Source organism: Symphodus melops (assembly GCF_947650265.1).
Source record: "Symphodus melops genome assembly, chromosome: 22".
Lineage (NCBI taxonomy): Eukaryota > Metazoa > Chordata > Actinopteri > Labriformes > Labridae > Symphodus > Symphodus melops.
The window spans coordinates 11,218,370-11,279,931 of record NC_136712.1 but is presented as its reverse complement, the minus strand read 5'-3'; the positions used below and the strand labels follow the sequence as shown (position 1 = coordinate 11,279,931).

The window sequence follows — 61,562 nt, the reverse complement described above, 5'->3', positions numbered from 1 at the left end:
TAACGAAGCTTAATGTGTATAGGATTTGAATCCAAGAGAAATAACAACATGGGAGCAAAAAGTCTATCGCGATTGAATCTAATCACAATGTAAGCTGTCGCATTTTAAACACATTGCAATAGTCTAAACCTATCTCAGTAAATAAGAAGATTGTATGCTTGTTTGTATGCAAACAAGCATTTCTTCCTCAGTCAAAGTGTGAACATTTTAAACGCCCTCGCACCATTTTCCTGATGTTGGTTTAAACTCAAGCTATCAGCTACCCTTATAGTATTTTCTAGTAGTAGAAAAAAAAGTTTCTGAATTTATTTTAAATGAACTAGGAACGCCACAAACAGCTATAGCTGTAGCTAAAGCTAATACTGATTCTTAAGGATGCACTCACACTAGCAAAGTTATCCTTTCCCATGTTTAAGCACGATTGCTTCCTCCCCCCCATTCCCCCGCTGGCCTGCACTCACCCTGCTCCAGGACTCACTGGGCCTGAGTACGGTAACCAGCTGTAATTTACATCAACAAAAGACACATGCATGGCTTTATGTTGTTATGACGGGATAAGTTTAAAAGACAGGCGGACTCAAGGAAATAATTAAAAAACGGGATGCACAGTTATGAATGTGTCTGCACATTGGAGAACAGCACAGAGAACATGACAGCTACTTTGTGACTTATTCTAAGTAATTTCAGTCAGATAAACCATAACGCCTTCGACGTTGTGTGCTCGTGCTCGTGCATGAAGTGTACCGTGCCGAAGGACACCTCTTCAATGCGTGCCAGGGCCAAGGAAGTGTTAAGCACTCACAAAAAGTCCAAACGAACTGCACATTAGGTTGTAGGGTGTTTGGGATTGCCTAGTGTGCCCTTAGTGTAGGTTTATTTATCCTAGTTCATATAATTATCACAATGTGGAAAAATAGTATTCTGAATCACTTTCTTCCTTACATAGTGTCAGCACTTGATAAAAAAGACTTAAAGTTAAAAATAATAACATTATGATCGCAAGATTCCAGTGTTAAATAGCCATTACTTAATCTTTAAGCTTTATCACTCACTGAATTTGTTTGGAATAACTTCCTGTTTAGATTTTGTAACATAAATCAAAGAAAGAAATCACCACATTACTTAAAATATATATATATATATTGTTCAGCCCTATGCATCATATTGTACAGTGATGGATCATTTTATACCATGTAGTGTTGTATGATATTACATAGTATTGGATCAAATTGTATTGTATTTAACCATATTGTCTTGTATTTCATAGTACTGTATCATACTGTGACATATTGTAGTTCTATATTACTGTGGTTTGGTGATACATGATTATTTTGAACATTTCTTACAGTCGTCTTTGTTAAATTAAGACAAAAAACTATCATTGAACTTCCGAACTGACTTTAAAAGCTTCATTGCTACAATCCTTAAGAATGTCTTGATATTAAACTGTTTGAGGAATTTAAGTTGGTGTTTTTGCTTTAATTACTATTAAGGTTATTTACATTCTGCAATTCCCTCTTTGAATTTTCATTGTATCTTCCATTAACCCTTGAATGCATTCAAATGAAATGTAGGCCCTACGTGAATTTCAGATTACCTGCAAACAATGCATGAAATTGCTTACTGTTTATGAATGTATATCATTGAAATCATTTGCATTTCCCCTCTTGAAAACAGGACTGACGTTTTAAAAGCTTGCATCACTGCATCATCAAATTATTGTCTTTAGTATAATACAGTAATGCACCAATGCTTTTCATCCAGGTGGACTTAACTAAAGGTTCCTAGAAAGGTGTGAAAAGTTCTCTTGTCATATCAAATGTGTCACCAGTTTCCCATTTGACCATTCCTTTTCCTGTTCTCTCAGGTACAGGTTTCTGCATTTACTCCGAAAGTAATCTTCTGTTCCTGTGCGACCTTCTTTCCACACTCTGAGTTCCTCCTTTCCGTCCCGTTGAGTCACTCTGACAATTACAAGTCCTTTGTTCCCCCTTTGGCATTTGCTCATCCCAATTACTCACCCTCTTTTTATATCTGCCTTTCCTCTCCTCTGCATGTTTAATCATCTCAGAGCAAACTCGGTTAGTTTGCTCAGTGCAGCACTCCAGATGCCCTTTGCGTACCTGTTGCCAGACAGTCTCGCTCTCCGCTCCCCTTCTCTCTCCGTCTAGACAGTGGGAAAAAAAAGCAGCAAAGGCGGATGGCTTGATTCAACTTTGCTCACCTGGGTTTGGGATTCTGGTAAGAAATAAGTGTCTGCTTCTTGGTTAGGGTGGTTGATTACAAGAGGGTTTTCTGTAAACGTGAGGTGGCTTCAAAACAGGTGTGAGAGGCTTAAAATAAGGACATATTTGTGAGAGCTGCAACAGAGGAAAGAACGCCAAATTTCCCATGTTTTTGATGTCCTTTAATTATCGTTTTTGACGCATATTTTTTCTACACTCATATTTTTATCTATTTTAATTTTTTATACTGTGATTTTCTTCTGCTATCCTGCTTTGCCGCTGTATCACTGTAAATTTCTCTGCTTGTGAGTTGAATAAAGGATTATCCTATCTTATCTTATCTCATGTTTATCTTACAAAAGAACAGTCAACAGAAGCACTGGTGAGATTATGTGTCAGAGTTTCAGAAAGCATTGGGCCCCTTTAAAGACAGGGTTGGTAATTTTCTCCAGATACACTTTTTAAGATATTTGTTGAAATTGTCTTTAGGTCCTGACCGAAATTAATAATTAATTTGCTCTGAAAAGGCAAAAAATAAATAAATAAAATAAACACAGTAAATACAGTTATTTATTTTGAGCCTTTGTGCATTCTATCCGTTTTGTTTACCGCCTTTGTACACCCCAGAGGGGGTCTGGGAGATTGTAGCCATGGGATACCGACACTCTGTGAATGTGCGTCAAACTGTGATTGGTTCAGCCTGCCATTAGACCAGTAGTGATAAAGATATGGATCAGTGATGATGATGCTCTCTCTGCCCTCTGTCTCCCTTTTGTCTGCAGCCACTTTTTTTTTCTCTGCTGTCTTTTCTACAGTACAATCACTGTCTGTCTGACAGAGACAGGCAGAGACAAGTGATGAGAACACTTTTAAAAGAGAAAAGAGTGTGAGGGAACAAGATCATTGAGAGATATCAGTGTGACGGGTCAGCGCTGTGAGTGGATGTAGACATGCAGTGAAAGCAAAGCGTAGGACGTTGTCTATCAACTGTGACGCCAGGAGAAAAAAAACTGAAAATAACAGTGGGTGTTCTGCCTGTTGGACATCTGACCTTCGTCCTTCTGGGTATTTTAGTATCTGTGATAGCTGTACTTTGGGGTCAGTCAGTATTTGCTTAATATATAGCATATTTTATGTAACACATATAAGTGAGAAAGGACCCCAACTCTGCAATTTGTGTAGCATTGTTCAATATTATGTTACCATATGATCTACAACACCAAATAAACTGTTTACAGCTTCGGGATGGCTGGTGCTACATTGATGTGAATGTATGGTCTATGTGTACATGAGTCCAACTGATGGCGCAAATACTAGCATGTGGATTCTTTCTCATGCAATACAGGAGGTGCTTTTTGTGCATGTTCATATTGCAGTCCTATTTTAACAATTAAATATTATGCAAGTTTGAAGCAAGTGATGTAACTGTTACCCATAATAATCTCAACATTTAGATATGAAAAAAAAATGTAAGCAGCACTGATTATATTTAAATACATCTCTTAATTTAACATGACGGCAGAATGGTGACCAAAACGGAGTCCAGGGAGCACTCCTGAGGACCTTTTATGACTCTGTGGTGGCATCAGTCATCCTTTACGGAGTGGTTTGCCGGAGCAGCAGCACCACGGCTGCAGAAAGGAACAGACTGAACTAACAGCTCTTTCCTGGGCTGCCCCCTGGACCCTGTTGAGGTGGTGGGCGACAGGAAGATGATGAAAAAGCCATCCTCCCTGATGGAGAATGTCTCCCACCCCCTGCATGGTACTGTTACAGTGCTGGGAAGCTCCTTCAGTGACCGCATTCGCCACCCGCGGTGTCTGAAGGAGAGCTACTGCAGGACCTTCCTTCCTGTTGCAGTCAGACTGTTTAACACAAACTGGACAATTCATTCTCTTGTGCAATAAAAATGTTATAAGATGTCATCACCACCTGATCTTATTTGTTTTTTTACGTCTTTTTAAAGATGTATTTTTGGCCTTTATTATAGAGGGAGGAAAGTGGACAGAGTCGGAAATCAGGGGGAGACATGCGGGAAATGAGCCACAGGCCGGACGCGAACCCGGGCTGCCCGCACGAGGACTGAGCCTCAATACATGGGATCGCGCGCACTGCCGCTGCGCCACCGACAACCCCATTTGTTTTCTTTATTTCAATTTGATTTGCATTGCAATAATAATTTATGGGACCAACTGTGCAATAACATGTCCATCCTCATATGCACTGTGTGCATGATAGTGCTCATAACATCTGGAAATTACTGGCTCTTTTCAGCTATTTTTTGATGAATGATTTTTTTCTTATTTTTATCTTATTGAAATTTGCACTGTGTGATTTTCTTCAACTATCCTGCTCTGCTGCTGTAACACTGTAAATGTCTCAGTTTGCGAGATGAATGAAAGATTATCTTATCATCATGGAGTAGTAACTGGAGATATGTTATCAGACATGATCCTTGCATGAATTTGAGTTGTTACATCATCATTACTGGCAGCCTGACTTAGTTGGAAAGTAGCTATACAATAAATCCACAAATATACTGTATACATATTTGTGGACCAAGCCTAAAAAAGATTCACCCATTTTGTCATTAAGCTTCACTTCCCAATCAACGGGTCTCTATTCTTGCTCGCTAAAGTCTGTACTTAGCACAACGTTGGTCTTTTCTGAACACAACAACTGTTTGGATAGAGAACTAAGACAATGATTTCAACTGTTATGTGTCAGAATGCCTCACAGGCACAAAATAAAGTTGCTACAATAAATTAAGATGGATTGCATGACTTGATTTCCCCTTTGTAATGGAATAAACAAAACAAAATCATTCCCCTAATGAGGTCCCATGGCAGCATGCCTACACGGGAAGAAACTCTCAAGGAGGTTTTCATGACCATTTCCCTCTAAACCATGACTATTTATTCTGTATTTAATCTGTAGGAAAAGGTGTGATTTGTTTTAAAGGTCGTACTGTGTATAATCACACACTTCTATCTAATATTTCAAATCATTCTTAGGTTAAGGCACATAAATCACTTCTTGTCAATGACAATACACTCTTCCCGTGATCTGGAAATGAGACTAACAAGTGTTTTCTCCCTGCAGTCCTCCAATTTATCAAAACTGACTTCCTGTCTGATTTAAAACAATGACTGGCTGGAGGCGAACTTCCAGCGGAGGCTCATTGCTCTAACATTATTCACAAATAACCAAATTCCTTTTTCACTGTCTTGAATCAGTGGAACCAACCACTGCTTTCAGGAAAACAGAATAGCTACCATTAAAATGATTGTCACAATCTTGCAGGCTCCACTCTCACAGGTGATTTCCTTCGGGGACACTGTCACTTTATTAATAATAATAAAAAAAGAACTGTCTCCAGGACAGAACATTTATGTCTGGTATCTGTTTCGGAAAAAACTTTTGCCTTCTTATTTGACATCCATCCATCTGCTTTCAGACATTTTTCTTTCTCGTTTTAATTCAGCTCATAAAGCTCTCTTTAGTTTTGGGTACGAAACCAAAGCGAGAGAAACTTAACAAAATCAAGTGTGAGAGTGGGACATTAGATAGAGCGAGAGAGAATATAAAATATATATATATATTTTTAAATGAACCGTAACAGCTGATGGCAGCAGTTACAGTGCATTTTTAGTAACTTAAATAGGGGAAAGGGAATTGGTTCAAAAGTAATAGCTTTGTAGGCTACTTGAATATGACCAATTAAAACTTCTCATACAGAGAATATCACGTAAAGGCTGGCCTCCCAATACAAACCTACTTCACAAAAAAAGCCTGCTTCTTCAATGGAAGCAAATAAAGGTCCTCTAAAGGTTATTATTTGAGTATTTAGGATATGCAGTCAAGTCTTTATTTTAATATGGGGCCAGATAGGCCTTTAATTGCTTTTGGAGCCAACTTACAGTGGCCTCTTTGGAACTGCAGTTTCTTGCACTTTTGGATTTGGTTCATTGTTACACACTAGAGCTGCTGATTGTAACCTACCCTGTCTATTTTCTCTCCCATTTTCTCTCTTGCTGCTTGAGCTTTGTAATTTGGGATCAGTTAGAAAATACAGCCCCTCCTTCATTTCAGCTCCTTGCACTGCTGCTGAATGTACAAGAAGATGCAGATGCTCTGGTTGTATTTGCATACAATCAGTATGGAGGTGGCCACTTTTATACATTTACTTGCAGGGAATTTCGGTTTAACAATGTTTATAAGAGGTGGGAGAGGTTGCTGTTTGGCCATATTAATCTAGGATTTGATGAATGAGAGGTCAGCAGAAAAAAGACAGACGAGTGAGAAAATAGGCTATACTGTTTTTGCTCCTATAGTATCACATTCGATGTGTATTTACAAACATTGATTTTACTTCCTTATGAGACATGATTCTACACTGAATTTTCACTTCAGCAAGAAAACTTAGATTTATATCTTTGGTTCCATTCGTTGCTTTTTTCTAATGCCCAACCGATTAATTGGCCAGCTGATAAAATCGGTTGATATTAGCATATCCAGTGACTATCTGTATTGACTAATTTTATCGCAGTTATAATCGTTGATATTACTGGATTTCATTTGAGGATTACTGTATTACACTAGCAGTTCTCTTTCGGGGTGTCATGAGAGAGTGCTCTATGGATTACAACTCATCATTACCCTCCAGAATATCAAGAAGTGGTGTTCATACATGTAGAGTTCCTTTCCAGTTGAGTAATAATCTTATCTGTATTATACAATAAATATGTGTTTGATAACTGCATTTGAGGAATCAGCCAATGTATTGATATTACATTTTTTTCTTCCTAATATCAATAGCGCCCTAAAAATTCTCATATTGGTTGGGCCCTACTTGGTGGACTCACAGGTGCACTCCTTGAACAGGCCAGGCCCTGCAAGTGACAAGCCCACTCCTAAGGGTCTGGGGACAGCTGATGTGGGACCCAGCCAAAAGAAATGAATAGCCTTGCCCTCTCCCACCATCATATCCTCAAAACGAAAAAACAACCCAAATCCCCGGGTGCAGACAAAAAACCCTATAACATAATTATTAACATAAACTCTCACACCACAACTGGAATACACTTCAACACATAACACTCACTGATCAATCTCCCCTTCTCCCTCTCATGTCCACCTTGTAAAGTACCATCTCTTCCTCCCCTTCTCTCTCTATCACTCCTCTCACTTCTTGTAGCCTTTTTTTTAAAATATATTTCGTAAAGTTTTGTAATGTCTTTACTAGTTGTAGTCAATTGATGTGTCTGTTGATTGTCTAAAATTGTTTTTGTGCTTTATTTGTCATGTATATGTCACTGGTGTGTCACACTATTGCACCACATAAGAAATGAAAAAAAAAAAAGACATTGGTGGACTCTTGTTCTAAACCCATCCCACCTGACTACAAGTACACATTGTGTTTCAATGGGCAAAGGATGTTGCAGCAACAAAAAAGAGTGTCGTTAAAATTTAATGTAGCTGCAGTACAGCGGCTGTGAGATTGTTAGCAGCAGCCAAAATTAGCTGCAGGCTACGCTTGAGGAAGAGAGACAACATCTGTTTTGTTTACAAGTCTTGTAACACTCATAATGCAAAAGCAAGATTTTACTCATGAGCAATATTAGCTATGTGAAGAACCTTATTGATGCACAGAAAAAAATTACAATATTTTACGTGGATTTTTCTGCTATTGGACTCATCAATGGCTATATCAAACTATGACATTAGCGGATGTTCTAAACTCCCACCTGTGTTATCAGTACCAAACCTAACTATGTTTCTCTTTCATTCAAAATTTCCTGAAAACCAGTACAAGTGGTTATTCCACCACAACCAACCCACACATACTCGACCCTGATGCTCAGGCACATTACACTCATTGTTCTCATCGTCCTGACTGCACAATGTTCAAGTGGTTGGCGAGAAATATTTCTGCACAAAACCCTGGCGTTTTTCATGTGAAAGCTTCAAATCACCAATGCAAAACATCAAAATGAAATTATTGAAGGAGAATAGATTAGCTGAAAGCCAATCTGCACTTATTATAGTTCATTGAGCAACAGTGCAATCCTTTTTGACACAGTCATTTTGCTATTGCTGACCAACTTCCTGTGCTAATTCTGGGTAAGTAGTAAGTAGACAGATCGATCTTTTATAACTTTCTTCATCAACTCTTTCACACCACAGACATTTCATGAAAACAAGTCTGAGATATCAAATATGTATTTTTACACTGAGGAGGGCTTGACTCTGTATTTCATCTGGTTGTGTTCAATTCTAAATACCCTTTGGCATGACTTCTAGGCCTTTGGCATGACTTCTAGGACATTATGACTATACCCTCACAACCATATTCAAAGACAAGTATAAATAATTATTTATTATTTTCATTTATTATTATGTGTGTGTGTGTGTGTGTGTGGGGGGGGGGGGGGGGAGTCATAGGCGTGTAAGTTTAGGATCTGAATTGAAAAAAAATAACTGAACCGAACTGAACCAGAAGCAGATCGAAAGCAGGCTCAGCTAGCTGGCTGTTTTCATTACCGGCCCCCCGTCAGTGGAGAAAAAGTAGCACTATACGCTGTGACATTGACAGAGTATTGATGTTGGTCAGTCCCAATAAAGGTCATCATGATGCTTGCTCATCCCAAAACAGTCAGATCACTCAGCAATTGCACTGCTCTGGAGAGCTCGCTGTGGGCAGCACCTCACTCTGATACCTCTTCATTAATGCATGTCCATAGATCCTGTTTGTGCATTTGTGTGTATTTCAGCCAGTGTGTGTTCATGTGTTTTAAAAACAGTGTAAGCGAAATGTTCTCTTGTGGGAAAGATTAAGAAATTATTATTATTTGTACAACATTGCCTCTAGACTTCAAAATAAGTCCAAGCCAGAAAAAGGTATAATTTAAAATATGTACAATCAGCTACATCTAAATAGAAACGCTATAATTCATTGTTGTGTAAAAGCCTGAAATGCAAGGAGGACACATTAACAGAATGAAAGTGAAGTTCTTCTTTTTGCCTTTGTTTTAAAGGCTGTCTTCTTTATAATTATTATTACAGTTATCATATAACAGCCTGGGAGTGGAACTTAGGTCAGCATGTGAGCTAAAGGTCATAATGACCCTTTTTTCATGCTTTGAAGACAGGATCTGCTATGCTTGAATAATGCTAGGGGTTAGAAAGTGTAATACACATACATACATCCATATAGATTTAATGTATCTACATGGGCACAGAAATATACCGCAAGCCGTACTCTCAGCACAGTGTCAGTGACTAACAGGGTTAAGGGTGGTGTAGGGCATTTCTCTGTGTATCACTGACCTGCATTAAGTTACATCCGATTCCAGAGAGAGTGGATCTGATCCTCTGTGTCATTGGAACACCAAGGGTGAACTGTAAGAGTGGGGGAGGTCCAGATAGCGAGAGAGAGAGAGAGAGAGAGAGAGAGAGAGAGAGAGAGAGAGAGACCATCACAGCTCAAGAATAAATCCGAAAGAGAAAGAGGATCATGGGAAGGAATCTTAAACACGTGATAGTTTGTGGAGAGAGTCTAAGACGAGGAGTCAAATGCTAAAAGGACAACTCTGGTTGATTCCAAATTGGATCTAATCGTTGAAGTTCCATCTAACGTGCCACAAAATAACCTTATCTTCACCAAATTGATGGTGCACATCTTGGAGTCATGAAAAGTGTGTCGGCAAGAAAACAGTCCGAAGTTACAGTTTGTGACAAAAAAAATGTTCATAGCACTAGCTTGAGAAAATTACAAAAAAAAAAAAAAGTTTTTACCAAATAATGAATATTTGAAATAGGGGCATAAGAAAAGATTGATGCATTTCATTTCAGTGTTACATATTATTGTATTTGATATAGAAATTGATTTTGTAGTCTATATGTTCACATTTCAAATTCCTTGCTTAGATCACACAAAAAGAAATAGGTTTGTGGTTTTAAATCGACACAAATGGCCCATTTTCTAATTGCAAAAACAACAGACAACTCTAAATTTGAGCATTTATTGGCATTTTTTTAGATTTCATGTTACAGTTTTACTAATATTTCAAAGCAGTTTGCTGAATATAAAACAATCATCAATCAATCATCTTTTTATTTGTATAACACCAATTTGTAACGAGTGTTTTCTTGAGACACTTACAAAAAGCAATAATGCGTAATACAAGTATCTCTGTTCTTTTTCCTGTTTGGGGCCATCCTATCGTACTTCTGCTTGACATATAATTTTATTTTTATAATTGTCCCACCACCTGTATTTCAAGAAGACTTTCTTCACTCAATAAATCAAATGAAGTATGTTTCAAACTTTGGTTTCAGGCATTTTCAGGAGTAAGATGCAGCAATAATTAAGATAGGTAGAGACAGACAGACAGACAGACAGACAGACAGACAGACAGACAGACAGACAGACAGATCAGCATGCAGACTTCACTTATGGTCACAATGTGGGGAGAGGTGAGACATTTCTCTTTACTTCTGTCTGGACTTTGATATGACTCACCTTATGCTCTTTTATTTCATCAAAACCCTCTCCCTTTTTGTCCTCAGTCACTGTCTCTTTCTCCACCACCTTTCTTTTCTTTTTCTTCTCACACATAAAACACAATCTTGCACACCCACACACACCCACACCCACACACACACACACACACACACACACACACACACACACAATACATGAGCTGAAGCCCTCTCCAGCTAAATGTCAAGGGAACGCAGAGCTAATGCCAACCATTAGATTCTAGCAGCATTTAAAATCTGGCAGACTGTGAGGCACATAAGCTTGATTATGATAAGGATATGTGCTTAATGTGTGAGCAAATGTGTGAATATGAGTGCTATTTTAGCACTGATGCGAATGTACATTCACTCCTGTCATCTGCCATCTCTCATCATCTAGAATCTGTCATAGATGGATGGCCGGATGACATAATCGTGAATAAAAAAAAATAAAAAAAGATGGAGGATTTGCCCCATATATCCACTCTTTAACCCACCACTCACTGTTTCAGATTTTCTTTCTTATTCTTTCTTTACACATGCACAGATACATATTCTTTATACATGAAGCCCCTTTCATAGCATTGTAGATGTTTGGCCTTTTGCCTTGCATTTACCCTTTTCAGCTTACTTGTGTAAGTAATGCTTAGTACACAATTATACTTCAATACTTCATACTTCATCAATTTTCAGAATCAGAATAAATTTTCATAGCACTGACAGAGCAAAATGTAGGATAATTTACCATGTAGTTGTTTGACTCAGATTCATATGTGCTGCTGATCAACCCTGTGCCTTTAGAGATTTGGTAAGGTAGCAAATGTCAACGTTGAGAGTCTAGTGTGTGGGCAGTGACCAGAAAGTAAAGGCTTAATGTTTCTGACTGAACAGCATGGCAGGTCACCTGGCTCAGCGAGGTGCAGCCTTTAACAGTACAAGTCTTCTAAGTTAGATACAGAGGAAGGGAGGCAGAAGACCTGCACCTGAAAAAATAAAATCATGATCATAATTTTAACTGGTTGTCAAGAGTCAGTAATAAAATGCTCTGCTTTCAAAATCACAGTTAACAGATAGCATATGTACAAGTTGAGAAGCCCCCTTTCAATCTAAAAACTATGAATCAAATGTTAAATGATGCCTCTCAAACAGCCATCTATAATCAAACCTGGATGCCACTGGATGGTTACTATGATTGGTTTGAGGAATTAATTCTAATTCTAGTCTAATTTCAGTTATAAAAATCTAAGAATATCCACAACAGAGTCAAACATGGAAATGAAATATCCCATACTTCCATGAAAAACATAGATTTTGGATTTAAAATTTTTTATTAGATTATTTATACTTTATATTATGTACATGAACTCTGATTAATATTCCTCGAAATATTAAGGTAATTGGCTTTGCAAACCGGGTTTCACAATGTTTTGCTGTTTATATTAGACAGCCCACAGGTACAAAGAAATCAAAGTATTTTATATCCATGGGTTTTCATTTGGTGCTGATATCATTTAAAAAAAACAACTATTTTGACGATTGCTGCTTGTCACTAGCTATTTCATTACTTCTTTGGATCTTCTTTTTAAATGAAAAATGTTTATGTATTTATATTCTGTTAGTATTCCTTCCTCTAGAAATATCAGTGGAACATGTCTTTCAAACTGTGAAATTTTCCAGGTAAGGCTCCTACGCTGACGCTATTTTCTTTAACATTTGACCATGAAAACTAATCAGTCTGTCCAACGGTTGACGACGTCATTAAAAATCCTGCATCCCTAATCTAAAAAAATCAACAATTAACTTACTCATCACAAAACTATGTTGTCCAGCGTTGAGCTTGGGTTTCTTGTGCTCCACTTACTGAGATAAAGGGCCCTCATAGAGGATCAAATACTAAAATTGAGGTCACTGTGAGCAACAGTGCTGTTAACTAAATGGTTAAATGTCTTTTTTGTATATAAACTAAATTCTTACTGCAGTCACAGCTGCAGAACGCAGTGGCCTGTGCACACATGTCAGTGTGTGGTGTGTGGTAATTTGGGACACTGCACTAATGGCCAAATTAGAATTCAGCTCATGCACATAGGCAGAAAAGCAAATGGACTCACAAGTGCAGAAACAAGAACACCTATGCACACAGACACACAAGCAACAACATTGAAGAATGATTCGTAGCTGTGTATCTCATGTCACGTGCTCATGTCTGCATGTCTTTGCATACATAAATCCTCCTGTGTAGGAGAGAATTTTGGGCGTTTGTGAGTTTGTGTTCATGTCAGTACTGTACCTATATCTGTCTGCACGCCCCACTCTCTGCCTCTGTATGACGACGAGGTCACTGGGCCGAGCCTCTTAACTTCACAGTTCAATTTGGATTTGCATAATCCTGGCGTTAATTTCCGCAGGGTGCACCCATCCAGCCTATCTCGACAGGTGACGGGGGGTTAGACAGCTATCCCATGTTCCACTGCTTCTGCAGCAGAGCGCAGAGAACAAACATGCAAGAGAAGAAGAGTGTAAGAAACACTTGATAAGAAAGCCTGATTTACTTTTGGAGTTAAACACAAAAATATGTGCTAGAAGAAAAAAAGACTTTGGTGGTGACGTAAATGGAATGATGTGAAATTAAAAGGCATGGAATGAAAAGAAAAACAAGAAAAGAAGAAGTCAAATTATGAATGGTATTGAATAAAAGGGGACAAAGAGACTACTTCATGGGTTTGTAAGCATACAGACGGCTTTGCTCATTTACTCTTATAATTAGTTTGAACCTCCAGGTATTTCCTCCTTAAAAGTGAGCCTTAGAGATTAACTGTCACTCATGCATAAAGAATGAATAAAAACATGGATCAAAGCTTTGTTTGAATTTTCTCTTTTCAAACTACAGTTAGCTTCTCATGTTATGATATATATTGCCTCCAAACAGGGATAAGAACATTGCACTGATTAGCTTGATTCAGATTACATTCTAGCATGTAGTTAAGTAGCTAATATTAGACACAGTGGTGGAAGATGTTCTTTTTAAGGGGCCACAGTTTATACTTGTGAATTTACACTAGAAATGTAGAAACCATAAATAGTGCTCAAATTAGCATTCAACTACATAAACCCTAAATCCAACAGTTTCTATCCAATTCAAATGTCCATATTTTTTCAAACTTCACAGTTACAGTTGTTAACAAAATTAAAAAGTAATTAAAGCCAGTGGGTGATTAGTCAGCCTAAGGTGCTGAAAACTAAACGACTAGCCTGTCCCTCAAGTGTTCTCCAAGAAAGCCAAGCAGCACTTATTAAGCTAACTAATAAGAAAATTGTATGTTGGTTGTTAGTTTAATCCCAAACAGAAGTGTAAGAACAACACTTTACAGTTTTAGAGAAGTATTTACATCTCTGTAATTAGACATTGATTCCATGTAGGTGTCCCAGTCTGTGAGTTCACATTGCTTTTGAGAGTTTCAGAAGCACAACAAAGCAGTAGTTTAACATACACACACAGTCAGCCATGCTCTGCAGAGCTGAATGGCATATTCAGCTCTGCAGAAACCATCTCGCCTCTGTAACGCTTCTGTTTCAACCTCAGTAGACGGTACAGAGGGGGGATCATTTCGTCCCCCCATTACCCTTCTGTGACCTTCAGAACAAAGGAGAAAGGTTACAGGGGTGTGGATATTGTGGCTTGTAAAGGCAGTTGGAAAAGGGCTACAGCAACCAGTGATAACTAGACCATCTCACCTGAAACAGCTATAAACTTCCAAAACAATGTCCCCTCTACAGACCACAGAATGGCAACTTGTGTTTTCGAAGAAAAAAACCAACCCTTTGATGGACACAAAATCCTGGACAGGAACCCAAGGGTGCTATTAGGTTACTAGTACTTCTCAAACGTTTGACAGAGGCAAGATAAAAAAAAAAGAAAAAGTTCTGTCAGGTTGACAAATTTTCAACCTGAATTAGATGATTCACAGTTGAAATAAAGGGAGATGACATTTTCTGTCTGAAAATACCAGATACTAACGTACAGGTTAGCAAAGCAATGTAACTGCTTCTTTCCCAGGGTTTACCAAAACAAAACAGTTTGAAACAAAAGTTTCTCATAGTAGCTTGATGAAGACAAAGATGGGTATTCATTCTCTTGTGTTACTTTTAAAAAGAAAGCATGATTCATTTCTGTTAAATCTGAAATGACCTGGATTAAACTCCTGTCAAACCTCAACAGAGTCTATGAGTACCACAATGACATAAATTCAGTGGCGAGTGGAGCCTTAGACACAATTTGGGTTTTCATTTCTAATATTCCTTTGCGAGTCATTTTCCCCTCCCTTAAATTCATCTTCATCTGATCCAGATGGATTTTTCCAATCGCATGCAAATCATCCTCCAAAGCAAACACAGAGCTCTCCTTGCTTTAACACCTTTTTATCAAATCAGTCAAATTGTCAACACAAAGTCTAGCACAAAAATGTAAAGTCAGATTATTTTAGCAGCGGTTAATGGTCTCCATCACCTAAAAAACGAAAAACCTCTCCCATTTTCTTCCAGGGTTAATAGAGGTGAGAGCTGGTAAAGTGGTACCAAGATGGCTGATGCTGCTGTCTGGGTTTGACCCAGTGACACATTTCCTGTCCCATCTGTCTGCGGGGCCCAGAGGAGGCAAGAGTCCCCCCGAACACCGGGGGGTGTGTCTGTGTGTGTGAGGGTGCATCTCTATGTCGACTTAATGTTTACTCAGCCAATCCCAGCTCGTCTCTGAATTATTCAGTCTTGTTCATTCACACACACACACACACACAAACGCACTTTTCTTTTCCGTGTCAGTGGTACTAAGACTGTTCTGTCAGTCCTGCTGTTAATTTTTAAGAAAAAAACCCAATTTAAATCTCCCTCTTCTTTTTCATTATGGCTCCTCATTTTCTTACCACCTGTCTCTTTGACCCTCATCTTTCTGTGCGTTACTTTCTCTCTCTCTCTCTCTCTCTCTCCTTACTTTCAGTTTTATCTTCCTCCACATCTTTCATCCTTCCTCCTGTCTGCCATCTGACTCTTCTCTCTCTTTCTCATGCATAAGTAAATGAGAGGCAGGGAAACATGTCTTACTACTCGCAAAGTTCTGCCTCTGAGCTTTTAAAGCTGCATAATTGAGTAGACTGGAAAGCGAGAAATGAAGAATAAAGGCTTGGGCACATCAGAGAGGGAAATAATGAAAATTAACGAGATTAATGAGATGTTGAGACTACTTGCAAGGTGAGATCATAAAAATGTGCAGCTGTTGCTTGCACTCACGATAGCTGTAAAGCATCTTCTTCTCTTTCTATTCTTTTAATTTAAATGCCATTTTGGTAACTGAAAAATAAAAATAAAGGTAAGCTAAACAAATGAGCACAGTCCCTGAGTTGATGTGTTAGCTTGTTAGCTTAACTTGTTCATCAATAAGACAAAAAATTCAGAAAGAGTTTGAGTTTTAGCATTATTTTCTCCTTCCTTTTAGGGCCTGATTACTAAGATCCCAATTAAAGTAATTGCCTGTTCACTTCAAAAGACTGCACATTTGGTTTGTGGGCATTTTACTAAGAAAATGTATGTGAATGATAACAGGTGCAAACCTTGTGGAGGCGGTAGTATTTAAGTCAGGCTTTGGCGTTTTTCCACATATATACGTCACAGACAGATTGGATGGAAAGCAGGTCAACTACAAGCGCAAAATAGGTGTTCGTGGGAGAGGCGAATGAACGTCCAATAGCCTATTTATGAGTTATAGCAAATAAATCTGAATAGAACAAAAAAAAAACATTTGGCTTTGCATAACACCACAGCATTAAACAGGACCTATCTTTTCTTCCGTCAACTGTCATACATTGAGCAGGAGGTGCGAGCTGTGGCACGGGCGCCATTTGGGCCCTTTGCAAAAGGGTATCAAAGAAGGGGGTACAAGCAATGGTGAGGAAGGGAGGAGATGAGCGCGATAGGGAGAGGAGCGCACCAGAGAGACATGCAACCCTTGAAAAGGAAATACCCAGTTCAAAATCTAATGTTGGTAGGAAGACATGAATATCAAAGTTGAAATTCTTTAGAATTCTGAGGCTGTGAATGTTAAATTAGTTTTATCATAGTGCTTCTCTTTTTTTAATATAGCAACCATAGTTCTCATTGGAAACATGTTAACATATATCATGTATCATTGTTAGGCAGATAGCATTAACTGACAATTTAATCAATTTATTAAAGGCATAAAGACCTGCCTGTCTAAGACTTTCACTTTCCCTTAGCTTGGCCTAGCCTCTCCTTTGTTTAGTTTGCAGCACACGTCACAACACTACAAAGCACGTACACTAATCCACACACTCAGAATCTAGACAAGACTGGCTGATCTCACACTTTCTGTACATATCACATTAGTTTTTCACGTGTCATTATTATAAAACAGTGAACAATGTTAAAATCAACACTGTGCATTTACTATGCACGATGGGGGGGGACAGACCTACTTGTTCTGCAGTGTTGACTCTGGATTCTTTTTTGTGATGTTTCTGATTCTTTCAATAGAATAATAATAATTCTGTGTAAGTGTTATATTAATCATGAACATTTTAGACATCAAAGGAAAGCTATAAAAGGAAAAAATGATGGAGGGAGACCTATGCAGGTTGGAAAAATGTAATAAGTGAATGCAGATATGAGATGATCATGACCAAAGATGAAATGTAAAGGCAAATGACAAGGAGGCACAGCGTACACACATAAACAAGAGGCAAGTACACAAACACACTCACTGAGAGACATTTTCAATAATCTCTTTCACCACATCTCCAGCTAACAATCCACAGAAATCTGATGGATCAAAGTATCACCTCTTTAAAACTTCACAGATGAAATACATCAAGGCCCAAGTGTTATTCTACTGTATGTGCCTGTGTGTCTGTAAATGTGCCCCTCCTTACATCCTCTTCCCCCTCCTCTGAGCTGCCTGATGGTAGGATGATGCAGCAAAATTGCAAAACACCTTGCATAAGTAAAAATGGCTGGTACTGTTTTCCTCTCTGAAGCTCTGGCACACTGTGACTTAAGGCGGAATAATAAACTCCTACTCTTTTCTCACCTATTCTGAGCATTATTTCTCCCTTTACTCCTCTTTACTACCTCCTCCTCCTCTTTCTTTGCTCTAATTCTCTGTAACCAGGACACAATTCCCCCTGAATTTATTCAGAATAATGTAAGCGCCTGCCGAATCCCATTTATAGTCCCCTTTACTTAGGGTACTGTAAATCAAGCATAGAAACGTCATGCGCCTGTGTTTGAGTGTGGGATCCTACATGCTGTATACATGATTCTAATCAATTTGAGTGATGGTGTGTGTGTGTGTGTGTGTGTGTGTGTGTGTGTGTGTGTGTGTGTGTGTGTAGGTGTGTGTGTGTGTGTGTGTGTGTGTGTGTGTGTGTAGGTGTGTGTGTGTGTGTGTGTGTGTGTGTGTGTGTGTGTGTGTGTGTGTGTGTGTGTGGGTGGGTGGGTTTCTGTGAGCCAGTTTTGGTCATGCATAATGGAAATCCCTGGTCTTGTCTGGGCAACCTCTAAGACAAAGTATAATTGATTAAATGGTTATTACATGCTAATCTTCTATTATACATGCTGCCTAACGAGTATAGCTTGCTTTGTTTGCTCTCTATCCACAAATACATTTGTGCAACTGTACTGTAAAATGCTGTAAAACACGTGCATTCATGCAAGCCTGACTGTAAGAGCGTGCCAGCAGTGTGTCCAGCGTGTGTGTGTGTGTACTCATAGGGCGGGCTGATGTATTTCTGTCCAATTAGCCAGTGACCCAATTCTCTCTGGCTGTCTCCGAGTCATTTTGCGGTTGTAATGAATTCACTCCATCATCATATCCAATCTCCTCCGTCTGCATTACAGCACTCAATTTAACTCGCACAAGATGCTCCTCTAACCAAGGACAGTTCAATCAATATATGCAGACTTGACCCCCCCCCCCCCCCCCCCACACACACACACACACACACACTTTTCTCTTGTGAACAGACACAGTTTGCTGGAAACAAATGTGTGATTTTATCAGGACGTAAAGCTGTTCGCTGACACTGATATGTTTTGTGGCTTTAAAGACACCAGAATATTTCTCTGAAACCACAATTAGCTGCTGTAACGTCTGAATTTATGGCAGTTATGTCTTGGTCATCTATCCTATCTATTATAGTTAGAGTGTCTTTGCTCTATTGGTTCCTGTGACCTTTCGGATGAAGGGTCAAATAGTGTCTCTCTCCTCAGAATATTGCTCATTAAATAGCAGTTCTGACATTTAATGCTTATTAACTTGTTACTTTTGCACATTGGCAGACTTGCTTTGTTAAGCTGTTTTCAGATTTTATAAGGCATAATGTACAATAAGCACTGAGCAGGTTGTGAAAGAGAGCAGAACCCAATTAGGGTCAGAGAGTTGTGGACTTTAAAGTAATAATAATTTGTCACATGATATCAATTTGGACAAGAATTTGGAATTAAAAAACCCCCACAACAAAAAAGATTCTTTGGACGGTATCTCTGTTGCTTTCTTTAATAAGGTAACCTTGCTGTTGTAGCTTGTCTTCATCACATATTTTCCCTCCAGCACTATGAGCAGTCCAATGTCAGCTTTGCTGGACGTCTTTCTGTGCATTGATATAATTTGAGTGTGCTATCGAAAAAATAGACCTTGTAATGCTATAGTTGGCCTACATGTGTTAGCCAAGCTAAATAGTAGCTTTTGTTAGACTTTTTATTATTATTATTATGTTTTTAATATTTATTTTAGAGAGATAATAATAAGGGCAGAGAGAGAGAGAGTATAATGTGACATGGGGGAAAGGAGCCGCAGGCTGGAATCGAACCCAGGCACACTGTAAGATTTATTTAACCGTACATATGTTCAAGTGGAATTTGTCTTTTCGTTTATTGTTGGCAAGTGAGAAATTGAATTGTTCAGCACAGCTTGATGTAAGTCAACTCTTACATTTGTGAGGTTGAACTGAACTTTAAAAAGCACACAGCACAATAAAACAACTTTAAAATTGTGTTGACAACACTGATACTGCTGTAATACGTCATAGATATACATGTTTCATATAAAAACCTTCCCTCAGAATACAGAAACCAGAAATGGTTTTCACTCCCTCACCACCTCCTTATCTGCCTGCAGCTTGTCATCCAAAAGGTAGCTGAAGTCAGCATCCTGTCCAGTGCAATTCCCCACACATTACACCTACACACTTTTCCTTGGGAATTTCTTAAGGAACACCCATGTATTGTTTGTGATTCTTCTATTTCACCCAGGGTCTGTTCTTGCCACTACATTTCCACTTTTTGACAGCTGTGTGACCATAAATCGGTGAAATGCAGCACCCTTTTTCTAATGATGGCGCTTGACAACACATATTTGTCACACTTTTTCTCCCTGTTTATCTGTCTCTCTCATACAAAACCAGCTTATCTCCAGGAGCGTCTTCTGTCATTTAGATTGATGGTCAAGAGTGACAACACAATCAATTCAGTCAGATTATTCTGGATACTAGGCAACATATTGCTCTGTCACAAATCTGAGATATTCTTGTCTATCAAAGGACATTTTCACTATCCAGAGGCCTTTGCAGTTTATTAACACACTGTGTTTTGGCATGCTATATTCATTCTTTATATACAAGCCTTTATACACAAGCTACAAACAAAAAGAAACCACATGCTTCCAGACCCAGTCAACTGATGCTGCAGCCTACGTTTTTTTTCTGTTTCCACTGAAGTGTGTCGGTGTGTGTGTGTGTGTGTGTGTGTGTGTGTGTGTGTGTGTGTGTGTGTGTGTGTGTTTCTGTGCAGGTGCATGTGCTATCTGTGCACACACCTGTGTCAGCCTTAGCCTGCATCCTGCTGCCCCACTCTCCTGTTGCCATGGTGAAGTCCCTTTGGCCTAGAGCAAGTATATAGGTGTGTGTGTGGGCACAAGTATTCATGTGTGCAACTTCATGTTGAGCTTTAAACAAATGTCTACATTCATGCATAAATGCTTGTATGCAGAATTGTGTGGCATTTAGTTTGTTTGCTGATGAAGTTAGTGCATTTCTTTGTGTATGTGCATGCGTGTCAGCCTGGGTTGTATCATGCATGTGTTCTTCGCTGTAAACCTTTAAGACAGATGTTGGAGCAGTGGTGCGATGACTCAGAGTCGGGGGACGAAGAATCCTTGTCCTTTTATAGTCTGGCTGTTTTTATCGTATCGGCAGTTATTTCTCAGTCTTTCCTTCTTTGTTTACTTTTTGTTTGGCTTTCTTACGTTGACTCTACAAATGGCACAAAAAGCTAAATTGATCCCAGACTGCAGCAGTGAGAATCGACAGCATGTATAGTTAAATAAACAGGCTCTTGGAAAATATCTCACTAATCCATCACACAGTCAATAAGCAATTATGTTGAATAAACCTATCATTTGTAGAATCATTTCAGAAGGTGTCATAACAAGACAAATGGCAGTGTCTGTACGATTGATTTGACAGGCAGTACTATTGTCGCAAATATAAGAAGTCATGCAGCTGAAAACTTGTTATGGAAAAAAAAACAAGACTCCAGAAAACTGTTAAAAAGGGACAGATGAAAACATTTTCAGCAACAAACTATGAGACCTCTAAGTATCAAAAACTGCAGTTCCCAGAGCAACAACTTGAGCCTATAGTACTAAAAGACAAGCCATAGCAAACCCCATATTACTATCCATTTAGTCTGAGTCAGTGGGCATAGTCTCCATAAAGAGCTCCACCATGGTACAACATAGGCAGTCTGAATTAGCTTCTCTCCCTCTGCTTCACCAAATCATCTAAAACACTCAACTCACCCCATTATATCTCACTTTCATTGGGTATTGCAACCACCTGATTTGCTGCTCAAAGAATCCTGGGACATATAGCCATGCAGAGCTCGCACCACTATTTTTTTTTACCACGTTCTTTCCCTTGTTATGTCAAAATTATCCTTACTAAGAAAACTGTGAAATGCTGTTTGGAAAATAAACTTTGTGGAGTGCTAGTTTGTTTGAATAGAAACCTCAATTCAGTGAACTGAAATGATGGGCCTGACTCTCTTCAAACTGTTGGTTTGCAATGGGAATGCACAGTGAGGCTAAAGTGCAGGGAGGCAGCAGTTTGGCAAAGCCCATAGCTTTCTGGGCAAAACTGGCTAACCTTCTTGGGGGAATGAGCGCAGCATATTCAGTACACGAGTGCTTTTAAATAACCCTACCACAGCTCACTAAAACTATGCCCACTATTTCTTAATATCCACCACAAAACAAGCTGTCTTCTTCACTGGTGGGTGTGCAGACAGGAACAACAAACACAAGCATGAAGGAGGAAAGGGCAGAGGAAGGGAGAGATGGAAAGGGAAAGAGATCCGACTGTTTGATCAGATCTATTTGAGGAGATAGATATGGCAAATAGATTCCAGGCGGTACGTAGTTAGTTAATTGCAAAAGGCGAAGCAGAGCATGACTGGACAATAGATCATCCTCAGGAACTGGAAGAAATCCGGTAGAATCTCATTTTCTGAGATGGATGACTGAATTGAGAAAAGCAGCTGCACATGTCCGAATGTCATAGGATGCGGGACAGAATGGAAAAGTATCTTCTGAAAGGGGGCATTTATCTTGATATCATTTACAGTCCAGAAATATGATGAAGTGGATGAATATGGGCTTGGTAGTTGTAGGAGATAAGATGTTGCTCCAGTCCAGCAGTTATATACCTGACAAATCCTACATACGACTTTGTCTTATTTTTTTATTTTTTACATCAAAATACGGTCAAATGACGGCCAAGCCTTGGCTAAAGACTGTATGACTATAATAATTGTAATATCCCGTTACTCTCCAGATTTATATTCTCTGCCAAACACAGTCACTTCTGGTCATTAAAAAAACATCTTTGGGACAAATTATGTGGTGACATCACAATGGCTACATTCTCTTTTACACAGTCTGAGTCAAATTTTAGTCATGCATGTGTGTACTCATAGGTCAGCCGGTTACTTTTGCAAGATTTCACAGACACAGTTGTGGGCTTCAAGTGTCTGAATGACTAGATTATAGGCTTGTGTTTCAACAAACAGAAGATTTATATTGACAGTGAAGGAAAGTGTATGTTTTAACATTATAGTATCACAGACAATATCATACACACTAAAATAGATACAGCTCAAAGAAATGCAGAATAATAATTTTTAACGAATACTTATGGTATGTGGTATTTCTTGCTCAATGTACTCTCCTCCTTTTTTCTTCTTTGCTCATAAACTCATCCTCACCAATTTCCTACTTTGCTTACTTTTTTCCCTTCCCTCCCTGCATCTTATTTATTTTCTACTTTTCTCACCATAAATCTCCCATCCTCTCCCTTAAGCTGCCATCTTCCTCCTCTTTTCATCCCCTTCCCTTATCGTCTTCACCTTCTTTATAACTGTCTCTCTTTTATCAGCTCCCTGTTTGATTTTTTTCCTCTTTTCATACTGGCCTCGGCTTCATATATCTCCTCCTCTCTGCGTGGGCTTCAGTCTCAACAGTTCTGTTTGTGTTACAAGGCCACAGTGTGTTTGGTGTTCTGTATGTAGGATTGCTGTATGTATGCTATCATGTCTCTGTGTGCAGGTTTTTATGCATTTGCAAGAGAGAATCTGGTGTTACAAGAGCAGATACAAACATCTTTGCTTCAAAGCAAATCAAACCTGCTCCACCCAGCAACAGCTTTCACCCTTGCACATGCACACTCTTTCGCTCTCTGTCAGCCTCCTCTCCTCTCTAATTCCCTGTCTCTCTTTCAACTCCCCCCTCTCATGCTGTGACTGGGAATACTGGGAATGAATTTACATGCTCACACACAGGTATAATGTCACATACACACACACACACACACACACACACACACTGGCTCTGTTACTGGTCTGATGACGTTGGTTTCGGCAAATGTTCTGAGGAGTGATATTTAAAAAGAGACCTTTCGGTTACTATGGCAATAACAGCAATATGAATGTGACAGGTTGCTTAGAAAGGCAGTCAGATTGAGCACATCTCTGTGTAATTATACCTGGGTTGAGAGCTCACTTCAAATCTGTGCACAAAACACATTTTAACACGCTGTCACTCTACACGTGAACATTGCTCTTACACACATTTATACACCTAAAAACACACATGCACTCACACAAAGTCACACCTTGCAAATGTTCGAGCAAATATTGGATGCATAATGAAAAAAAAAAAATTAAACATGGAGGGCTGGTGACCTTTAATATTTTGTATGAGTATGACTGAAACACACAAACATGCTAACTGAATTAGGAATTATATTCATCTAACATGCATACAGACACACCTAGCATTTACATAAACCGGGACAAATTTTAATTTTGAAAAAGGGCACAGCATGCAACCAGGTGATATTTTCCTTTTTATTAAAATGCTAATTTAAAGGTCTGTGGTGTGTTTATACTGAAACTGTAGGAAACCTGTAAACCTATGATTGGAACCAAAGTCTTAGTGATGACAACATTGATTGTTTTAATATGAGAGAATTGTTTTGTGCTATTATATGTACATCCCTCCAAGACTCAAATTATCATGAAACTGTGTGACATGTTAAAGTTTGCAGTGATATGCTGCTAGCAACTTTGAGATTGAGAACACATTCATAGGTAGCTTGAAAATACATTTCATTAACTCAGGAGTTGATTACTAGAATGCACAACAACTTAGCAGAATTACATTTTTCAGGTTTCACAGTACTATTAACCTGCTTCACAGTAAATACATCAGTACTACTCAGCCCCTTTAACACATCTCACACTAGAAAAGTGTCTATGTTGGATAACTCAATGCGTAACACTGCACAAACTATTCCATTGGTTAAGATGGAGTCTTTAGATACAGACTTATACATGATAGCTGGCGGGAAAAGGTCAGATTATTGTCAGCGTGAATAGATTTGGACAGTTGTGTTAACACGTGCACCCCTCCTGGACAATGTCAAAATAAATTCAACAATATGTAATATGTATGTGAAAGGGGCGTTTGTTTGAGAAATACCTTGGCATAAATTCACCTTTCCCTCAGGTATCTTCTCCTGACTCATGCCAGTAGGCACACAGCTGGGATAGAAATAGAAGCCCATTGAAAGTCCAACAACAGTTTCTACCTCTGTCTGGCAGTGGGTATGACCAAGTAATGATATTACAGTAAGGGACACTGGTGCAAAGGAATCTGTCATCTTAATACATGGTTTGCCTCTTCTTGACAGGACACACTCTGTTCTGACACACTGAATAGGAGAACAAGCTCCTCTGTTGTGTGTAGGTTTCCCCCAGGTGGGCTATTACACAAATAGAGCACATGTTAGACAATGAAACCTCTTCAGCCAGTCTCTTCTGGACATTTTGAGTACATGACCCAAATGAAAACGAAAACCTTCGGTCTTTCAGCCTTAGGTGCATTGTCAAACGCTTAAACCAGGGAGACAAATTCAACCAATTCATGTAAAAAAAATAGTGACTCTCTACTGCTTTTTCTCCTCTCTTCAACAACACTCTGGATCTGTCCTAAATCAGATTTATGAATGAGAGAGAAAACCATTTGTTCCATTTTCACACCATGTGTTCCACAACATCAACATTCAACATCAACGTTTTAAAGCTTTGTGTCTGTGGAATCTTTTTTTTTAACCTACAGTAGAAGTGGCTATTTCGAAACAAAAGCAGTTAGCCCAGAGGCTGATTGGAGGACTCTTGAGACAGGATGTCATCCATCTTGAAAAGCATCCTTGTAATTAACTTCAGAATGAGATGAGCTGGAGGCTAAGCAGCACTTTGTCTCCTGCAGCATCTGATTGGTGAGTACCTTTAAATGTAGGGCCCTGACATAATCAATCAAATGAAGGAAGGTAATGGATTCAACCCTTTGTTTATAAAGAGATGAACTATAAACAACTACTACTGAGCTACTACTGGAGGTGCCATTGGGAATCAGCGTCCAGCAGTACAATATATTCAAACCACACTCAGGGAGCTAAAATGCTACTAGTTTGTAGTAATAAATAAATAATTTTAAAAAAGGAACTCAAACCTCTCAGTTCGACTGGAAAAAGAGATTTCAAATTCTAACATCAGGCCATATTCAAAACGTAAAACAATACATTTCTGAACTCATAAGCAACAGTTAGAAAACTCATTTTAGTATTCATCTACTTTCTAGCTATGATTATGTAAGCTATAAATATTAATAATGTAACTTTTGCTAGAATTTTAAACCTTTCTTATTGTATTGAGTAACTCTTATAGCTAACTATATTTACTACAAACTTTCAGCCACCTCTTAACAATATAAAAAGCCAACAAAAGGATGGAAACTTATATTAGCTATACCTGACACAACTAAGAAGATGTTCAAATATGTTGTTTGTATTTGCTGTTCTAATAGGGACAATAGCTTGTTCTTTCTTTTTGAGGTGTACTGTTTGTCCTTGTTATAAAAATTGCCCAATATTGTCAAAGTTAAATCACAAAAAAGGCAAACCATGGGAACTGGTGGCGTGGTGGTTGGGGTGGGTGCAGAGGCCTGAACCCTTCAGTCGGGCAACCCACTCTCTCTCAGATTTCTAACTCTATCCACTGCTCTTTCTCTAAATAAAGACATAAAAAGTCCCAAAACGAACCTTAAAAAAAAGGCAAATTCGTGGCCTTGTAACCAAACACTGTCAACACAAGATACAGTGCAGGGTTGAGGAAAAATACCAAGGATGTCTCCAGATCCTTTGTTTGAAATCAAATTGCTCTATCCCCAATAACTTTTAATGTTTAAGAGGACAATAATTTTCCTTAAAAAGTAGTAAAATAAAATGAAGCTCACCTTCTTCAGTTACTGAAGAATTTAATGTCCGTTGTGATTACCTGGATAAATCTGTCAAATTTCAGTTAAAACACTGACTTTATTTTTAATTGATGCCACAATAGTCAACTTTGGAATGAATTGTGAAAAAAAAAACTACAAATATGTTGTACTTCTAGTAAAAAACATGTTCTGTCACTTGCAGCTTCCTTACCTTAAACAAATAAAGAGTCTATACACTGTAAAAATTATTTACTTTTCCTGAAATATAAAAATACTTCAGCTTGATTATACTGCCTGCCCATATAAGTTTTACAATATACTGTATATGCTTCGTCTATAGTATTATGAGGAAACGCACATTGCAAAAATGTTCATTGCTATGCAGACGATACTCAGCTATACGTATCAATGAAGCCAAAAGACACCAATCAGTTACATAAACTGGAAGCCTGCTTCAAGGACATCAAAACCTGGATGACCAGAAACTTTTTGTTGTTCAACTCAGACAAGATTGAAGTTGTCATGTTTGGACCTAAGAACCTCAGAGAGACTTTTTCTGATGATATAATGGCCCTTAGTGGCATCCACACATCTAGTACCACTGTTAGGAATCTAGGAGTTCTATTTGATCAAGATATGTATTTTAACTCTCACATAAAACGCATTTCAAGGACTGCTTTGTTTTCACCTTCGTAATATCTCTAAGATCAGGCAGATCCTGTCACAAAATGATGCTGAAAAATTAGTTCATGCATTTGTTACCTCCAGATTGGATTACTGTAATTCTCTTTTATCAGGGTACTATAGTAAATCTCTAAAGACCCTTCAGCTAGTCCAAAAGAACTAGGAAAAGGGACCACATTACTCCTGTATTGGCTTCTCTCCACTGGCTCCCTATAAAATCTAGAATAGAATTTAAAATCCTTCTTCTCACTTAGAAATCTCTAAATGGTCAGACACCATCCCATCTTAAAGAGTTAATTGTGCCGTACTACCCATCGAGAACATTACGCTCCCAGAATGCAGGCCTGCTTGTGGTACCTATAGTCTCTAAATGTACTATGGGAGGTAGAGCCTTCAGTTATCAGGCACCGCTCCTTTGAAATCGCCTACCAGTCGGGGTCCAGGAGGCAGACGCACTATGTACTTTCAAGAATAGACTTAAAACTTTTCTTTTTGATAAATCTTATAGTTATGGCTGGCGTAGGTTCAGAGCAGCTCATAATTATGCTGCTATAGGCCTATCTACCGGGGGAACTGGCACCTTGAACTCTTATCTCTCTCTCTCTGCTTTCATATCTTATTACTGCATGTCACTATCTTTAAATATCAGTTACCAGGAGTTCTAGGAGCTCCTGAGCTCTCTTAGGTTCCTTGGGACTGTTGGTGAGGATGGCCTGCTCATACAACCAGATAACCAAATAACAATAAGCATGGTCTTTTTACCTGTACATTTGGGATGTTGACAGACAAAGGTTTTGTAAAGTGTCTTCAGATAACAATTATTATGAATTGACGCTATACAAATAAAGATTGATTGATTGATAAGTGTCAGACATATTTTTCTTTCACCTTAAACAGTTTGTTGGAGACCATCTGGGAGGACCACACATCTTCATTCTTGTAACAGTCCAATGAGAAAGAAACCATTTTGAAATGAGCAATATGCACAATACAATGTGTGTGTGTGTGTGTGTGTGTGTGTGTGTGTGTGTGTGTGTGTGTGTGTGTGTGCACACTTCTGAGCTTTACATGCACGCTTGGCTACATCTGCTTACATGTGTACAAGGCAACATCTGCTGAACTTTCTGTCAATTGCTCTCTAGTTTAGTAAGCAGCTCATGTTTGCCAGATGCTAACCAGGGTGACTGAGAGAATCCCTCAGTGAAGGCTTTTTAAATTGGATTTGAACAATAAAGGGTTCACTGTTATTATGAGATTAAGTGTGCAATGAATAAATTGTGTTTTCAAGTGGTGCCTGGACTCTATGAGGCAACAAATGAAAAATGTTAATATTACTTCAAATGTAAGTAAATGTAATGTAAAATCTAAGAATTAGCACATTTTAATATACATGTAGGCAGTCTTTTGATGATTGTGCCTTTTTGCTGGTAAATCCCTTTGTATTAAAATAGTCTGGCAAGGTTAGAAGCTAAAGATATTACAAATATTAGTAGTATATGCGCAAACCTTATAATAATAGTTCACTCTTCTTGTGCGTCAAAAATTCAAGTTTTATTGATCATAACTACTGACTTATACTTTGTTTGGCAATTATAAACTTAGATATATAGGTGATTTTCTTTGTATCTTTGTATTAGAGTAAAAGCTTTAAAACCGAACATGGTTCCCCTAGAAACGGCTTTGTGTGTGTCTGCTGGCAACGCTTGTATGCTGCAGGCGTTTTTTTTAGAAGGCCAGTGGCTGCTGAAATAGACTTTGGCCATTTGTAGTTCCAGTGGGAGTAAAAATCCTGACTGAAACAGTGTGACCACTGAGTTTTCAGAGACAACAGAGAAAAGAGCAGAACAGAGGAGAGAATACGCTAAAGAGGGAAAATCGAGATACAAAGACTAGAGACAGAGAGAGATATGAGGGCATTAGAAAGAGGCTGGAGTGAGGGCAGAAAAACGGAGACAATGAGGAAGCGCAAGAAATCAAGAATTTTTTTTTTACATTCAGTTTTTTTTGTTTACATGATGCTTTGGCAATATTGTCCTCGTTACAATCATGCCAATAAGGCATTTGAAGTCAAATTGAATTGGAAGAGACTCAGAGACAGAGAGAAAGGCAGGGATAGGGAAAGAAGTAGCGAAGGAGAGAGAAAGGGACAGAGAAAGTGAAGTGAAAACAACAGAAAATGGAGAAAGAGCGAGAAAGAAGGGATTGAGACAGAAAGGAGGCGCTGTAGTATGTCAGACACCACCTACTTTGACCCTGGTCGCACCTCTTCCATTCAGCTATTCATACTGACGTACACAGGACACAAGGCAATGCACTCACAAACACTCAGACATACACACACACACACAAAATGCCACCCCTAAAGACCACTAAAAAAGAAGAAACTGTTGTCAGAAAGCCAAGTTTACACTGAATAAACTGAATGCTCCAACTTTCCTCACTTCCTTCCTGTTTGCCTTTTTCTCTGCTTTAGTGTCTATGTGAGTGAGTGTGTGTGTGTGTGTGTGTGTGTGTGTGTGTGTGTGTGTGTGTGTGTGTGTGTGTGCGCGCATGCTTGCCTGTGTAGGTGGTTGAGTTGTTCGGAGAGACGTCAGCATGGATGCTGCCACACAGAGCCGACCGGTCCATTCTGTTCACTCCCACACAGCATCACACCATTGAGGCAACGCAAAAGCGCGCGCACACACACACACACACACACACACACACACACACACACACACACACACACACACACACACACACACACACACACACACACACACACACACACACACACACACACAGGAGGTATTGTTCCAACTGGCCCATGTGACTGTGGAAAATGACGCCTTTTCTTGCCACCTTAAGAAAAAGCTACAGCCAAGTGTGAATTCACATTGAAGGCCACTTGCAGCAATATTAGACTCATAAAACTGAATATCTTTAAATTCAGTCATCAAATCCTGCAGGAAATATTATCTTTTGCCTTTAATGCATGCATAGCACAACATTTTATAAGCACATAATGACATGATTATTACAACAAAGATTGGTAAATGGATCATAATTATGGTTGCATGTTGGCATCCAAAAATAAGGCTTTAATGCACCTCCTATATTATATTTCTGCATTGGTCTATTTGAAGGCCAGTAAATACAAAGACATATTGCATCTCCATAAAAGCAGGACATTTACTATTACTATAATCACATTTGACTTGGTCTACTTCCAGGCTCTGTTCTCCATCTGCCACTGTGTTCTGACACATTGCAAAGGCCATCGTCACACACTAGCTAAACAATGTGCCTTTACATTCAATCACCCAAAGAAAGCTTTTTATTTTTGATACAGTTTTTTTTACTATGTTTTATGAGCTATTGAATTTTTATTGGGACAATATTAAGAAAAGCTATAGCTGCAGGCCCTACAGGGAAACCCATCTTGGCTTTAGGAACATTTACTAGAAAACTTTTAAATGGGTCGTAAGAAATTTGGGAAAGATCTTCATAAAGTAAAATATTTAAAGTACTTAATGGTTTTGCATTTCATTTTGCACTTCATTTGTTTCTAGAGGATGGATCCTATAGTATAGATATTTGAAGATGTGTTTGAAATATATTTCAATAAAGGCTGAACTGTGACATACATTAAGAGGAGTGTACCAACAGAAGTGATCCCTTTACTAATCCTCCAGTGCCATTAGTAAACGTTTGGTGAAAGTGATTAGTGTGATATTACCCATTGGCTTTATGAGAATACATTACAACATACAATTTACAATAAGATTGACAATATTTTGGTCATGGCAATCTCTTGAAGCAATAAATGGCCATATTTAAATCTGGTATGTTTAGCATTGTCTATCACAGCTTGACATAGTTGGGACTTCTCAGTCCCATGTCGCCACACCCTAAAATATACTATATTATATTTGCTAGGTGTCTTGTATTATCTTTCTTGTAATAATGTACATACATTAAAATCATACTGTGTAGCTATTAATTGAAACTATACATTGTATTTAAAAAATGTTGTCTTTTTTTCTGCTTTCACACATTTAGACCTAATTAATATAATTAGTGTGATCGTATAAAACTATAACCCTGCAGACAACTGTTAGCATAACTTTAGACTACTGTACTGAAACATGGTTCATTGGTTTAAATTTGAGGTTTGATTATTTTTCACCCCACTAGTTTTACTTCTGTTTGGCCTTGATTAACACCAGACCAATCCACAAGCTCATAAAACTTTGATAAACTGAGTTCTAATTGTACAAGTTTGTGTTTATCTATTCTAGAGCTGTCTATTTTCATAACCATGGATTAGTTTTATGTTATCCATTATTCATCTTATTGAAGCCCAAATGCTATTTGATTTATTCAAATTATTTAACCCTAAACTCCATTCAGAACAAACATTTCTTCTCATAACGCCTGTTAGCTTCTGTACAGTACAGAGTTCATTCTAGTTTTTTGCGTGTAAAGACACTGGACTGAATGAGAAAACCACTAAAGGGTGGCTGTGAGGTTGATGTCTGCTACATGTTTTGTGTGCCACAAGCATAAAAGGAGGTAGAGCATTTACCATCTCTCAACACATGAATGATAACGTCCAGAGAGACCAATCCCTTTCACTCCACCACACACACATACACAAACAAACATGGCCACACCCTTTCTTTCTTTCATCCACTAACTCAATCACACATTCTGCCACACCATTTACATTAGACACAGCACAGACACAGCAACCTACTTAACATAAACACAGGCAACAGTTGCCCATCCATTCTTTCTCTCTGCCACATTCACTCTCTCTCTTTTCCTTGGTTAGTTTTCCAGCACAAACACTTCACACAGAGTTGTACAATGAATCCCCTGTGTGTGCATTGTACTGCAGCGCTTTGTCTTTGGCCATCATCACACATCTCTCCTTCACTGTGTCCCTCCTGCTACACTATAGGCTGCAAGCGGGGAGTGTCCTGGTCCCTTGGGTGCTATAGCTAGAGAGTTATGATGCTGAAAGTCAGTAGATTGACTGAAATTGTATAATGGTGAGGATGCAGTGTGTCATTTCTGCCAGACAGGGAAAGAACAAGACATACAAGTGTTAAAAAATATTGTGTAGAAGGTGAGTTCAACAAATATAGAAACAAAAACTGATAGAAAATGTGTTGGAATAACATCATTTTTGACATCCACATCTCCTTCTGATGTTTCCATCAAGATGGCTGGCCATGAACTCTTTCTAGCCATAATTTTTTCATGCTCTCTCATTTGCATATTCTGCACATGACTACAAATGCTCTCGCTTGCCTCCATGTCTGTATCCATCCATTGATCCATCTGTCTGTCCATCCATCCATTTCTCTCCCACATGAGGAAATAACAAATGGATGAAAAAAACCCATCTGATTTGCCAACATGTAACTATTAACTAAAAACAGTATGATTGGTAATATTTGACTATTACTTTTTTAAACAGTCTTTACACCCCACCAGCAATCAGTAAAGCTCTAAGAAAGTAAAAAATAGCTGGTATCATACTGTTATCCTATTAAATCTCTGATATATCACTGCCGTTAGGTCCAAATGCAAAGTACCAATCAAATGCCTCCCTTTGCTCCCTGTGATTTCTTTACCCTTGCTGTGCAACAGCCCACATTCAAACTCTTCTCTGCCACCAGAGATATTCCACTGCTCAGCTCAAATGAGGCAGAGAAGGCTACAATGAGAAAGAGTTTCGATAAACCCAAGCAAAAAGCTTTATATCAGCCGACAGCTGAGAGACGGGATGGATCTGAAAAGTGATGTCATGGTTGCTGTCTTTGTTTTTTTTTATGGTGTATTCACACCTACCTTGTATAGTTCGTTTGAAACAAACTCAAACCCTGGTGCAGACCTTTTGGGTAGGTGTGAAAGCAAATCATCAAACTTGGGTGTACACCAAACAGCCGAACTGAGACTCATACAAATAGGTGGTCTCGGTTCGCTTCCAAACGAACCCTTGTATGGTTTGTTTGAGGTGTGAAAGCGACCGCACCCCAGTCCGACCCAGTTCTAAAAATCATACGCCTGTTTGGACATAACAGGCTCCCGTTGCCACATGCATTAAGGGACATCCTTGTCTGGTTAGCAGCACAGTGTTGTTGTTTGCTTTTATCACCTACTTCTTTGATATAAAACGCGGAGGGAATCTTTGGTCTTTCAGACACTTTCACCAGGATTTCATCGCTCTGTTCTTTTATTATCCAATGCTTTTAAATCACACAGACTACGAACATAACAGCAGCTGCAGCAACATTTTCCTGGCGCTTCGCTTCTATACTTATTTTCCACTGCAGCAGTCTGATCCTCCTCCTTTCCCCTACGCCACATACCTTATTGATAACCTCGGCCATATTCATCATAACATGGTGAGATGGCCGTGATGAGTTATTACTGTATAAATCTTGCAAGATTTCTAAAATTACAAACCCTGCCTGTAAGTGACTGTAAAATATGCTTTCACGATAGTAGAAAATATACCAGAAGTAAACCAATGAATACTAATATCAAATGCAAATGTTTTTTTCCAAAGATATGGGGTGATTTAATATACGTACCACATCTAGTCGTTAGGCTCGGGCAATATCACAGTATTAGGGTATACCACGGTATTTATAAATCCTGATGGTATGACTTTGAATAGCGGCAAAAATACAATCACTACTTTTTCTCTGAAACTGACTCAAATATAATGAGATGATTGTAGTACAGAGCAGGCACCAGCAGGGTCAGCTCCTATTAGACCCTGTACCGTGGCCAGAATGACTGCAGAGCTGATAGCCCTGCTTGATAGGTAACCGGCAAACATCAAAGTGGAGGAAGACTTTTTCACATATCTTCTTATTCCTGAGGTCATAATCGTGCATTTACCATAAACAGGGGCATATTGTTCTGTAAACAAATCTTGTCAAGTGCTCTTTTGATTGAAACAGTCCTATGTTGAAGTTAAACAGTGACCAACAGAGTCAGGCAGTGTGACTCACAAGCTAACTGGTCTGTGCCTCTGCTTCAAAAATTATAAAAATCAAATACCATCATATTCTGTTTACCATGGTAAAATGGAAGACATATGGTATTATGATAAAACAGATACCGCCCAAGCAGCCTACTATTAACATATTACAGCCCTGTGGGTTCATGTAAGATGTGAAAATGACCACTTAACTGGAATTACTGAGGACTTTCTGCAGTTTCCTCAACTGACAACCCTTTCAAATGAGCAATATAGTTCCTTCATACAACATGCATGTTTTTATCAAGCACCATGCATGTGAAGGGTATTTTTGATCACAGTTCATGTGCTGTGTGTGTGCCCGCCTTTGAGACAGAGAAAGACAGAGCAGGAGACAGAATAGAAAATTGTTTTCTGGATGTCTGAATGCTGTGTGTTTGTGTGCTATTTTAGTTTGAGTTTGTGGTGAGTGCATCTGCGTCTCTGATCTACTCGCTGCTGCTCCAAACAGCCTGGCACACATGCTCAGTGTGTGTCTGTGTGTTATTTACAGATCTGTATATTTGTCTCTGTAGTCCTTCCATATTGATCCTTTTAATGCATATACGTGTTTGCAGATTGCACAGTTACCTTGCTGCTGGTGCAGGGAAGTTTAACGGCTCGGGCTTCAGTAGTTGTAGTTTAATTAATGGGCCCAATACACTAGATGTAAGTTGTGTGTGACTTTGCGCATGTGTGTGACTGTGTGTCTTACATGGCTCAGTAACTCTCTCCCAACTCAGAGCTCTGCTTTCCCCATGACAACCGTGAGTCATACTCACAAACTCAAACACACACTAATGCTCACACAAGGCCACAATCTGTGTGCAAATACAATCTTTTGATGTGCACACAATAAACCTTTAATTTTAAAGTAAAATATCCTAATTCAAATAAAAATATCATAATTTTACAGGTCTTCCCTAAATTACTATGATCAAACAACTTCAATAAAGACAGACAGACAGACAGACAGACAGACAGACAGACAGACAGATGCCCAATTATAGACACAGGTCAAAAATATGGAGACATTACATACTATATGTCATGGTTTTGTATTATTTGCATTTTATTTCAGAGTTTGGTTGTTTAAGTCTTAATTTTCTCTTCTAGTGCTGCTTAAGCCCCGTTTATACCAAGCGGTTGAGATCGGTTCGTCTTGGTTTCCATACACTAATCCCGGGAAAGAGTCCCAAATAACTGATCCGTACTACCGTCCTTTGGGACCCTTCCGTTGGGGTGCCAAGAATATCGAGCCGACCCGAAAAGGTGGAGCTAAACACTGCAGTCCACTGATTGGTCGAAAGAATCGTCACTTCCCGGGGGACATAGGCAAACAAAACTCGGTTTCAACCATTGACTGTAATACACAAGCGTCTGTATTTCTACTCGCCGCACAAAGCTTCTCTGAAACTTCTCTCATAAAGAGTCACATGCCAGTGACAGAGTAAATGAATTGCTGGATGTTTTCCATTGTTGTTTTTGTTTGTGTCACGTTTTTCTCCTTTTTGGAATTTATTAGTTAGTGGTTAGCTGTAAGCGGTTAGCTGCTATCATGTGATGCTATTACATAGTGGCTATCGGCATCTGGCTAACAAACCACCTACCAAATGGGCACGGGGGGCTGTGGAAACACAAACGGGATCAGGCTTAGTCAAACCAAACTGTACTGATCTGTACCGGACTGCTGTGTGGAAACAGGGCTTTAGTTCTCTTTCTGGATGTGAGTCTTCCTTGGTGTTGCTTGTTTCCTTAAATTAATGTTTCCAAGAGTGCAGTCACACTGGACTTTAAATCTATTTTCTGCCTGAGCATGATTACCTCTTGGACACAACGTAGTACAGCACATGTATACTTTACTTTATTAAGAAGCGTGCTAAATTTACAAAGAGGCAGACTTGAGAAAAAAGTCTGCACATGAGAAAACAACACAGTTACTTTCCTCTTTTGGGTCACTTTAATCAGCACTGTGCTGATCAGCTGTCTCCAGTCTTCATGAACATTTCAGGATCCTGTTTGTGAATTTCAACTGCCTTCAACACAATAGTCCCAGCCCTACTCAAGGGCAAGCGCTCTCTAAGCTGATTGTGCCTGACTCCACCTGCAGGTGGATCACAGACTTCCTAGCCCCGTTTCCACACAGTGGTCTGGTATGGATCAGTACAGTTTGGTATGGTTTGGTTCGGTAAAGCTTGATCCCGTTTGCGTTTCCACAGCCAACTATTTGGTAGACGGTGTGTAAGCCAGATAGTGATAGCCATGTCAGCTACCTAATAGCGTCACATGATAGCAGCTTATCGCTAACAGCTAACCCACTAATAAATTCAACAAAGGAGAAAAACACGATACAAACAAAACCAATGATGGAAGACATCCAGCAGTTCATCTACTTTGTCACCGGCATGTGGCTCTTTGTTACAAAACACAATCAAGCTTTATTTCAAAAAAGGCTGTGTGCCGCGAGGAAAAATACAGCCGATAAAACAATCAACTTTGTAATTAAACACGGCAGGGTTGTGTTTGTCGCTGTCACACGGGAAGTGACGATTCTTTCGACCAATCAACATTACTGCAGTGTTTAGCTTCATCTTTTATGGTCGGCTTGATATTCTTGGCATCCCAACAGAAGGGTTCCAAAAAGTAGGATGGTACGGATCTTTTCCGGCTTTAATCTATGGAAACGCCACCGCAACGATTAACTGAAGTGAACTGCTCATTGTAAAAGGGGCTCCTGTCTGAAACTTAGTTTATGCTTCTGCATCCCCTACGCCGTAGCTTCACATGCACCTCCAAAAAATCTGGACTACGCATTGCGTCGACACAAACTGCAAGGACTGTGATTGGTCCGCTCAGAACGTCATTTCCTGCAGTTGCTTTCCAGTCACAACCGTCACAACACAACAACACGAATAATCGAAGAGGTCAGAAAATGGAAAAACCATCTCTACAACTCATCATCAAACCACTTTGACACGACTGTCAAATGGCGAAAAATTCCTGGAAGGAAATATCACAAAACACGGGCTTGGAGGTTCACCGAATGCATGAAGAGGTCGAAGAACCGCACAAAGACACAGCCACACTCCCCTATTCACCCCCATGGTGAATTGCAGAGCAACACGTTCCCAAAACTACGAATGGTCAACCAAGGTGTCGGGTCTACGCTGTAGGCAAGCCGTCGACGCCACGCGGAAGCATAGACTAGACTTGCCAGGAGTCAGCAGGTGAAGCTGGGAAAGAATGTCTCAGACAGCATGACCATCAGCACTGGCTACCCTCAAGGCTGCGTTCTTTCTCCTCTGCTCTTCTCCCCTTACACTTGACAGCTGCACCTCTTCTCACCGGGTTGTCAAGCTCCTCAAGTTCACAGACAACACCACCCTTAATGGACTCATCTCTGGTGGGGTCTGCCTGCAAGTGGGAGGCTGTTGGTAGAGACAATGGAAATGGTTGTGGATTTCAGGAAAAAACGGAGCCTCCCCAGCCCCATCACCATTGGTGACTCCACGGTGTCTTCTGTGAAGTCTTTCCACTTCCTGGGGACCACCATCACCCAGGACCTCAAGTGGGAGCTGAACATCACCTCCCTCATCAAGACAGGTCAGGAGAGGATCTACTTCCTGTGGCATCTGAAGAAGTTCTACCTGCCAAAGACCATGATGGTGTACTTCTACACTGACATCATTAAGTCCATCCTCACCTCCTCCATCTCTCGCCACAAGGACAGTTTCTTCCCCTCAGCTGTCAGTCGCATAACACAAACCCACATATGCAGACTCTCATCAGCCCAACAGATATAAAACATCATGGTAATATGAAGGCTGAAACCTTTTCTTTATGCGTTACATTAACGCCCACTGGACTTTAAATGTATTTTCTCTCTGTACATTTCGTGGGTTTTTTTTTTATTACATTTTGTGTTTTTTATTATTCTTTATATTTGGCCTTTTTTAAATTATTGGTTTATTTGGTTAATTATTATTATTGGTAATTTTATTACCAATTCTATTGGTAATTGCGTCTTTTTTTCTTTTTTTTTTTTATTAAAGTACTTGTTATTTTAGCCTTGTTTTTTCTTTTGCACCAATACAAGACAAATTCCTTATACATGTAAATATACTTGGCAATAAAAGCAATTCTGATTTAGTCTCTGTGTTTCTTCCCTTCTGGGTCAGTTCATTGTTGTTTGTCTCCCTGTACTCTTGTGGTTTACCTCATTTTCTCCTTCTGGAGTTTTTGTTGGATTTTAATTAACTTTATTTGTACACTTTGAGTAATTTGGTTTGCCTTTTTCTTTATTACATATTTTTTGGTACTGCAATTGAGTCCTGTTCCTTGTTTCCAACTCATGACACTAATGCATGTTGTACCAGTGAATTTACCGTTATCAGTATCAGCCTGCATTACTGCCTCAAAAAGCCCAATGAAAACACACAAAAAAATTAGTTTAAATTAGTAATGTCTCAAAAAAAACAAAAAAACAAGAGCAGGTGGAGGGTAATATGATAGTTCATGCGCTAAAATATATTCCACTGAAAAAGTAGTAATCACTGATATTCAACACTAACTATCAAAATTAGTATTGAAAAGGAAAAAACGTGAGGTAACATCTTTAATTTGAAAATTGGGCCGTGAACTACATTGCCTTTGGATTCTTTCAAAATGTGATTATTGGAACAGTTGCAACTGGCCAATAGGGATGAATATCCCCCCACCATTTTACATGCTAGAAGCATAATTTTGCTTTAATTGAAGCAACAGTTGCCCAAATATCTATTTCAACATTATTAGGAAAGATTGTCTGAAAATGAGTGGAACCTTCTTCTTTACAGACATTCATACATTTATCAAAGAATCCCAGTAAATGAAGAATTTTGAGCAGCTCTGTAATGATGGCTGACCTCTGCCACTAAGACAGCTGGCATCCTTTTGGACAGCAGAACAAGAGTTAGACGGGTAGATTAGGGCCTAGAGGGAGGACGAACTCTGAGGTCATACAGAGGGCATAGACTGAGAAGTGTGTCATGTCTCTGAGAGTGAGTGCATGGATGAATAACTAATATAAAGGAAGTGTGACACAGAGTGAACATTTCTAGCCCTGTGTCTATCAGGCTAACTCAACTGCAGGATATGGATCATTGAAAATGAGAAAATATGTACAATTGGGATTATTGGGGAACACACCCAGCATGTTTTTGTGTTTCACATCCCCTGTATGTGCTTGGATTAGCATTGCAAACTGCACAAGCGATTTGGAACGCAGACACAAATGCACAATTTTGCTTTCACTTCAGCATCCTCAGAGTGCTACACACTACACACAGACACACAAACATGCACACACAGCCCAGCAATTCTAGATCGAGCTGTCGCTGCATCATTAAAAATGGATAACCATTTGACTTGCTGAGCTGGTGTGTGTTTCTGTGTGTGTTTGTGTTGCTATGAAGTGGTTTTTATTGGCCTGCCACTGAGGAAATAAGAAAGGCCCTCACTCCCTGATCCATTGTGGGTGAGTCAACCGCCAGGTATGAACAGAGGATTAAACTGATGTAGGGGTTTGAGTGTGTAGGTTGATGCTTTTAAGTGTGTGTGTGTGTGTGTGTGTGTGTGTGTGTGTGTGTATTAGGCTAATCTGTTAAAAATGGTGATTTAAAGGTAGAAGTAGAAGGAAACCTGAGACTTTAATTAACAGATACTGTAGAGGATAAACGTTCATCTATTTATAGTGTTTTGTTAAGCTTTTGGAACAAAAAGGACCATAAAGGAAATATTGTTGATGCGTAATACTTTGATGCAATAATAAAAAAAGGAATGGTAAATGGACTTGAGCATATAGTGCTTCTTCTGACTACTTCTGACTACTTAAAGCGCTTTTACACCATAGTGCCTAAAGGAGGTACTGAGAATGCAGTGATCTGCTGAGACTGTTACTTCTGTTTCTGAAATAAAAGTGTCAGGTTACACTGCACTTATCGTTTATGGCTGCTTTTGCAGCAGAAGATGGAGCTGCACAATTAGACAGGTGGTCACACCATTATGCCTGGTGTATATGTAACCCACCTAAAAATAGGTACCCAAAAATATATCCTCTAGAAATTCATAAATATATTGTAGTGTAATCTGCTGAGTAATAAATATATTGGGGATTTCATATGTTTACAGATATATACATAAGCAGATAAAAACTAATATTTGATAAGTGACAAAATAATATGAGTTCCTGTTTCAATGTGTAATCAGACACTAATGGTCAGGCTGAGTCATTTATTTTTTTATTATGCAGTTGAGGCATTATTTTCGACGCTTTGCAGCAGTTGACAAACGCTTGGTGGTAACGTCCTCTTCCATGCTGACTGCAGAAGGAGTTAGACGCTAAGTTAGCTTTGTGTCTGAAACATTTATCTGTTGTAATAGGTAAGCTCATATACATGGTGCTTCTGTCATTTTATTTTTGTTTAAAATGAAAATGTTACGGCTTAGCCGTAGTGAATGCTCATATTAGCCGCACTGACTGTCTCAGGAATAGTGTGGGGATTTCAGTTCATGTAATGTACGTTAACTGCTGTTGCACATAACTTGTTAATATGTTTTAAAAGTTATGTGAACAATGTTTAATGATTTCGCCGTATTTAAGCGGTACTTTAGTTTACATGTATAGGTGTAATGGGTTGAGTCCAGTCTGTTGCAGTTAAGATGGCGGCTACTGTTTGCGCTGTTTACGTCCTCTTCCATGCTGACTGCAGAAGGAGTTAGACGCTAAGTTAGCTCTCTGTTAGTTAAGGAAAACGGGATCCAGACCTGGGGATTTTCCAGCGTTTTGTGTCTGAAACATTTATCTGTTGTAATAGCCCGGATTGCGTGCGAGGTGTCTCGGTGTGAAGGAGGAGCTGTGTTCGTCTGCTCTGGAGCCGATTTCTATCTATCTATCTATCTATCTATCTATCTATCTATCTATCTATCTATCTATCTATCTATCTATCTATCTATCTATCTATCTATCTATCTATCTATCTATCTATCTATCTATCTATCTATCTATCTATCTATCTATCTATCTATCTATCTATCTATCTATCTATCTATCTATCTATCTATAAGTAGTACCACTGTATGACTTGTAGTATTAAAGGTCACTGTAACATCAAGCCCACTAATTCGAAAAACACAAAATAATATTTAATTAATATTCATTTTGTTATTGGCCCCAAAGTATGTTTTCTTTTCATACATAAATCTATCACTTCAACCTGTTCAATCACAAAGGCGTTAAGCAGTTTGTACCTCAGTGGCTAAGATCCTTCTTTTTCTCTTCTTTCGAAACGCTCACTTTTGTATTTACTTGTATTTGTCTCGTACTCCCAGAATGACTGCTATCACCCTAAGGTTTAACTGGCCTCGGTGTCAGCCATGCAAAGATGGCACGTTCTTCAAAGACACAGCCTGAATCAGCAATTTTCCCCTCAGTGTGCCAGGCACTGAACACTAACAGTGTGGCTGCCTTCGCTCTTTAAATGGCTTTAAATGTTGCTGATTCTCTTAATTATTTCAAAATGGATCCTGAACATGCATGGAATGTTGTAACTACCGTCAAAATGAGAGCAGACTTTGAGTTTCGCCCCCACAGTGTTTCTTTAAGTGTGTGTTGTTTATTTCCTAGAAAGTATTGTTCATTTTTGGCAACAAATTTTAGCTTTTCCATGTGCTAGATTTATAATTAGTTTTACTTGAAGACTCTTCTGGTGCAAAACAACATCAACCAATTAAAATCATTCATTCCCAAGTTTTAAATCATGCAAACACTCACATTTGCATCCAATCAATCACTTTCTTCATATTTTCTGCATCTCGAAAAATCTAGATCTGTTTAAAAAAAAAAAAAAAAAAGCAAAAGGAAGCAAAGAGAAAAAAATGTACAGGATGTGAGTAGCGACTGTGAAAACAAGAAACCAGTAAATTCCCTTTTGAGGCCAAACAATGTCTGCAGGCAGCTGTAAGGTCATGCATCTGTAGCTAAAATTATATCAAACAGAGATGTATTCGAGTAGAAATCAGTGTCCAAATCAGGAAGAGTAAGTGTAGCAGAAAGGATGTGGGTGTTTGGTATGGAGGGGCTGACACAAAGCAGAGCAAGGAAGAGAAAATATGAAGGATTGAAGGGTTTCTATTCCTTCTGTCATAACAAGCTTGACAAATATATACTGAGGTAACATTCTGTTCTGTCTGCACTCCAAACAAAAACATCTGCTCATCATCATGGTCTGAGAGAAAAATCAATCAGGTAGATGACCATGGCGCATGAACTGTAATAGCAAAATAGAGAAGTCTGACCTTTTAATAAAGATAAATCAACTTGAAATAAGAATAACATAACTACATACTGGGTTTTTTGCTGCCAGTACAAAACGGAAGAGGAAGCAATAACTTTTACTGAACATATGGGAATGTCAGTACTATTTCAACATGTTAACCTGTTCTTAAATGCAACATTCTCTCAATGTATTTCAGCACTCCTTATCCAATTAAAAGCTTAATGGTGATTGGCGGAGGAGTGGATCAGGTGTGCACTCTCACTCCAAATCGTTTCATTCCGCCATTACAACTCAGAGGTAGCGAATTGGAGAAGTTCGTTAAGTGCAACATCGTGAAATATGTTTTAGACTCCATGAAATAAGAATTGGTTTTGACGTCATAGCATGGACCCTCTCTGTGAAGGCTAAAGCCTGTCTAACACTTTAGAAGTTTAAAAATCCTCCATAAGGAGAACTTTAACCAATGTTCTTCTCAATATAGTTAGGAGACTTAGAACCAGATTTGGGAAGAGTGGGGACACATCGGACAAAAGCTAGCTTTGATAAACTGCCTGACTAATAACCTCAAGCATGCCCACGCTACAGTATATGTGAAAATTATGGAACATCACAAACTACAGGATTTTAATAACTATCATTGTGTACCTGTAAGAGGAACACACAACCTCACATAATCAATGTAGCCAAAGGATACATTTTTGATTGTAATGAATTGGGAAGAGAGGAAAACATTGAAAAATGAGTTTGGGTGAAGAAATGGCAGTGGAGATGTGGATAACATGGATAATCTTGTTTTTTCGTAAGAGCTGAAGGACGTTTAATTGAGTATGAGTTTATTTGTAACAGCTATACCTGGTGTTACTCCTGCTTCTCCTACACCTGCATCAACTTTTTCCATTGCTTCCACTGTGAGCTAAGAGCATTCCAAATGAAGTGTTCTAGTGTGGATCTCCATATAAAGTCATGTCCTATATATTAATAACAATAATACTATAATAAAATACATATGGCCCTATGGTTCGTGATTGTCTACTGACTTGTCCAAACTAAAATATGTCATCAACAGTTGAATGCTTTGGAATTTGATGCGGATATGACAGTTACTCTGAAAATTAGGATTACAGTCACCATAGCAAATTCAGTTTGATTCTTTAATTATTCAAAACAAGTAGTACATAAAAAATTCCTACATGATCTTATTTTACTCTTTACATTGATGGTATGCCTCTGGTCCAATTAGAATACTTGATTAAACCGATTTGTCGTCTAAATGGAGTTGATATATTAACTTAGGTTTGCCGGATTACAAACCTAATGATACTGAATCATCCCACTTCCTGCAGCATGCTTACACGCTGACTGAAAAAAACAAAATAGCTTACTTAGATCCTGATCCTGAATCTCAGTCGCACGACTCTAATGAAGATGACATATGACGATCTGTTCCCAACCAGTTATCAAAAACCCATCAAACTGCAGTCAGACAGTAGTCCAGCATCTTAGCGGAGCCCATTGCAGCAACCCCCCCAAAATCCCAGGCCACACCTCCACCGTCAGTGGGGCACCCAAACCGAAGACACCACAGGCTCCATAAAATCCCTGTGCACATACATCCTTACATCCCATTATCCTTTCCTCTGCCCTTCCTTCACTTCTTTCACACAAGCCCGACTACTAAAGTTCAGTTCTGTCCTTTATTGTCACCGATAGGGACATTTGATTCACAGCAGCATACAAGAGCACAGCCGATAAAAGACTTAAGACAGTGTAACACAAACTGACAGAATGCAACCACAAAAAAAGTGTTACTGTTCAGTATTAACAGTATCAATTACTTATTTTTTCTTTATATGGCGTCAATTCCTAACAAGTGCAATCTCAAGCCACTTTACAGAAGCAGGGAAATAGTTATTGCCATTTTACAAAGACTATCCATCACGGATGTAGCACTTAAACCACAGTTTACAAAGTTTCAGTGGCAAGAAAAAAACTGCCTTTGAACAGGCAGAAATCTTGGTCAAATCCAGGGTTATGATGAAACAGTGATATACAGAAGCAATGTGAACGTACAAAGGATGTATCTGCTTCTGCTCCTACCGTTCTTATCTTCATCCTCCTATTTCCTACCGATCATTCCTTTTAACCACTCTCACATAAGCCTTCTCAGAGCTTGGCGTCCCTCTTTCTGAAAAGAAAACTTCAGAGTCTGGCACCTACATTGAGTTCAAAGTATCACCCTCACCTCAATTTCCTTCAAGGCATCACTGCCTGAAAAAAAGAGACCGTAAATCACTCTTCTCCTTCCCTACTATCTCTGGCAGATAGATGCAACAAACGTCAGCTACTCACTCTCCTTGGCCACCTTAATCACGCTCTTCGCCTTATTCCGCAGGCTAAATCTTTTCTCCCCTTACCTTCCTGAAAAGCACAGCGTCGCCTCTCACCATGACAAAATAGTCACTGACGATACTTTTAAAATAAGACAAGCAAATGTGGCAATATGTCCATCTTCCTGGAACAATGTTTCATTTTTATATGACAATTCAATAATCCAACTAGATGACAATTAGCTCTGTTTAGACAATGTCCCTTTTAAAGGCATCAGTGGCTACGACGGAGGAAGATGGCCACTTCCACCTGGCCACAGAAATAAGACTATGGACTCTGAATCCATACTCCATCTGCCCTTCATGAGCTCTCCTTGATCACCATGGCAGCCATACTTAGAGGCATGAATGGTCAAAGAAATCCATACTTCTACACTGTAACAACACAGCAGTCATTGAAATCAGCAACTTGGCTGTTATCAGTCCCCAGCCATCATGCAGGTTCTGTGCAGACGAAAGTTAATGTCAACTCACCAACCAGTTCATCCTCAGAGCAGCCTACATTCTGGGTTACCACTACACAAGCGTCATTGCATGGTCTCTTTTCTACTTTTAGAAATTCAGACACTTAGTTTCAGATCTGGATTTGCATCTATTATCAGTCTTACCGTTTCAGCTAAGTTATTCAGTAAACTCCTCAGCTGCAACCTATTGAGCGCTTCACATAAACCAGTCTCTTAACAGTCTCCCTCCCAATACCCTACCTAACTGGCAGGAAGTCCCTAAAGTATATCACTGTTTTCTAGCCTCCTTTTCCTTCTGCAACTTCATGACCCATGCTCACTCAATTCAGAAATATGAAGCAGCACAGCAGCCAGACGAGGCATCTTGAATAAACCATCCAAGTGCTTGGACCCTGGTCATCTCAGGCATGTCACTCCTACTCCAGCGCAGCTACATTGAAATCTGACTCTTTTGGGGGCTGTGGTCAGCTCAGGCAGAAAACGCTTGAGATGGAAACCCCACTCTGAGTCTCCCTCTGCCCTGCAGTCAGTCCATCCTTTCAGACCAGCCAACTGACAGCAATCTTCTTTGTGCTCTTCATATGAAATACATGTCTTAAGACACGTAAAAAACAAAAAACCTCCAGAAATTATGCAATATGGAAGCCTACAAGGATTGTTATTCCATCTAAATTTCCACTCATTATCCACTTATTATTAAGTACATGGTGGTTAGGTGGGGTTGAAATCTTAAAATTACAATTATAACTATGCATCTTTGTTTATTACTGCTCTGATATTAAAAAAGCCAAAAATGTTTTTTTTAAGCACCAAACATTTTAAGCAGCTACAATTTCTTTTCATGTATTTTGATCAATTGTAATGCACCAATGTGTTGTTTTTTTCTGCTTCATAAAGAACACATTTAAAGGTAAAAGAGTGCTGAATATCATTAGCAGCCTTCTTGTTGGTAGCAGTATTTGAAAGCTGAGGCTGTGGAAACCTTGAAACAGTTGTGTGGTAGTAACTTAATTATCAAGGTGTAACTGAAAGACAAAAATGTAGATGAATGTTTGGACCTCCTCTCAGGTAGATTCTGCCCCTGGGTTCAGTCATAAGATTGAGTTTCTTAAACCTGTGCTTGTCAATATCTTTAATTTCACATTTGCTACTTCTATCTATAAAGTACAGGGATACAACATGAAGATAAAGGCTTCCTCACATCAGTGCACATCGGTCCGCTAGTAAGACCTGTCTGCATGTTTTATGCATTCAGAGTATTTGACTTTCATGCCGTAGTCCACCTGCTATTACCATCCGTGACACACCTTCGAAATATTCTGCCGGTAAGTTCGTCCTGTGACCTCGGGCATGTGAACTGTCAGGTGGTGACAATGGATTAAGGCGGGACGCAAGCTGGCTGACAGCCAGCAAGGCAGGAAGGCAGACACAATCTGCCAAGGCACTGACATTTTGGGGAAGAGAATGTGAAATATTGGCTGACATTTGTGCTAGGGGAGAGAGCGTGTATGTGTGTGTCCATGAGAAGACAGTAGTGTGAAACACAGAGCTGGGAGCAATGAAGAAGAAAGAGCGAGGAGGGGGAAGATAAAGCAGACCAGATTTGAGGCAAAAATATCCTGCTGTCTGAAAGATGTAGCTATCGTCCCACTTTACAGACTCAAAGTGGACAATTTAAGAGCTTATACATGCTGTCTTCATGGTCCACTGACTGTTTGAAAACTCAGACATTAGTGGGATGTAGCTTGCCCTCTACAGAAATGCAGGGAAGATCAGTGTAGCTCAGCAGTAGTGCACTATATAATAAAATGTCTTTTTAGCGTATTACCATTTGTCAAAGGTTATAACTTTATAGGTAGATGTGAGTTGTCTAATACCTATTTTCAAAATATATGGAGGACATTTTAGGGGTAAAATTACATTTTATAAATGTCAACACATACAAACATAATGTTCCACCTTTTTATCCCAATAATTATAGTGCTCGATTCATCTTTGGACCCATTTATACGCCCTAACCCTCATGAAGAACTGGATGAAAGTATTCGGCTGGATTTGTGATGTTACAAAGAAATATTTTTCAAATTATCAATTTGCGCATACACTTAATGAAAGTGGAGCAGGCAGAAGTAAGAGAGGATGGTCTTTTCTCATCATTGGGGTGTTTGTAGATAGGCGAGGAATGCATATCAGAGTTTGAAAACATAATCCTATGCATAATTGTAGTGTTATGTAGAGTTTGGATGGTAAAGTGTATATTTGCTTTACCAACGAAACTTACCAGAGCAGTTTTTTTTGTATCTAACTGGTTTAGTGTATATTAAAATCAAAATATTTAAAACCTTAGACAATAAAAAGATGGACACATGACAGCTCTTGTGCCAAAATAAATCTTAGCCCACCTGGCGGCATTACAGGTCATTAGCCCCACTTCCTCCATCTTAACAGAGCAAAAATAATACATAAATAAAAAAAAAATACATTATCAAACATGGTTTCTGTCTTAATGATCAGTTCTTATCATGTTTATTTATGTTCAATTTTAATTTTTCTTTGAAGTTTTGATTATTTTTTCCCTAATACAATAAGTGTAATGCCACGAATGGCAGCTGTGGCAATGTGGCTATTGTAGCGATTAACAAGGAGGAATGTTAAGTTGTAACAAACGTAAAAAACATTCATCAAACTTTCTGTACCTTAGAATGACCCTTTCACTGTTCTTGTTAACATCCAGGTTGTAGAGCAGGGATAGTAAGTGCAATAAATGCAGCTACAGCCACTCTATGGCTACAGACCCAGGTGGTTAAATCAGCTTCAGAGTCTATTGCATTTCTCTGGTTTCAAATTATATCATCAGAGGACTACATCAACGTCCATTACTGGGGTATTTTGGTTTTACTTTTGTACAATTGGAGGAAGTGGAGATAGCTTATCTATCTTTATATACATGTAATTGTTAAAACAAACACGTTTCCTGACTGCGGCAAAAGCAAGTAATGCATCTGTTGTTCCATCTTTCAGACACTAAGGAAAGTTATGGTGGCAGTAGGCAATGCTTAATAATCTACAGGCTAGGAATACTCGTAAGCAGACTGGTCCCCTTTCCTATGAATAAGTTACAATACCTCATGTGGGATTTCAAGGCGTCACAAAGCCAGATGTATGAAATCTCTCCCATTAGAGACCGCTTCAGTTTATTGTACCATTTTAATTTAATCTATATCCCCCAAACCTTATTATGACAGTCATTAAAAGTACAGTTACATCTGCCTTTGCTCACTGTTGACATTTCATGCTATTCTAAATTGACTGTTAACACATTTAAACCAAAGTTGTGTTTAACAAGTCAATTTCTGTAAAAAGGTTGGCCACACGGTTCTGACTGACATACTTATTCTTGGCTTACTTTATTGTTGACAAAAATCATGAAATGTGAGTTACCCCAATTTCCAAATATTGTTTGATTTATAATCTGGAAAAATGTATATTAGACAGACATCCCTTGATTACACCATCACTTTTTTTTTTATCTAAGGCTAATTTTCACTTTTCTGTATTGTAATAGAAAAGGGCTCTTCAGCTTGTATTGACAGCCATTCAGGCGGACCAATATTGTCAATATGTCACTGAAATCTCTATCATTAGTATTATTACAGCACCATCACTTTTGCTGTGACCCCAGCAGGTGTCAATAAAGATTATCCTGTCTGGACAGAGAAATAGGACATCAATATCTCTTTGGATGAATCATCCTCAGCTTTTGTTAAACAATAAAGCACCCGAATAGGAAGGACATGAGTACAAAAAGAAGGCGAAACAGGAGGAGAAAACAAGGACAATGTGAAAGCAGGAAAAAGAAACCAATAAGGAAGAAGACAAAGAAAAAGCTCACCTTTACAATGGAGCAGAGTGTTCTGATCACTTTTTACAGAAAGTACAAGCAAACAAATAAGAAAAAATGTGGCTTAGTCAAAGAATCAGCTACAAGTATTGAATTTTAGAAGTTTAAGCAGATTATAAAGCACTTATCTGAATTAAGGTCAAGCCTCGGTGTCCTGTGATGCATGACACCGCATATAGTTTGTTACAATACAGTGGAGTGCTGCAGGGAATTCTGGGAAGTTTCTTGTTATAGTAGGTGTTAGACCTTGGCACCGGATAGCATTTGTGTGTGGTGTAAGCTAACATGATGTAAAAAGATAAAAGTAAAATGTAAAAAAAAAAAAAAAAAAGCATTCAAGACCAATAAGATACAAAAGCAGCTTTCAAACTAAGACAAAATTCATTCATTCATCAATCGACATCACTGTCGATTAGGTTGGAACTAAAAAAGGGCAAGTCAAGGACAACACAGTGAACCGCTCCAACCATGACCACTACAGAAAGTGACAATAACATAAACACGACACAATACAGGGAAGCATAAACATTGCATTGCAGTGAAACAAAGTGAGTCTTAAATCTGTTGTATCGACTGTGTATGCAATGAATTTTGTTTCTTCAGAATTTATGGCAGTTAAGCCTTTTTTAAAGAGGATACCTTTGTGCCAAAAAAAGTCAACAGCAATGTGTGAGTGTGTGTGAGTCAGAGCAAGAGTGTGAAAAAAAAAAGCTAGGACGATATGGAAGAAGAAAAGACATGAAGTCTTATGGAGAGATAAAGCAAAGCAAGGAAAAGGTGATGCCTTGATATCCTGCTGTTTTCTGACTGGAGGGCATATCTACACTTCCTTTTCACACACACACACACACACACACACACACCTACACACACACACACACACACACACACACACACACACACACACACACACACAGCCTTTGAACAGCAGTACCCGAGGAAGCTACACTAACCTGAATTATTGACTGTCAAAACTATACATCGGAGAAATTTCCATACTGTAACTGAAGTGAATGTTACAGTCAGGATGGAAAAGAGTGAGTGCACTTCAGGACTAGCATGCTAACCTGTGTGCAGGTCGGAATTGTGTTTTAGGGTTTGACATTGTCAGTATGTTGTTTTGTGCTGGGACAATTTTGCAAGGCAGATTTTTTTACAATTCAACATGGAAACTGAAATGAAAACAAGACCTGTGATTCTGTTAAATGAATAACTCCATCAACCAGATGCATCTAAAGCTGCATATGTATTTGTGTAGTATTTCATTAAATACATAAATCTGATAAGTATACTCTAAAAATTAAAAAAGGAAAAAAAAAGTCATTGCAAAGATATATTTTGTTTTAAACAGCTGCAGAAACAAACACATTTGGCTAATGTTTGCAGGTTTTGTGCTTGAAAAAGAGGGTCAATTGTTACATTATAACACCAGCACTGTAACATCTACAATCATGGTGAAAAAGGGAGTGCAGACAGTGTGTTCTGTCCTCCAGCCGTCAGTCATCTCAGTTCTGAGCTCAGAATTAACACAATAGTAATTCCTCATCACCATGTCTGTTGTTTACAGCCCACATTTGTATATGGCCTGCGCTCTCTGGTGTGCCCTCTTAAAGGAATTTCTGATACCATGCATTGCACATAGTCACTATACTGTAAAGCGCTCCACCTTTTATGTGCAGCCGCTTTGAGCGCTCAATTAACACATTTTCAACTTTTAAGAAAGATGATATTCCCTGTAGTTTTGGCCCCTGCAAATCGTGTTGTGTGCCCACATCCCCTTAGCTCCGTGTCTGATTGGGGAGATAAACAATCAGAAAGTAACGGAGCCGTGAGGTCAAACAGCGGACATTGTCAACGTTGTTGTTATAGAGACAGGATGGACACGCAGCGCTTTTCTTCTCAGTGCACCAAGACTTCATGCAAGCGCACACGCAGCCAGTGTTTTTTTTGCCAGGTGGACACAGCGCCTCAGGATGCAGAATCTGTACATAGAGATTGATTCATCACGAATATCTGTGGTTGTGAGTCATCCAGGTCATGTTAAATTCAAAGCTTGATCCAAAGGCAGCTGGACTTGGTTGAAGAACCATTTCCTTTCGGAGGGGAGGTGAAACATCTTCAAGATCTTCGAACAAGTTCAGTTGCCTTTGGATCAAACGTCAGGTTCATCACCATTGATTATCGTAGCTTTTAAACCAGGGTACACATTAAGTTTACATGTCAACTTAATTGCATTTTGGATCATTTTTGTAGATTTCCATTTCTGAACTGCTGTTTTTCTCCAGATGCAGCAAAATGCATCCATCAAAGCGATCAAATTGAAATTCAGAGACAAAAAAATAGCAAATTCTACCCCTTTTCATCCTTCTCTCTTGCCAACCCCAAAATTACAGTTCGTCCCTCCATCAGCTGCCATCTCCCCAGGAGGACTCCGGCTGCCGCAGCTCACAGCTGAGTGGAACAATCACACAGTCACACCTCAGGAACAGAAGGGGCCTGCTCCCTCTGCTAGATGCCCATCTTTCTATTCGAAGACGTCCTTGTGACGCAGCAGGGCTTCAGTGCACTCTCACAAGATTCATGACTCCAATCTGGACTCATCTCATTTAATTCACTTTATCTCTGAATCTGAAAGAGAGTACCATTTATTTAACAATACATGTTAACACTGCTTTGTCTGAAAGAGGAGCGTTCATTTCTGGTCAAAACATCAGATTTTAAAGGCCATAAAGGGTTCATGGGTGTCACTTTTTTATTTGGGATTGAAGACATATCCTCTGTGTTACTATAAAGTCTTGGCATTCTTCTTTTGTCTCGTTTTAACAGGTTTTGCATTTTCTAATGTTTGACCTGCCTGATCAGCTGTCGATCAACCTGTTTGTTTCCATTCTCCCCCTTTTTTAATTTTTTTTTTTTATAAATGCTCCTCAGCTCCTCTACCTGCGGATTTTCATTCCTCTCCCTCTTTTTTTTCTTTTCTCCAGCAGAGATATCTGCCCAAACGAGTCAGCCTTCCCCTTATTCTTGATTTGTCTCGCTTTTGTCACTGTGAATTTTGTTTCTTTTCCATCACCCCTCTCGCCACTTCTCTCCCTCTCCCCTTCTTTTTTTTTTCTCTTCGCCCCCCGTGAGTATATGTGCGTGTTCGTGTGTATGTGTGAGAAAAAGAGAGAGAGAAAGAAAAGAGGCGACAATTTGTTCAGCCTTTCAGCCGGTCTGGAGCCAATCAATGGGAGCTTATCAGGATGTGCTGTGCTGTGCTCTGCGGCAGTCTGCAGCCGAGTCCAGAGGCAGATAGGACCAAGCCCCGTCTGTCTGGGTTGGACTCAACAGGGGGTGGAATAAGTGGGTGTGTGTGTGCGTGTGCAATCATCCAAATGAGTGCTGTTGGATGTCACAGTGAAGGACAGAGAGTATAGTGTGTTTGTGTTAGTCTGTTTGTGGGATATGCTTATCTACTGTGGCCTTTATTGTATCAATGTGTCTTTCATTTGTTAGTAACACTGAGGTGACGTTGAAGTTTGGAATATGTTCTTCATTTAATGTTAGAAAACATAATACGCTCCTTTTCTTAGAGCTTGGAAGTGTTTTTTCATCAACCAGTCATATAAAAGTCAACAAGTAACATCATTTAAGCTACTACCTTATGATGGTTTGTGGACTTTTTGCTTTACAGCAACTCAAATAGATACTAAGTGCCAGTCTTTATTCTTGCAGAATGCCTGTATTGGTAACGCTGAGAATCCCCCACACTCAGGATCCCCACGTGTGCCAAGTCTGATCTGATTGGTTGGCCGATCTGCTCTGTTGTAATTGGTCAGTCGTTCGGCACCGTTCAAAGTTTTACGCCCCTTTTACCATCTTGTGAATGCAGGCTGTTGCTCTGAGTGGAGCAGCATGAGCTTGTACTTGCTACAACGAGTCAATGGGCTTGGATCAGTGACATCATGGGGAGGGGGGGCAGGGATTGAGCATTTGATGCAGCTACTGCTAACAGGAGGACGCAGAAGAAGCTGCATTTCCGCAGACTTTGAATTTTTGCACATAGATGTGCCTAAACATGCACAACACACCTAGAAAATGCACTAAAGAGCATATAAACAAAAGAAAGCTGGATATGGGACATTTAAGTTCCAGGTGGCTTATGATCCTTATTGTAATAAGTGACAACATTGAGTTTGTAGCTCTAAAGCTTGATTGGCACATTTTTAGATGATCGGAGCACAAAAAACAAAGGCTGTATTGATTACTGTATGATTGGAGGAAGGAAAGAATGAATAAATGAATGGATGTGTGTCATTCTTCCAGTTTGTCTTAGGCTTTGAGCCAGCTGACAAAAAGACATAAACAAAATGAATGCACACAATTTTTTATTTATTTATTTTTTTTGTAATTTCATCCCTTCTCCCAAAAACTGAGACAGTTGCACCTCATATGACTGACTGTGCAGTTACAAAGGTAAAATCTGAGAGACTTTTTTTTTCTGTATGTCTTGCAGAGCTGTCTAATTTCCTGTGCAGATTGAGGCAGATTGCTTGAGGCAATAGGCAAAAAAGGAGACTGGATTTCTGATTTAACACACTCATTATTTCTATAAAAATTGAAAGTGATCACTTCAGAAAATTTCACCTTCTGATGAAAATCAGAATATGGCAGAACAGTGGCTCCCTCTACATATCGACAATCAGAGGAGACTAATTGGGGATTCAATTAGGCCTCTGCTGCGCCAGACAGTTCCTACTCAATCTCTAATTAAAACCTCCAACCGAGCCATTATTGTAGGAGGTGGCTATGTGCCTTGCATGAAGGAAAGAATAGAAGATACAACAGTGGGAAGAAGAGCTGAGAAGTTAAAAAGAATATGAAAGATGGAGGTGTGAAAAATGCAATAAAATGGGAAGAGTGTGAAGGAGGGGATGAAGGGACCATTACAGTTGAATGTTGATGATGATGAAGAGGAGGGAAGGATGGAAATGGAGCGGGGGAGGCGGAGAGGAAGGGCGTGAAAGAGGGAGGGGATGTAATTTGCCTGGATCTCAAAGGGAAGGTCCGATGGGGGGAGAAGAGGACACAGAGGAGAAAGATCACTAGACTCTAATGACCAGTCTCCAGGCCTCTCTTTGTGTGTGTATGTGTGTGTGCATGTGTTAGTGAGTGTGTGTAGGGGGGTTGCCATGGTGATAAGTGCAGCTTGTTAGGCCGTCCATCAAGGAATGAGCAGCAGGTGTCCGTCTGCATCCCCCTTAGGCACATACACACACGAACAAAAATATCAATTAGGCTGTTATCTGTCACAATAGCATCATTAAGGCTGCTTGTCTATGTACAGGTGAAACAATAAAGGCAGAAAAAAATACACACACCCTCTAAATACACTCTTAAAGTCTTAATGTTTCTGACATAACAAAGTCTCTGTCCTTTTCAGACTGTACGTTAAAAATGACAAACGTTTTCCCGACTGATGTTTCCATTTGACTATGAAGGGGCGTAATGAATGGACGAAGTAATTGCACCTTTGTGTCAGCATCAGAGGAGGTAATTGAAGCGTTACAGGGTTTATGATTTCTGTCATTTTGGGCATGTGGTTTTCTCCTTGCAAGCAAGCTGATGTTCTTCTTGTGAAAGGTGAAGAGTGAGTTTGATAGTATCAAAGAATGAGGACAATGTGCACAGTGTGTAGAACAAGCAGCAAGTCTCAGTAAACCAGTTGAAGTAATCAACTGGTTTACCGAGCCAGGCCTTTGTCTGTTTCACATTACATTCTTACAGATACATGGCTGTGCTGTACTTGAACTTTTAACATTTAATTCAGTAACAGTTTCAGATCAGTCTACACCCCTTTGCTCTGTAAATAACTCTGTCCTTGTTTAAGTGTGTGTGTGTGTGTGTGTGTGCGTGTGTGTGTGTGTGAATTAATAAAAGACATTATTGCCTTCCCCAAATCCCTCTGTCACTGCAGGCAGGGATAACTGATCCAGAACAGAGAGGCTGATGTGTTTTTTGAGTTTTCAGCCATCAAATGAAACCAGTCACATCATTAAAAAGAACACGTGGGAAAAGTCAAAAAGTAATAAAAATGATGTAAAAAAATATTATCTTGATCCTGTTCATAATTCACAGAACTACAGTTTTTGGATGATTTAATCCTAAACGTGTTCAATCCAAATGTGCCAGTTAATGATGTGCGACTAGGATTCCAAAAGAACAGTCTGACAGAGGTCTTCAGTGCGGCAGCACAGTAGTTAGGGCAGATGTCCTGCTGAGGTGATAGGTGGCTTATGATTAAAATCTTATAAAGCTAACTTGAAAATCAACAGAATCAGATGCAACTTTTTGGTGTAATATTTATTTCTATGCAAACCTTAGACATTGCTTGGGTTGAATGACTTTCTGCCCTTGGTGATGCTGCAACGGTGGCACTGATAATGATACAGCTTATAACGCTACGTGGCAGTCTGTTATGAATAACATCTTTAGGGATGTGCAATCTGCCAGCTTTTTGTCATACTCGCTTGTAACTCTCTTTTTCTGTTCTTAGCTTCTTCTGTCACCATCCTCTTCCATTTCTCAGCATGAGTCATTGTATTAAACAGTACTAAGAGGGCTGAAGGCTGCTGTTTGAAGTGCTGTAAAGCTGTTTGCACAGTGAGAGAACTGGAACGGTAATTACTGCTTACCGGAATTGTTCAAACTAAATATAATGTTGATATCCAAAAAAATGCAAAATGTACACTGACAGATGCTCCTACTCTTACTAACTCACATAGACTCATACACTATCATATATATTAGTTTTGCAGCAATTCTCTAAACGTTCAGGTGCATGCATCAAATAAAAGCACAATGTACAATAATCATCCTACTCTTATGCCTCCCAACAATTATGCAGTTGCATACTCCATGATAACCCTGATTTTAACTGCACATATAATTCTGAATGGTATTTTTTTTCCTGTTAACAACAGCTGCCAGTTTGTCATGACAATAACACCGTATTGATTAAATTGTGACAGCATGCTATATGTGCATGTCACCAGGGATTATAAAGCCTCTCAATATACTGTATATACATTTAGTCATTTTATCTGTTTCAGCGCAGCATGACTGTAGAGAGTGCGTGTAATTTCGAGCCTCTCACATATAACTCCTGTATACCAGAGCTGGAATGCCTTAAACAATAAATACAGCAGTTTGTCAGAGTGAGAAGTTTTACATTAAGGCTCAGAGGCTAAGATGACTGTAGCGAGTAAAGTAATTACCTTTCAGAGATGAGTGTGTGTAGTCAGACAGTGTAATTGTAACTCAGGGGACTCTTGGTGCTTGTGTCAAGAGTGTATATTGTGCTTTGTAATAGGGCTGTGCTTTTATTGATGCATTTCTGCTGTATTGTGCTCGGCTATGAGTTTCTCTGCAGAGAAGCATGCTTGCAAGCAAGCACGCTTATGTATATATATATATATATATATATATATATATATATATATATATATATATATATATATATATATATATATATATACATACACACACACACATTATACTGATGTGATGACAAAGTTACACCGAGGCTGTCAGTCGACATCCCAGTACCTACTTACCTACCTACCTATACCTATCATGTTCTCTTATTCTAGTGCGTGCTGAATGGGTTAATAACACTTGCCTTTCTAATGCAGCACGCCTCCCACTCTATACCATCCACTGCACACTGCATGTTATTTTTCTTTAAGCGTTGTTAATGCATCATTAATTTCCCTGGAGATTTTCATGTAATTTGTGAGGCAGTAAGAAGTTGCTTGGGAGAAGCATCTGCTGGCTGTTTTTTTGTTGCAGTTTTTTTTCTTTATAGAATGAATTAGGTAAGCTATTTGGAGTTATTCCGGTCATATTGGTCTTTGGCTACTTTAGCTTACATTGTTGACCATAGCATTACACATACCAAAATGCACATAATATTCAACTTAACCTTGGATAAGACATGCATGCTTAAGATTTGAGTTGACTAAAGGAATCAAGAAGGGGACTAATTGGTTGCTGCAAAAAATTTGAAAGTTAATAAAAATAAAACTTGGCTGTTTGCTCCTTTTGCTTTTCCAGAATCTTCTCTTGTGGTGGATTTCTCATCATATCTCTTAAAGGTCCCATATAATGCCCTTTTTGGGTTCACATTTAATTTATGTGCCTACTAAAGTACATTTACAATCCCTAATGTTCAAAACAGTGTCTGTTTCTATGCTCCATGCAGCGTCTCTCAACTGCCTGTATTTGCAACACCCCACGAACAATGCGCCAAGTCTGATCTGACTGGTCGGTCATTCTGCTCTGTTTTAATTGGTCAGTCGGTCAGCACGGCTGTCACATGGGTTTGAAGCATTTTGAGCTTGGTGTTGCTACAATGAGCCAAAAAACTATAAGGACATTAACTAAGGCTGACATGCCTGACATGTACATCTTTTATTACCCAGACTTTAGTGATGAAGGACAATGACAGATGGTTTTTTTCATGGTTTTAGTTTGTTCCATCTGTAAAAAGGAGTGTTATTCACAAGCTATTCCATTTAGGATAGAGGCTCATTCTTGTATTGAAAATCCATCAGAAGAATCCATAAAGTCTTGGCTGAGTAGAAATTCACATATCTCAGTATCTGCATTGATGTGTGGAGAGACATTATTGTCTGCTGAAGGGTTGCATAATATTTAACATACAGGCCTTCAGTCATTTGCAGGCAGAATTTGAATGCAGTTTTGCGCCTTGCTGGAGGACTAAAACACATTTTCACATCTTAACTGAAGTTGGAAAATGTTCTTTCACTAAATAATGCAGAAGCACAATGTAAAAAATATGTGAAGACTTGTTTAAATCCTAAACTACTTTTCATGATTTATGAAACGAGGACTTTGGTTTCAAATTTGCAAAGGCAATGCAATTTGCTGTCTTCAAATTACTCACTGTTTAATGTAAAACAAAACCTTTATATTTCAGTTTTAGCTTTTATTTTCTTGCATGACACATTGCTCAGAGAAACCCGTCAATTTGTTTCTTCCAGACTGGAGCTGCATTGTTAAATTTAACCTGCATTAGGCAACACCTTATTATGGTGCACAAATATGATAGACCAGTTACTTGTTGGAACACACATTTTTTGTAAATTAGCTCTTGATTATGAGGCCACTGTGGCTCATCAGTAGAGTGTGCTGTCGACTAAACTCAAAGTTAAAGCTCAGTGTTTTAGGAAATTGCGATATAGACCATACATGTTCTTATCAAAAATGGTATGCTAGCTAGCTTAGTTTACCAATATTTGCTCAAATTCCCACTCGAAGTTACTTTCAGGGGTTATTTCATAAACTGCTGAGTCATTGGAAGCTACATCACACAAAGCATTTTTCTTGTCCTGCTGTACACAAAGGATGGACGCAAGCTAGCCAAAACATGAATGTTCACTGTGTATGCTGTAAAATGCAATGCTAGGAGTTCTTTACATTTTATTTGACTCTGACTTTTCAGCCATCTCACTTCATCCCATATCTCTAACAGGCCCATTCCTGATGTGCTGACCTGCAGACCAGTCTCGGCCCGAAAGGAGAAGGGAAGAAGAAATAAGTCTTTGAAGTGAAACGGATCCCTGTTAGCCTTAGCACTTTAACAAAGTAGCTGCTTGAAGCTCTGAGTTGGAGAAAGACAGCAGGTAAAGAAAGAAAGATGGTGTGTGTGTGGTCATGTGTGGGTTTTTTTTGTGTGTGCCTTTTGGGGGGTTTATAGAGTAGAGTGAAGGTCCTTTGCTTCACTGCGCACACACTTGACTGCACATACATCCACACACACACGCACACAGGAATGGTGATGTGCAGATCCTTCATTTAGCACGTCTCAAGCTCAGCCAAGCATTCAGTCATCCCAGTGACCTAGAAATGAATGACACTGCAAACAAAAGCTGCAGTAGCTCCACTCTTTTCCCCCCAGGTTCATGGATTCTGCCATCAAGCGAAGATTGTGTATTGAAAACAATTCTCTCATTTGTGCTCACTTTTTGAACACACGAGTTCATGAGTCCATGAGTCATTGGGAACTTTTAGACAACAACAACAAAAAATTATGACAACCTGTGATTTCAGTAACTTTAATAAAGTAATAATAATAATCTGTTCACAGTGTATAGGTTGTAAAGGTCCTGCTTTTGAAACACCCCCGGATTAATTGATCTTTGTTGCTGACCAATTAGAATTGGCCAGAATATAATAAGCACAGAAAAAAGCACTTTGGAACTATTGGGTCCTGAATACTGGCTGTGCACAATGGTCAGATGGTTAATTGTCACAGGCCCAGACCTTCGGGGTTAAGTAGCTTGCAGGAGATCGAACCCTCGACCTTCTGTTTGAAAGACGATGACTATACCAACTGAGCCACCTGGACTGCTTCCCTACTAACTGCTGCTATGTAGATAATTTCCCCTGTCAGCTGCTACAAGGTACCATTTTCTTGTGTTTAACTTTATGTGTGAACGTGTGTGCAATTCTTTTCCACACTCTTTTGTTTCTTGGTTCGGTCCGCTCAGCTCGAGTTTTGTGTTTGACACTGTACGCGGCCTGATTGAAAATTAAGGTCTCTGCCTGTCTTGGCTGAACTTTGGGCTGGGCAAAAAATGCTCTGATCAATTTTTTGTCCCATAGTTCAGCCTTGGAAAGGATCAAAACAAATAATCTGTTTAACCTTTTCCAGCCCTGCAAACTGTCTTGGTGTGTACTGGGTTATTTATTATATATTCAGTATTTTGTCCAAACAACCTTGCTGGTAAGAGACAAAGCTCATGTCTTATTCACCTAATATTTGACAAAGATTAAAAAAAAGGGGGGGGAATTTGAGAGAAGGCAAATACTGTTTTCTCCACTATAGACAGTTTAGGAAAGCCAAAATCTTTCTTGGGAGTCCTATTTTACTCCCGAAAGGGGGCATCTGCTCTGTTCAAGAGTGGAATGCTGTCGAGTCTTATGCAAAGTTTTAGAGTCCCCAATTCAATTTTGCCAATGTGACACGCATGCATCCCTTTTTCCATATGACCGAGTATGTGTGTTGATGACAAAAAAAAGGTAAAATTGACTGTACTTGTATAACCCTTTTCTTGTTGTCTGACCATCTAAAGTATTACATTCACATGGTCACAGCAAAATCATACACTGATGGCAGAAGGATGCTATGTTAAGTGTCCATCAGTATTAACTATCCCTTTAATACACATTAATACACCAGAAGAAAGTTGGGGTTCAGTGTTTTGCCCAAGGATGCTGCAACCGAGCTGAAAACCTTCAGACTGAATGATGAACGACTCCAAAAAAAAAAAAAGTAAAGCTTTGAAAAATGCCTTTTTGCTTCAGAAACAGTGTGGATCTAATGGACATATTCATTACAAGTGAAGCCTTTGTTCTGTGGCTTATGTTTGTCAAGTATAGAATTGATAAAACGTGACCAAACGTAATCTATCTACAGTCTTTGTTGATTTTACACCCCTGTCTTCAGAATCAAGATGGAGCCTGCTTTGGGTGGAGGTAACTTGAATACATCCTTTATTGTCATGAAACACCATTGTGTTGAATGGTATCCATAGCAACAAGAGTAATCAGGTGCCCTAGAAAAGTAGGTGACTGTACTCAAAGTAAGATGTGTGTTGTGAGAATCCATCTATCCTGCATTTTTAGATGCTTTGAACCTAAATAGAAAGGAAAGTTGTGTCTTTTTTTTTTGTTTGAATTGAATCAAACATTCTGTCCCACAGCTGCTTCAACAATGTCTTGCATGAAAGCCTTGAGAGAAAATGCATAACAAGAGCATGTGCTGCAGTCATCAAGAATAAATACAATGACTGCAGGGACATGAAGATCGTCTTTAGCTCATGAGAATGGAGACAATCAAACGGCACAGTGTGCAGTGACACAGCATGGCCTTGCTCTCATTCACGTTACCTTACAGTACATCTGACTGACATGTCAACTCACACAGAATGTAAAGGAGAAGCAAATGAGGCTCTGACCTACTAAGTCACATCTCGGCTGTTGCTGTCTTATACATAAACATGATACCGCCGGAAGTTCGTGTCACCTGGAAGCTACAGCCAGTTTATTGCTACATTTGCTCACCATTCATTTATC

At 39.1% G+C, this 61,562-nt stretch overlaps 1 long non-coding RNA gene across 1 annotated transcript; it reads right to left on the bottom strand.

Moving 5' to 3' along the window:
• Window positions 1–1,883: 1,883 nt before the first annotated feature.
• On the bottom strand, window positions 1,884–29,974 carry LOC306818072. Its single transcript, XR_013778129.1, has 4 exons — window positions 29,886–29,974; window positions 13,036–13,221; window positions 9,555–9,626; window positions 1,884–2,167 (listed from the first exon to the last, which is right to left on the bottom strand). It is a non-coding gene; the product is annotated as an uncharacterized lncRNA (long non-coding RNA).
• Window positions 29,975–61,562: the final 31,588 nt, after the last annotated feature.